The following is a 72089-nucleotide window of genomic DNA, read 5'->3' on the forward strand; positions in this document are numbered from 1 at the left end:
AAGGGCTTCATCAAACCTAGTATTTCCCCATGGGGTGCGCCAGTGTTGTTCGTGAAGAAAAAATATAGTTCTCTTAGAATGTGCATTGACTATAGATAGTTGAACAAAGTCATAATCAAGAATTAGTATCCTATCCCCAAGATTGATGACTTGTTTGACCAACTTTCGGGTGCTAGTCATTTCTCGAAGATAGACCTCAAATCTGGTTATCATCAGCTCAGAGTCAGAGATAGTGATATTCCGAAAACAGCCTTCAGAACTCGGTATGGTCATTATGAATTTGTAGTTATGTTATTTGGACTAACCAATGCTCCTGCAGCTTTCATGGATTTGATGAACAAGAGTGTTCAAACGGTATTTAGACTTGTTCGTTATCATCTTTATTGATGATATCCTCATTTACTCTAGGAATGAAGAAGAACATGCGACTCATTTGAGGGTTATCCTGCAAACTCTCAAAGATCGCCAATTATTCGCTAAGTTCAGTAAGTGTGAGTTTTGGTTGTAGTCTGTTGCTTTTCTTGGGCATATTGTGTCTATCGAAGAGATTCGAGTGAATTCTAAAAAAATAGAAGAAGTGAAACAATGGCCCAAACCTACCTCTCTTATAGATATCAGAAGTTTCTTGGGTTTGACAGGTTATTACAGAAGATTTGTAGAAGGATTTTCATCCATAGCTTCTCCATTGACTAAGTTGACTCAGAAAAAAATTAAGTTTCAGTGGTCAGATGATTGTGAGAAGAGCCTCACAGAACTGAAAACTAGGTTGACTACATCTCCTGTTTTGATTCTATACCAGAGGGTTCAGACAATTATGTGATCTATTGTGATGCATCCAGAATTGGCCTAGGTTGTGTACTGATGCAGCGAAGTAAGGTTATAACACATGCTTCTAGACAACTTAAGATGCATGTGAAGAATTATCCGACTCATGGCCTTGAGCTTGCAGCAGTGGTGTTTGCACTTAAGATTTGGAGACATTACTTGTATGGATGGTGTTCACGTAGATGTGTTCACATACCATAATAGCCTTCAATATGTGTTCACCCATAAAGATTTTAACCTTCACCAGGAGATGTCTTGAGTTCCTCAAGGATTATGATATGAGTGTGCATTACCATCCTGGTAAGACCAATGTAGTAGCATATGCTATTAGTAGACTATTTATAGGTAGTGTAGCACATGTTGAGGAAGAAAGAAAAGAGCTAGCAAAAGATGTTCACAGGCTTGCTCGCTTGGAAGTTTGCCTTATGAACATATCAGATGGTGGTGTAACAGTTCAAAATGGGTCAGAATCTTCGTTGGTAGCGGAGGTTAAGGAAAAGCTAGAGAGTGATCCGATATTCCTTCAATTAAAGGGTGCAGTTCATCAGCAGAGAGTTGAGGTTTTCTCCCAAGGGGTAGATGGTTTGCTTCACTATCAGGGTCAATTATGTGTTTCTAAGGTGGGTGAGTTGAGACAACAGATTCTTGCAGAAGCCCATAATTCTAGGTATTCTATTCATCCAGGTGCCACTAAGATGTACCGCAATCTGCGGGAAGTCTTTTGGTGGAATGGTATGAAAAGGGATATAGCGTATTTGTGGCTAAGTGCCCTAATTGTCAGCAAGTGAAGATAGAACATCAAAAACCAGAAGGTATGACTCAAGAGATTAACATTCCTACTTGGAAGTGGGAAGTGATCAACATGGACTTCATTACAGGTTTACCTTGTACTCGTAGACAACATGACTCCATTTGGGTGATAGTTGATAGAGTTACTAAGTCTGTGCGCTTTTTGACTGTTAAGACTACAGGTGGAGGACTACGACAAGCTTTACATTAATGAGATAGTCAGGTTACATGGGGTTCCTTTGTCTATCATTTCAGATAGAGGTCCTCAGTTTACCTCTCATTTCTAGAAGTCATTTCAGAAAGGTCTTGGAACTCAAATTAATCTTAGCACAACATTTCATCCACAGACGGATGGTGAGGCAGAGCGTACCATTCAGACCTTAGAGGACATGTTGAGAGCTTGCGTGATCGATTTCAAAGGTATTGAGGATGATCACCTTCCTCTTTTAGAGTTCACCTACAATAATAGCTACCATTCCAGCATTCAGATGGCCCCTTATGAGGCATTGCATGGGCGTAGATGTAGATCTCCATTTGGTTGGTTTGAAGTAGGTGAAGCAGCCTTGATAGGGCCAGATTCGGTTCATGATTTCATGGAAAAAGTTCAGCTCATTAGAGGTAGACTTAAGACAGCCCAGAGTCGCCAGATATCCTATGCAGATGTAAAAAGAAGGGACTTAGGATTCCAAGTTGATGATTGAGTTTTTCTGAAAGTGTCACCTATGAAGGGGGTGATGAGATTTGGCAAGAAAGGGAAGATCAGTCCTAGATATGTAGGCCCGTACAAGATCTTGAAAAGAGTTGGTAAAGTGGCTTATGAGTTAGAGTTGCCAGCAGAACTAGCAGCAGTCCATCTGGTCTTTTACATTTCGTTATTGAAGAAGTGTATGGGTGATCCAACATCTATAGTACCTTTAGAAAGTGTGGCTGTGAAGGATAGTCTTACTTATGAGGATGTGCCAGCTGAGATTCTTGATCGTTAGGTTCGAAGGTTGAGAAATAAAAAAGTCGCTTCAGTGAAGGTTTTGTGGAGGAGTCAGTCCGTAGAGGGAGCTACTTGGGAAGCAAAAGTAGCCATGAAGATCAAGTATCCTGACCTCTTTCCTTACGACTCCATTCCATCTTGAGGTAATAGTTCCTCTCCAGTTTTCAGTCATTCATGCATAGCTTCAGTCTTAGTACATGTTCCTTCAGTTTGTACTTGCATTTTTAGCGTATTTGCATGCTCTTGGAACTTAGTTTAGTCAGAAATCAGTTTCCAATGTTTAGTGGTAGGGTTTGCAGCTCTTTCCCTCCATCTCCATCTAGTTTAGTCTTCATTCGAGGACGAATGTTCCCAAGGGAGAGCTAATGTAACACCCTGTATGCTAGAATTACAAAAATATAGATTTCAGAAGTTGCAGGTGCCACTGACGGGCACCACCCACGGACCGTAGGGTCTCCCACGGTCCGTCCTGGTGGTTCGTGGTTCACCACCTGCAACCCTCCTCAGAAAATTTTTCTAAGTCCAGAACTAAGCCAGGACCTACGGACGGTAGGTCAAACCACGGTCCGTGGTCCAGGATTGTAGGTCGGAACCCAGATTTCAACTCTCAGAAACCCATTGACAGTTGACCAGAGCGGACCATTGGTCCACCAACAGTCCGTCAGTGACCCCTGACAGCTTTTAAGTCAGGGGTCATTTGGTCTTTTCCTATGCGTTGGACCCCTAAACTACGTCGTTTAACCCTTAAACTATGTGGTTTTGGTCAGTTTAGCCTAGTAACTTAATTAGAACTTACTCTAGTCAACTCATTCTTCAAAAATTCATCAAGTTGAAAGAAAAGAAGGAGAAAGAGTTGACCAAACCCTAGTCCAAGAACGTAACAAATTTTCATCAGTTTTAGCCCCGAAATCGAAAGATTTCTCCATGGAATTTGTTGCTATGTATGTGGGATTTCACTAGTGGGTTCATTTCACCCATTAGGTCCCTAGAATTCAGTCAGATTCTTGATTCCCTTCATATTACCTAGGCCTAGGGTTTCTAGAATTCCAGCAGGTTATTATAAATTAGTTACTTTAATGTTCCTAATCAGATTATCATGATTTTAGTATTGTTTTGCGTAGATTCTTTCATAAATTCAGAACCCTAACTATGTAGTTCTTTTAGTTCATGAATTACACATGCTAGATCAGTTATCTCAGGACTACATGCCTCAGATTTGAATGTTTCATTATTAGCACATTAATGTTGCATTTTCAGTTAGCATGTCAGTATTTTGAGCTATCCAGTGTTACCTAAATTCAGTCATAAATTATTAATTACATAATCAATTAGGAGTAGCTTAATACCGAGTGGACTAGGGTCAGTCACCCTCAAGTCCAGAACTATGTGTCCCATAGGTTGGAAGTCCCCTCTGTGGGTATCAATTTAGTGATCACGCTAGTCATGACTCTATACTTCTGGCAGGGTATGTTGGTTCTCTCGATGGGGCGTATACATCGGACTTCACAGTTAGCTCATGTGGTTTTTTGTCCGTTATTAATAACTCCCTTACAGTCAGATTCTAGTGCATTGACCAAGTTATCAGTTACAGTTAGATTTCAGTCTCAGCATGTTATAAACTTGGTCATTGCATTTAGTCATTTCATGTTCAGTATTCTCAGTTTAGTATCATGCTTATCTCATATCATTGCTCAGTTATTTGTTTGTTCAGTTATTTTTATTGTTCAACTTTATTCTACTGTGCATGCTCATTACCTTTCAAGTACTGACGCATACTCTGCGCAACATCTTCTCGTGATGTAGGTTCAAGTCCTTAGCTTCCGGATCACGCATAGATCGGTTCCCGATCTTCAGCTCAACAGTATCAGTGTTGAGTCCTCATTCTCCAAGAACAACAAACATATTTCTTTTGCTTTTAGTCTTAGTTTCAGTTTTGCTAGATTTAGCTGGAGCATGTCCCAACACTTATAGTCAGTTAGAGGCTTATTTCAAACATAGTTAGTTTCAGCTTTAGTATTTGAGTTTGACTTTTCAGTTGTTAAACTCTCAGTTTTCATATATGTAGACAGTATATGGGTATTCCCTATCATTTCAGTTTATCTTATGATTTAGCTTCCGCATTAGTTCTTTTTTTACAGATATGTTCAGTTTTCTTATGATATGTCAACTCAGAGTTAGCTTGGGGTCACTCGTGATCCTAAGTCCGCGTCGTGGGGGATAGCTTCAAGGCGTGACACTTATACACTTTGTAGTCGGATCAATATTCAATTGACCACAAATTAAATGAACTAAATCAGAATACGAATCATGTTCTTCGACACTACTCCATCAACACTATATTCGATATAGCAATTTTTTTGATTTTTGATCAATATAATTATACTTGCCATTGAGTTGACCTATTTAAAATCGAATAAATAAGATTCATACATAAATACAATAAGTTCCACAAATATAATAAATCAATTTAACTAATCAAAACTCCGTGAATATCTTTATGACACCTGAATAACATCAATAGAGACAACTGAAGAATTGAGTATGATGTATGCCTTGACTAGGTAATTATTAGTTGTTAATTTAATAATGAGAAATTGAGAGGTTTAGGGATGTCATTAAAGGGCCCTTTTGTTATAATAACAGAAAACACCTTATATAGTGCATTATAATTATAACAATATCATCTTATAAAAAGAACAACAATTTATACAGTAATACAACGAGATATAGCCATAAATTGAAGTTAATATATATATATATATATAAACCATAAAAGCATGAACTCCTAGCTTGAATGTTAAATTACTAAAATATTCCTAACTTAGGTTGTGTCTTTTTTCATGAGTTGTGACTTTTCCAATAAGTTGTGACTTTTTTCAAAGGGTTGTGATTTTTCGATGAGTTGTGACTTTTCCAAAGAGTTGTGACAATTTCAATAAGCTATGACTTTTCCAAAGGGCTGTGACTTCTCATAAAGGTCATGACTTTTCAGATAAGACACAAAAAACACTTGTTAATACTACCTTTGTTGACTATAAATAGAGGGGTTTATTCTCATTTTTCAACCACAATTTTTTTTAATATTCTACTCTACTTCTTCTTGTATTTTAAAATTTTGTGTGTGATTTATTATCGTTGAGTGTGTTCGAAGTTTAGCGGGATATGAGGTACCACTATTCTGATAGTAAATCGTTCTATCCTAAGAGGGTATATTTCATAACCTCGAGTACTTGAGGAGAATAATTTTGATAATAAAATAATTATTTTTTGCTTAATATATACATTAGTATGTAATGTTTCAATATATGAATTTAACATGATGTAGTCTAAATTCATTTGTTTTTGTTAACAATTTCTCTTGTGATGTAGATATATGTTTCTGAATATCTTTTTCCAAAATTTTGAAAATTGTCATGATTTGTTTTTTGGATGCTCAAGACAAAAGAATGACTTTATTTATTAGTGTTGCTTATGTGATTTACATTGTCAGGAAGTTTGCTTCAAAATAGTTATTACTATATAATAATTGCCCTTTTGTTTTACTTATTTACTATTTCTTAATATTTTAGTATTTTAGACGAAGAAAAGTTCAAATGACTTGTAATAACGCAAGTTGAAGTTTGTATTAGTTTGATTTTTATTATTAATTTAATATCTAATTTTTATGTGATAAATACTTTCATTAATGCAAATATATATTTATATTTGGGTAAATATTTGTATTTAAATTAAAGTATTATATATGTCATAAATGTATTATCAAGTTTACAAGATCTTCTAACTTCAAAATATATTATTTTAAAATGTTCCGAGTTATTGTTTAACAAAAAAAACTCAAAATATGTGAAAATTTATGAATCATTAAAAATTTATTATTTACAAAATAAATTTTATATTCAATAATATGGAATAAACATTAACATTTTGTCCCTACACTAAATTAAAAGCTAATAACTATAAAATAAAATAGTAACATTAATAAAAGTCCTATTTATTTATGTACGTATAAAATTTATTAGAAATTCAGCTATTGCACATTAATCCTTTATTTATAACATTATAAATTATCTTAGTTATTACTAATTATTGCAAACGTTATTCACACTCTTTTACTATATTAGGTATAATATTATGAATTTAATACTTATTACATTAATTATTTCTACCTTTCATCTTTCATCTTTCCTTATACTAATTTTTGACCAATAATTTTTCATATTATTACACCGCTCCTATATATGTGATAATACAGTGTTGTTATTTTTTCCTTTGATAAATCATACTTGGTTGAATAAATTGAAAATCATTTACAAGTATATGAATTATATCTTTGTTAGGTGTAAGATAAACATGTGATTATATAGATGATTTCATAGATAGAATATATTCTTTAATTTTAATTTTGAGTTTTTTTCCGGTAAAAGTAAAAAAGAAACCTTTCTCAGTTAATTATGGACAATCAGATAACTATCTTTGATTTATGTACACAGTCAATCGAGAAGTCAAATATGAGAGTCAACAATAAGAACGTCATCTATTATGTTATAACTTATAAATAAAAATTAATAACAAAAAATAGTTCTTAAAGATAAAATGTAGTTGTTCTCTTCTCTAAAAAGTTTAATGTAGAATACACGTGCAAAGCACATCTGGTTAGATGATAAGAAAAAATACACAACAAATATCGTCTATACGATAATATTAGTGAGATATGACTAATTACATGATTGAACCTCATCAAACTGAAATAAATATATACATTATTGCATTTAACTAATAAAAATTTTCATTGACGATCTTCATAAGTTTGCGTGAATAAGAGATATATATGACCATCCACATTGAACATTCACAAAAGAATATACAATATGATTTTGTGCTAATCTTATTATTCAAATCTTCGCTTAAATAAGCAATAATATTTACTATAACATATATTATCTGAATTGGTAATCACGTGCAACACACATGTCAAAAAACTAGTATATATATAGCTATTGAACTTTAATAACCTTAAGATTATAATCATTTTTGTAAGTTGCTCTTTTTTTAAAAAAATTAATCTAACACAATTTATTTATGAAAAACACTTTTCACATAAATTATCCAAACACAAATTGCTTCTTTTCAAAAACATTTTTCTAAAAAACTATTTTAAAAAGTGCTTTTAAAAATAAACTATTTTTCACATCAATGCCAAACAGACTTTAAGAGAATTGATCCTTACCACGGACTAGATTGATGTTATTTCCAAGAATAAGATTGGGCTTAGCCCATTCAATGTAGCCGTTGCTTTCACATTTGATAGTGTTGCGTCGTCTATTTTTCACGATATCTTCTTTTCTTCTAGGACTGTAACAAAATTAATGAGTGCTATTTGCCTCATTAATTTATATGACTTAATTTCCCTTGCAACAAGATTCTTGGTACTTGATTCTGCATCTTCCTTCTTTGAATATTGTCTCCATTTAATTCTTGGTATTTGTTTTTTGGATAAGACACAAGTAGCCCCTAGACTATGACCGAAATTCTAGAGACATATCTTAACTAAATAAGGTCTATTACCCTAACTTTATTTTTTGATAATTTTATACACTTTTTGGCTTAGCACACTCTGTGACTCCACGTAGTTGAGGTACTGGGATATGTTTGGATGCCATGTAAATTAAAAAGATGTACAAAATTACAAAAAAATAGATTCGGAGATAATAGAATCTTAATTTAGTTAAAGTGTATCTCTGGAATTTTGGTCGTAGTGTTGGGGATAGTTATGCCCTTATCCCTTGTTCCTTCAATAGAAGATCTTGGTACTTGGGTCATTCTTGGTAAACATACTTGCTTTCCTTATAGGAGTCTTTACAAAATCCTTGATGCTTGTTCCTTAAATCTTGGTCAATCTTGGTACTTGTTTCCTTAAAGCTTTGATTAAGGCTTTTAATTTCGTCAACTGATATCTTCGTGCGAGGGTTTCTTATTTTCTTGCAAAAGTAAATTGTCAATCATTATAATCTAAACGCTAACACTAATGTACGCCTCCATTCTTTTTACTAGGTTTTTGAAAATTTAATCTTTATAGATTCAACCTTTAAGGTTTTCTTACGCGATGCATCGGGACACTAAGTGATGTATCCGAAATATATTGGGACGTTGAGTGATGTATTTGAATTACATTGGGATGTTGAGTGATGTATTCCAAATCGAGACGCGATGTATTGTGATGTATCCGGATTCCACAAAATTTAAGGAATTTTTGTAATTTAGAAAAAAAAAAGGAATATAATGTAATTAACTTTTAACATTATGAAATTTGTGTAAACTTCCCTTCAGTATTATTATCCAATTATATGCAATTAAATATTCCTTCATTTTGTTTCAACAATGTTGTTTGTGAGACTTTTTTCATAGTTCAAAATAAATGAATTATTCAAAGTTTAAGAGACTTTTTTTCTTTTCATATTTACCCGTTATTTAATGAGATTTTACATTTACAAGAAGAAGTTTGAAAATAATTAAAAGGATACTAGGGAAAAATAACCTTTAATTTCTATGGATTAGATAGAATACCAAATTAAACTGGATTTGTCTTAATTCCTTCTTTTCTATTAGGAGAGGCCAAAGTGACATTGTAGAAGCCGGCTTTTAGTGTCATCATGTCTATGGACGAACATTACTATATTACTACTAATTAAATATCCATTCACTGTTTTTACTATGCATGAAAATATTACTACTAATTAAATACCTCAAATTTAATGGCCTCTTTGTCATGGGTTATCCTATATGTCCTATCATATTCTCTACTCATTTGCTTTGCTTATCAAAATGACCTAAAGGCATGCCTTTTCTCTTCATTCTTTTCTCTTTTGCATTATCAACTTTAAACCATCAAACATTCTTAATTTTCTAGCTTGTTGAGTACTCCCTATGTTCCTAATTACTTGTCTACTTTTGAATTGACACACTTATTAAGAAAATAATGATTGACATAGTGAGTTCATCATTTTACCCCTATTAATTATGAAGTGCATGAATTAAAAACTTAAGATTTTTCAAAAAGTTCTACCTTTTTAAAAATAATTAATTGAGGGTATAATAGATAAAAAAAATTGTTCTTTCTTGATTTATCAAAATGGACAAGTAATTAGGAATAACTAAAAAAGAAAAGTGGACAAGTAATTAGGTACAGAGGGAGTACCATTTTTGTATGGATGCTTACATGTTTGTTACTCCCTCCATTAACTTTTACTTGTCCAGTAATTTGATTTTTGCACGTCTTTTAAGAAATAATGATTGACATGAGTATTTTACCACTATACCATATTAATTGATGTTTAATACTTATTAGATTTTGAAGAGTGATTTAAAAAATAAGTAATTAATGTTAAGGGTAAAACATGAGGGAAAAAAAAACTTATTTTTTCTTGATATGCTAAAAGTGACAACGAAAATGTAAATTTTGCATAATGAAGACGTAAAAATGAGTTTTTAAGCGATGTGAATGCTTTTTACACTACATAATACCCAACAAACTCATCCTCAAATACGATACAAGAAAGTTTCCAACATTACTATACTGTAATTACATGCATTTGTGTTTATGTTTCATGTTTAATGTATAGGAGTACATTGTGTACATGGGCGACAGTCCAAAGGGTGATCTTTCTACAACATCCTCTATGCACACTAGCATTCTGCAAGAGGCTCTTGGGAGGTCAGTGCTGCTACCTGTTCCAATATTTTTTATGAATATGAACTCCCTTTGTCTCAATTAATTAACTGACATATTTTGATTTAACACGAAGTTTAAAAGATATTTTAAATTTGTGGTCATAGATGTTTATGTGATTATAATTCAACTCATTAAGGGTAAAATGAACATTTTAAAGTTAAATAGTTACTAATATAGAAATGTTACTCCGTTTAGAATTGATTAAAAAGAAAAGCGCCCCATGATTAATTCCTTGGTATATATCTTCTCAAATTCTTTCTATATATACTAAATAGTTTTGTAGATAACTGATCAAGCTTTGGTTTTACATACATTAATCAGCAATAGACGAGCTTCAGAATCATTGATGTACAGCTATAAAAGAAGCTTCAATGTATTTGTTGCCAAACTGACCGAGGAAGAGAAGAACAGAATCACAAGTAAGTCAATACGTTATACGTATATATAGAATAAGTGAACCTTTAATTTATTATAGAGAACTGTATAGAAATGAATTGCTTTTTCTTATAGAATTATTTGGCCCCTTTCATAGATTAACTACATTTACACTTGATTCATTCTAATGTCTAAATGGATTTTTGTAATTCAGACATGGATGCAGTTGTATCAGTGTTCCCAAATGGTAGAAAGGAGCTGCATACAACGAGGTCATGGGATTTCGTCGGTTTACCTCAACAAGTTACAAGAAGAACAAGTGTGGAGAGCGACCTTATAATAGGAATGCTAGACACTGGAATTTGGCCAGAGTCACAAAGTTTCAATGATCAACATTTTTCTGCTCCTCCAACTAAGTGGAAAGGCACCTGTCAATCCTCACTTAACTTCACTTGCAATAAGTATGTACTAAGTACTAACATGTCATTTTTTCAAAACTAAAAGAAGAAAATGTCTTATCAAATAAAAACAGACTAGTGTTTTACAACAACATAGGTAAGGACATTGATGCTGGACATTAATTTCAGAAAAATCATCGGAGCAAAATACTATCGAGTTAATGGAGAATTTCCTCTGGGGGATTTTCAATCTCCAAGAGACACAGAAGGACATGGATCACATACAGCATCCATAGCAGCAGGGCGATCTGTTAGCAACGCAAGCTTGTATGGTCTTGGGTCAGGAATAGCTCGAGGAGGGGTACCTTCTGCAAGGATAGCTGTGTACAAAATATGATGGTCTGATAGTTGCTACGATGCTGATATTCTAGCAGCATTCGATGATGCAATTGCTGATGGAGTTGATATCATCTCACTCTCAGTAGGAGGGTCTTCACCTTATCAATACTTTGAAGATTCAATAGCCATTGGAGCTTTCCATTCAATGAAGAATGGGATCCTCACGTCGAATTCTGCAGGCAATTCTGGTCCTGATCCTCAAACCGTGACCAATTTGTCGCCTTGGTCACTCTCAGTTGCTGCTAGTACCATCGATAGGAGATTTGTCACTGATGTGCAATTAGGAAATGGTGAAGTATATGAGGTGAGAAATCTTACATCTACCAACCTATAATTGGTAATATATTTATATTCCCTCCGTCTCAATTTGTACATGTATGCCTTGTGTTGCAGGGGGTATCCATCAACACTTTTGACCTCGAGGACCAGTATCCACTAGTTTATGGTGGAGATGTTCCGAATACTGAGGCAGGGTATAATGGATCTGAATCCAGGTATTAAATTGAAGTAGTACCAAGTTTGAATAATTGTATATAATATCTAAAAACTTTATACATATCAAAGGTACTGTGAAGAAAATTCATTGGACAAAAGTAAGGTTAGAGGCAAAATTGTCCTCTGCGATTGGACTTACAATGGAACAATTATAGCTGGAGCTGTTGGAGCTATAATGCAAGATGATTTCAATGATGCTGCCTTTTCTTTCCCCATATCATCTACATACTTGAGCACAAACGATGGCACCGAAGTTTACAATTACCTATATAAAACACGGTATATATATACCTCTACTGCAAACAGCAATACTCTAATTCAAATAACAAAGGCTAAATATATACTTTTCTAAATAATTTCTTCAGTAAACCAACAGGAAGAATTCTAAAAAGTAGTGAGAAGGGATCAGAATCTGCCCCTTTCGTGGTTTCCTTTTCATCAAGAGGACCCAATGCAATTACAAGCGATATTCTAAAGGTAAAATTCATTATCACACTAATCCTTGCCTAAGACATTGTAATATTGTATGCTTATCACTAATTAATCGCGAACATTAATTTGGTAGCCTGATTTGAGTGCACCTGGAGTGGACATACTAGCAGCTTGGTCTGAAGGTACCGCTGTAACCGGTAATATACATGGAGACAAACGAGTAGTTCCATTTAACATAATATCCGGGACGTCTATGGCTTGTCCTCATGCTACTGCAGCAGCCCTCTATGTTAAATCATTCAACCCAACAATGTCTCCCACTGCCATCAAGTCTGCTCTAATGACTACCGGTAAACTCTTATATTCCACTTCCAATTATACGACACTCTTTCAAAAATCGACAAGTTACAAAATATTTCGCACCATTTAACAATTCTGTTATATACAGCTACACCTATGAGCTCCAGTGCAAACAGTGAGGCAGAATTTGCATACGGGTCTGGTCAAATAAATCCAATAAAAGCTGCACATCCAGGTCTGGTGTACGACATGGTAGAAAATGATTACGTGAAATTCTTGTGTGGCGAAGGATACAGTACCAAGAATTTGCGGATTATTACAGGGGATAAGACTTCTTGTAGTACTTCTCAAACTGATGCAACTGTTTGGGATCTAAACTACCCTTCTTTCACAATTTCTTCAAAAAAAACTCAAAGATCACCCGAGTTTTTCATAGGACGGTCACCAACGTTGGTACGCCAGTTTCAACTTACAGAGCAACTATTGTAGCACCTCAGGGACTCAACGTTCGAGTGGAACCAAGCCTTATAACATTCAGATCAACAGGGCAGAAGCAATCGTTCGTGGTGTCGATAATGGCACAGATAAATGACTCTATGATTTCAGGTTCTTTGGTGTGGGATGATGGTGTGCATCTAGTTAGGAGCCCTATTGTTGCTTATGCTTCTGCATAAAAACATAGGATCATAGGATATTAGCTTCTTCTTGTTTCTTGTAATTACTTCTTTGGATCATTCTTTTCTGTGTAGGTATATAATACATGTATGAGTGAACTAATGCGACTCATTAAACATTTATTGCTTTTCCATTCATACTAGAATTTTTGAATCTTTGTGCACAAATACAACAACTATGAAAGGAGCTTCAATGGGTTAGTCGGTCCCACCAAGCGAGCCATCAACACTTCAGGCTAGGTGATAGAAGGGGGTTCATTCGCCAAAAAATTACATATTATATTAAATCTGATTTTTAGTTTTATATATCATAAAGTTGTCACGACTCCAAAACAGACGTGATGACACTTGTCCAATCCCACCAAGACAAGTCAGCCTCAACCCAACAAAAATGAAAGAAATATGAAAATATAAAGTAGAATAAGATAAAGCAGAAAACGTCATACTAACGTTGTGATCCTATATTTGATAGTGTGACAACATTCAAAGTCCGTTCGGGAAGGAAAAGCTCTGGCAAAGTGATTTGGAGCACACGAGGTCGGCCTAAAGGTAGGCTACGGCTTCCTTTCTATTAGATTGAGCTTAATTGTGTAAAAACATGTGGATTGGAGTGAATTATATTGGGGGCGGGTACCCGTTTCTTACTTTACTTTGATTATACCTTGTGCTAGGATCAATTGGCCATATTTCGGGTGTAGTACCACGTGAGTCGAGTTAGTACGTAGAATTGCATGCTTATGTGCTAAATGTTATTGTATGCTTGTATGATGCATGTTGCATGTTTTGTTCATCGTTAGCTGTGAGCATGGTGTCCTTAGTCTAGGTTAGGCTAGTGTTGCCTTAGACTTATGACCCGTATAAAGTGGATATCCTTGACTTTTTGCCTATGTCATTCGGATGACTTAGCTCCCTGTAGAATGGAATAACATACTTGAGTTTAATAGTCTGAGCCTTAGCTTAGACACTATCGCTGCTTGTTGCACTTTTGTATATTCTCCCTCTAATTCTGCGAATCTGACACGTTCTCGGAGGTTCGGTGCATTACCAGAGGTGTGGGATTGAGATAGTATATTCTTGGAGCCTTTTTTGTGATTTCTTGGAGTGGACGACGTTCCACGATGGCTATTGCTGGATTGGATCCTATAGGAGATACCATCACCTCTGGGTCATTTTTTTTAGCTAGGCTGGGAGCGTATCGCTGGCTGGGTGGACTCGGTGATTTCGGCGATCGCACCCGGGTCTCTCTTTCTAGTCAGATTGGGAGTGTGCTGCTGGTTGGATGTCTTCGGGTCACTCTGTCTAGTTGGGTTGGGAGCTGACTACATGGTACGACGACTCGCGATATCTACCTCACCCCCGGGTCCCTCTTTCTAGCTGGGCTGGGAGTGGACTGTCTGGTTGGGTGCCCCCCGGGGTCACTCTTTCTAGCTGGGCTGGGAGTGCACTGCTGGCTGGGTGGAGTCTGATGGGTTATCTTTGTAACTTTGGGCTGGGAGCCGGTTCTCTTCTTTCTAGTAGACTTAGCTATTTTGTGTACCTGTCGGACTTATGGGGGTTCGTTCAGATTTTATTTAACCTTGCGCACGAGTGTAGCTTCTGGGCTTATAGGGGTCTAGTTAGGTTTAGTTTAACTATACTTAGTTTATTTCTGGTAGGCTCATGTTCTTTCTTTTCATATTCGTTTTGACCTCTCTGTCTAGATTCTATCCTTTCTTATTGTTTTTATCCTTTTTGCTCAGTTGACCATTGATGCCTACTAAGTACCTGTTGTTTTGGTACTCATGCTACACTCTGCATCTATTTCATGATGTAGGTCCAGTACCAGTTACCAACGGTGATTAGTTCCAGCCTTCTTTTGCAGATGTGATTCAGAGACGAGGGTGAGCACTTGGCGTTTTGGGTTTGTTCTATCTCCTTTTGTTTTATATAGTCTTGTTGCTTTTGAGACATGCTTTGTTGTGGTCCACTTTTGGGACTTGTACTCCTTATTAGACAACTCTGTACTAGTGACTTCCAGGTTCTAGGAGGGATTTTTGTATATATTTATTTTGGTTTGCTTCCGTCTTGTTGTCCTTTGTTTAGATTATTGCTGTCACTAGTTTCTACCCTTGCGCTCATTACTTGATGTTCTAGGTTACGGTGGGGTATAGTAGGTGTCATCATGACTCGAGAAATCGGGTCGTGACACTCTAATAGATGATCTATGGTCTTATTGTTGGATTTGGGCTATGGAAATATTATTTAAGTGATTGTTTCTTTTTATATAAATTGATTTATGATTTTGGTTGGATTTCGTTTTAATGAGTATTGATGAGTTTTAGAGTTGCACATGTTTTATCTTTGTGCTAAAATGAGTTGGTAAGAGTATGTATATTTGGTACGCCCAACATGTGGTGTTAACGGGTGTCAATCACGTCTAGGTGGTATTTCGGGATGTGACAAAGTTGGTATCAAAGCCTAGGCTTTAAGTCTCGTGTCATGGAGTAGTGTTTGGTAGAGTTACAGATGGGTATATAGGCGCCCATAATTATGACCTTGAGGCTACCAAACAATTAGGATATTTTCTCTTTTTCATTCCTTTTTCGTGCTTTGAGTTAAATCAAGTTTAACACTTGAATATTATTTTGCAGATGGCTAAGAAACGTGGTTCTTCCTCTGCTGTTCGATCTAATGCATCTGTTGAACGTGGTATGAGACTTGGTATTGCCCCCAGTGGCAGTCAAGGCAGGTTCGAGATACTCCATCAACAGGGCCAGCTGTTGTGCCTACTGTTGCTTTGCTAGTTGATGTCATGATGAGATTATTGAATGTGTTGGAGGCATTAATGCCTAATCAGGGTGGAGTTTAAGTACCCCAGGCTACTCCACAAATCCAAGAAAACTTATAAAATGATTGTGTGCTTCAATTAATATTATTGGAAGAACTTATATTTGAGAAAGTCGGATTGAAGTTAATTAACAGAAAAGGGGTTAATGTAACTTATAAAATGATTGGTATTAGAGTAGAAATAAAACAACAAATTAAATGGCAAGCATAGAATGATACGAAAAATACTTTATTTTACATCAACTGGCAATAGCATAGAATAACAATTAAAACTATAAAATTTCACGTGTCACATATAATGGCCATGTAAACTTAAAGACTATTTGTTCTAAATATCGTTACTTTATTAATTTCATGTAGAACACTGGATAGATTATTTTTATGTTATCATTGAGTATGTTGTTGTTGTAATAGTATCAAGTATATAATTATTATATCACATGTAAGCGAAATAAGCATTGTTTGTGGTTAATTAATTAGGGTTTTCGAGATGAATATTGTTTCCAAGAAGAGCACTGAAAATTTGAGCAAGTTCCATGCCATGACTTTGTACATTCACCATCACAGCATTTGCACTCCAAACCAATCGTTGAAAACATCTTCCAATAATCACCTATATATTTAATTATATAAAATAAGAAATAATCATTATTAATTAACATATAAATTAATTCCAAAACAAAGAAAATCATTTAATGTTGCCAAAGAAAAATTAAAATAGTGAGTGCTGACTTTTAGGATGTTGAAGAAATACATGGTTAGCTTCAAAACTTGAAGTGGTTGTCATCATTACTAGTACAAGAAGAACAAAGAACATAAAATATTTTGAAATGCCCATCATAAAGAGATGTTGTTAAGAGAGCACTCTGGAATTACAAATTGATACTAAATTATGCTGTTATATATCTGCACTAGTATACGTATCGGTGTAATACACGAATAATATTAAAATACTCCCTCCGTCCGTGTTGCGTTTTTCGAAAGTCAATTTGACTAATTTTCAAAGTTAAATGAGATTACATTAATTTGATATTTTAAACAAAAAATTTAGATATTCAAAAACTATATGAAAAGTACTATAAATTGCCTTTTTTTTTTTTTTTTTCATATGATCAATATGATTAAGAAAATACATCATAAAATATCAGTCAAAGTTTTTATACTTTGACTCTAAAAAAGAAAACTATGACAATTAAAAATAGATGGGGTGATATTACTTTTTAATCGTTTTATATAGTTGGGCTACTAGAAGGAAACAAAATAGTAAGAGCGTGCATCGCGGGTTTAATCCTATTAATACGCACTAGTGGGGCAGCATCATTAGACAAATCAACTTCCAATCTTAGAATTTGCACATCCATATTCTCTTTACGTGAAAGAAGGATCATAATCAACATACATATACATACACTTGAGTGGCACATAACCTAGCATGCAAATTATGCCATGCATGATGGTTCAAATATATTGAATGCAAACTATATATTGTGTAAATTGGATAGAAGTAAATTTACTTTCTTATATAAAAATCTGGCTTAATACAAAGTTAGTCTCGTGGACTTGTTAGGATATTCATATTGAAATTAAGTCATGTTCTAATTAAATACCTCAATTTTTAATAAATATTCTAATTAGACATTTTCTATTCAAGTATATTTAGAAGAAAGAAAGTGTGTTTGGCTTCATTCGTCTGTTAAAAGTTAAGTTAACCATATAAAATAAGTCATCTTTTTAAATTATTTATATGTTTATATAAATTTTGACTAAGTTTAATTTGCAGGTCAAAAAATTGGCGCGCGAGCCGATTCAAGATGAGATCTTTCGAACAATTAATCCACATAAACAGAAGAATGAGTCAGATCCGATTGATTGAGTTGAGCAAATTAAAGGGCTCAACAAGCCTATGTTAGTTGAAAAGAATAGTATATATAAAGTAATAATATGACTCTGTATACTAGTAACTTTTATTTATAATTATGCAGGCTGGTTATCAACGATACTTGACTGAGTACGCAGCAAGCCTTAAGCGATCGAGCTAACCAAATGTGTATCAAGCATGTGACGGGGAGAGGGTGGGGACAAAAAGAGATATATAGTCTATGGTCTAGGTTCAATGAATTATGTGCAACGTGTTCAGTCAGGACGGTAAGATATTGAGTCTTTACATCAGGCCAAGGCAGTTGATCATGTTGTAGCAGATCGAACAACTTACATGTTCTTCACAAATGTCGAAGCAAGAAATTATAATATTTGTAGACTTTTATTTTTGGATCCTTTGATGGATTATTTCTATTGAGTTTGATGTTTCTCATTGATAATTATTATATGTTGTAGATAATTTTAGAATTGATTTGACAACAATTAGTGATGGTTTGTAGGTGTATCTTGAATTATTTTTTAAGTTGGCAAGTGAGATGCGCAAAATTTGCTTGTTTCTGCATCTAATTTTTTTTTTTTTAGAAAACTAACCGACATGGTCAATTAATACATCAATTTTTGGAAAAATACAAAATGCAGAAACCTAAAAAATGTGAATGCATTTTCGTCTTTCTATTGAGTCAATCTTCTCATTTATAATCAACGTCTTTTAGAGCTTTTATAGAACGCATATATTTCTATAGATAAATAAAATATCTTCTAGAAGTTTATGCTAAGAATTTTCAGATTATCTTATGATTTTGAAAAGATCCTTTCATGTATTTTGTATGTTAGGTATAAAGGAGAAAAAATTCTAACTTCAAAAGAGATGTTTCTTTTGATGAAAAAGATGAAAATTTGACCTTCTCAATTTTTGACAATGTCATTTTTCTATGTGCTTTCACACTGGAAGGATCCATATAAATCAATTATCCAATAATTTTCGTGACTTTATGAAATATCTTTCAAGTGTGTAGCTAAATCATTCAAGGGTACGTGGTCAAATGTTGAGTCTAGAGCGAAAAAAAAAAAAATTTTCCTCTAAAAAACATAAATGGTATACCAATTTTTTAAAACCAAAACAATAAAATTGCTACTGAGAAAACGATATCTTTTAACGCTGTACACACCATTAAAAACTTCATTTAAAATTAATATATATATATATATATATAAGAGTTAAAAATTTCAATGTTATTGTATTTGGTGAACATAGTGGGGTAAGTATTTACCCTTTGATATGTTAGTCAAGATATACTACGGGAAGCCCAATGAAGAGAGACACATGGCGCAATCTCAATAATTTATTTGATTTTATTTTATTTATTTTCAAAATTAAAAAAATCCACTCAACTATCCATTTATTTTACCCACTTAATACCTAAATTAAAAAACCTAACCCAATAAAGGTACAAAAAAGTGAATAACACATCAGTAGAACCTCCACCACCAAATTCTCCACCTCCATCACCAAATTTTCCACCTCCACCGTTTGCTTACTCACCTCCACCCCCTTGACCTTACTATTACAATTCACCACCACCCAGAGTCGGATCCATTGTTAGGAGTTTTGGCGTTCTAAATTAATTTTATTTGGGGTTCACATGTTATATACATATATTTATTTAATTTTCTAATTTAAATATAGCGTCTATGAAAAAGCTAGTGGTTTGTCCAAAGTCCGAACCCTTGAACCCCACCTAGATCCGCCTCTGCCACCAACCCAAAACCCTAACATCGTACCTCTCGTTGCTTTGTCCCATTTTCATGATACAGCAACGAAGCCGACATCCTATACTCCACGGTGTGTCATCTCCTTAAACCAGTGTAATGTTGGAAACTCCGGCAGAGTATCGACGGTCACTAGAGGAACATCCCTTTGAACATTCCAACATTGTACTTTATCCTCAAATCGAACGTATAAATATTGAGTGGCCGTTGTGATTGAGTAGCACTGTAGGGCGTAGCGTTTACTCGGCAGGGATGAGAAAAATAGAAATTTTAATTTGTATTCTATGGTTGAGCACCGTAAAAGAGAGATGTGAAGATAAATAACATGTATATATTGTGAAGCCCAGTAGATACATACAACATACTTCTTTTCTTTCTCTTATTTTTTATCTTTGTCAAAAGATTTTTTAAGACATGAAATGTGTTTCTCCAGCTGAATGAATTTTTCACCATGAAAATTGCTTAGAGAATACTCTGTAAAGATGTTTTTAGATTGGGTCAGAACTTTTTAATCCGATCGGTTAAAATAAATAGATAGGAGTAATTAGGTGAGTTTTTTAATTTTAGGTAAAGATTAAATAGAAATGAAGAAAATATTAATATTGCGCTACGTGTGTATAGCAAAGGATATGTGCATACTATTTTTAGAAATTAAATGATATATTTGACCTTTTTCAGGATATACTATAATGGTACTCAAATGATTAACGGTGTGTCATGTATATAATTCAAAATATTTTTAGCTTTACAGAAAACTAAGAAGATAATATATTTTTTATAATTAATAAGAAAAGCCGCAAATCACTGATGAAAAGGATAAGATAATCAATCATCTTCACTGAAGAAGAGAGAACACAAAATATTATTTATGCTAATCAGAAATGATACATGACATGATCTGATTATAAGTTAATCCACAATAACTGAAGAACATAGTACATATTGCCACCAAACACATAGGTACATAACATAGTAACATATCGTACGTGTAGTCTTCAGTCTTCAAGGCAGTGTATAAGCTGCAAAACATGACAATATATGAAGACTAATTAGCATATGTATATATTAGAGATATGAAATAATTTTTTGAGAATTAAGAACATACGTCCACACTTATAGCCAACGGGACGATTGGCTAAGTTACAACGCTTGGGGATGGTTATCGCAACTTCAGGATTAGCTCCAGAGCTTTTAGCAGTATTTGAGAGCATAACAGCACAGAGACATTTCGGGTTCTGTCCCAATTTTTGTATCTGTAAACAACAACTCCTTGAAACGGATGCATTCTCATCCGATGCTGCTTCCGCGCAAGGAATCAGTTTCATGGCTTCCATATCTGGAGAATTTCTCCCGTATTCACCGGCTCCATCAGCTCCAGCAATGGCCAGTAGCACAACAAATCCAACAACACACAACAAGTAGTTCATATTGCTGCAAGTAATTTTTGTTTCCTTACAAGTTATACGTTGTTATTGCCCTTCTATGGTCTAAATTTATATTGAACATGTTGTTAAGCTAATGTTGACACGTGAAATCCACAAAATACTATAGTGGAGGAGGCATTAACGCATACTCTATTTTTATATATAATGAAATGATGTAGGTGCTTTGTCAAAAGCAAATTAATTCATTATCAACATTGCCATCATTTGAGATGCATTAAGAGGTGTTCACATTGGAAAAACATGACACTTAATTAAAACAATTTTCAATTAATATAATGCAACAATAATGATTCAAATGCTTACTCCATTAACATATAAAAATGTAATAAGTTATAATAGGAACAAGATTCATCATATTTTGCAATGGAATTTCAGTAAAATCTACATCCTTGATCCTTGAACCAAGGTGTTGTTTAAGATCTTTAGTATGCAGACACTCAGTTATCCTACTTTATTGACAAGTAGAGCTGTCAAAATGGGCTTGGCCCGCTAGGTCGATCCAACCTAATCCCCGAATTAAGTGGGGTTGGGCCCAGGGGCGGCTCAACGTAATTAGGAGCCTAAAGCGAAATTTCAATTTGAGGCCTAAAATATAAACAAACTTCGTATACATATTTTTAGTATTTAATATTGTTTTTCAGTTATTGATTTTAGGTAAGATTTTATCAACTCAACATTGAAAACATCCTTTCAGTGAAACAATTATTATATGAATTGTTAACATAATTTTATAAGTAATAAGTTGACAAATATGTAGCTCAGATACATTAAAGAGTATCCCGGATACATTATAACATAAACTGGATATATAATATGTAGCTCGGATACATTAAAAACTAGCTCGGATACATTGAAGAAATAATGAATTTTAGAGGTTTTTAGAAATAGAAGGGGATATTGGAAATTAATAAGGGAAACATAAGACGTGTATTTCAGTAATTTTTCCTTTTAACAAAGTATAGAAGATGTTAAAGTGGGTAAAATAATATGTTTTTTTTATCATAATTAATCAATTTTTTCTATAAAAATTTAACACATAATTTATTCTTGATAATAATTTGGGCCCCCCAAAAGGCATAAGCCTTATTTTACAAAGGCAAGAGCCGGCCCTGGTTGGGCCTAATATTTTTGGCCTATTTAGAAACGAGACTTTTTAGCCCAGCCCCATTTGGCCTGCTAGCCTCTTAGGCCCAACCCGCAAGCCTCAGAAGCCAGCCCGTGGGTTATAAATATATAAAAATATTTTTTATATATATTTTTAGTAGTGTTTTATTTGTAAAGTTTTTATCAATAAATATTTTTTAAAATAAAAAATCAAGTCTTTTAAACTAGCTAGTTTTGTGGGAGGAATGGTGGAATGATCAACATTTTTCCGCTAAATCTTACGTTGACTATTATGTATTTTTGTAAGTATTTATCGAAGTGTGTGATTAATAAATTTATTTTTGTAAGCATTTACCGAAGTGTGTGATTCATAAATGAAAATTTATATGTATTGATGTCGTGTTCATAGACGTCAACGTTCGATACTCTTAGATACTCTTTCTAAGAGAGTAATATTGTTCATTTTTTAGTTGAAGGGCCAATCCGTCCCAACCCGTGGCCCGCATAAGACTGGATTAGACTGCTATATATTTTATAGGCCTTTTAATTAAAACGATCACCCTATCCCAACTCATTTAACTCTCTAGCCTGTTAGAGTTAGATTGTGCCAGCCCATTTTAACAGCTTTATTGGCAAGTATCAAGATGTAAGCTAATAATATGCACTCCCTGTATAGTTTGTTAGGGTATGAATTATGACACATCCTTAAAAATAATATGTAAGGAATAACTTAAAGTCTACTTTTTTTTTTGATTTTTTTAAAAAAAATATAAAGTAATTAAAAACCACATTAAATAAATGATAAATATAAATAACATCTTAATTTTATTTGTGCTGATGAGAGTTTCGTTCCTCATTTTATAATTTCCTTTGCCTATCCAAATTTTTCCCACATTTAAAAAAAATAATTATGACATTAAATGTAAAGTATATACTTTTTTTACATCACTGTCCTTACCTCTTTTGGATAAATGATGGATAACATAATCCTCAAAACCCCTCAAAATTCAAACGGTGAACGCAATAAGACAATAATTAGTAGGTGAATGGAGAGCAGTAATATATGTGGGGCCATTTTTATCTACAACGTTTGAAAGAAGTGGAAGATTAGTATCACCAGCTAGGATATTCACGATTTAATTAAAATTCTTCAAATGATTTTTCAATGAAAAATCATAAATTAATTAAATAAATTTATAGTTGTTTGGGTTTGATTATAAATTAAAAAAAATCCATAATAGTTGGTTTTATTAAAAATATATCGAAATATTTTTTGAACCAAACTAATAAATTATATACAATATATTTATAATCTTTAATACTTTAATTACTTTTTCTTCATCTCTAATAGGCTAGTAAACTTTATACCTTAAGCTCATTTCTAAAGAAAATAAAAATCTATTAATCCAAATTCATTTATTCAAGAAAATAACTATGCGATTTACTTTTTAAAAAAAGTGTATTTTAAAGCTTATAAATCTTAAAAGACAGCCTTTTCATAATCCAATAAATTATAGCTCCTACATAAAAAGTAATGGATTATACATTGAAAAAATATGGAAATTCTTTCCTAATCATAATTGGAAAAAAAGAAAGAGGGGAAAAATGTCATTTCTCAAAAAGGATGATAGGAAAAAAGAAAATACAAAAAATTCGCCGTTGCCGGGGATCGAACCCGGGTCACCCGCGTGACAGGCGGGAATACTTACCACTATACTACAACGACCAGTTGTTAATAAATCCCTCCATAAAATAAATAATTTAAATGACGAGTACGTGAGAAAATTCAGAAGAAAAGAGCGACGACATAACCCTGACACCGAGAAAGATCAGACAAAGAGGCTTCTCTTTATTTCTTACAACAATTCTTTCTGTGTCAACGCTTCATCAAAAGGTACTTTTTCTTTTCTTTTTTTTCCGTCAATTTTTGTAGTATATTCCATTATCTACAAATATATAATATGGTCTTGTAATTATTTGATGTGTGGTAGATGTCGACATGATGGTCAAATTTAATCAATTTATTTGTAAACGATTATCATAAATTGGTGTTTCGATTGGATTAATAACATCTTGGTGTTTATTAATGAATGTTTTGGTATGGCCATTTCTGGTTCATGGCTTTTATGATGATTGAAGAGATAATTCATAAATTAGAAATTCGATTTGATTGTTTAGGGACTTAACAAACTATCTCAGATGTGGCCATTATTTGTTCTATTGAGCAAGTTTTTGGGAACAGAAGAAGATAACACCGAAGAATCAGGAAGAGACCATTTAAGTTTGGTAGATTCCTTGCTCTTAAAACAATCATTGGGTCGAGATGAATTCCATGGCACAGTGTCCGGCTCATACTTTGTCGATGTGAGTCAATGTTCCTTTTTTCCTACGCTGATATGAAAAATTGAATCTCAGTACTAATTGGTGTTTGTGTAAAATCTAGTGAGTCTTCTTAATATATCCTGAATTTTGCTTGTTAAAAATACGCTGTGTTTGTTACTCTAGGTTCCACATATAAACCAATTACATTCGTGGGACTGCGGTCTTGCTTGTGTTCTGATGGTTTTGAGGTTTCTTGGAATCAAGGATGGTAACATGCAAGAGCTACAAGAGTTCTGCTGCACTACGAGGTACTACTTCAAAGTGCTATGAGTATTTGATGATATTCTTTTATCTAATGCCCCTACCGTTTCGCTCTGTTGTCATGTGATATTCGCCTTTAGTATCTATATTCATTCCATCTCTTTGTTTATCTGTTTTTACTATTATCCTTTTTTGTTCACTCGAGAAGTAAGAAGCTGATCCTTGTATCATTTATTGCTTTGAGAATTCCCACCTTCTCAATAAGTGTTGGTCAAAGTTGAAGTATTCACTTATAACATTCTTAGGATATCGATTATAGGTACTGTACAAAAACGAGAAAAGGATGTTCCCAATAGGAATTTGTTTTATTTTCAATGTTTTGTATAAACTGATGTGGGATTCTTCTATGCATCATTTTTTCTTGGATGTTCCGCTGAAAGTTTTGGATCTCCACAGTATTAAATACTCCCTTGTAGTCAGCCAATGCTTTCACACTTTTGTTTAGGTGCCAACATGAGAGAGTGATGATAAATTAGAAATAAGTGAACTAGATGTATGCAGAATTTCATTGCTGATATTTCTATTAAATGAATATAGTATGCTTTTATGATATTTTCGGAGGCAAAAAAACCTAATTCCCCTGTACCTACGAACTTTAGAATTAAAGATTCTGCCTGTTTAATCATATCATTCCAGGGAAATAAATTCTTCTAATCCCTATATATTGTGTCATGGTATCTCCAATATTTACTTGTCATACATGATTTTTGAGGGTCTTTTGGAAACAACCTCTCTACCTCCACAAAGGTAGTGGTAAGGTCTGTGCACATTCTCCCTTCCCTAGACCTCACTTATGGGATTTCACTGGGTATGTTGTTGTTATTGTTGTTGTTGCATGATTTGCCTAAAGCATGTACACCTGCCATGTTGCACCAAAAGCTAAGCAAAAAAATATATTTGTTTTTTGACATTAATGATTGTACTCTTTCCATCTTCAATAACATGCGTTTCTTTCTGTCGAGACACACCACCAAATTGCAGCAGGTGAACTTTTCATTCTAGAGATTGAACTGACTGATAATTCTTAGTAAAATATCCCTTATGTTTCTTAAATAGGAACTAGTTAGTGGTATTTATTCATTCAAAAGTAATATTATAATATTGTAGCCTCAAAATTTTTCTGGTCACTTGTTTTCCCTGCTGCAAATTTTGCTATGTTCAAGCATAATAGTTGACTAAGAAATTTTTTGAAAATCAAGGTTCTGGTATAATTCATCTTATTCTCTGATTATTCAGTACCTCTATTTATTTTGTCATTGGTATATCACAGTTTTCACTTGAATTTTCTGCTGGATTGAATTGGATCAAAGGAAACTATCATCTACCTCTTATATGACCAAGATGAGATGATTTTCAAATATAATCACTGTTGCTTTCATTTTTTCCAGTATTTGGACTGTTGATCTGGCGTATTTATTGAAGAAGTTTGCTGTCAGTTTTTCCTACTTCACAGTAACATTAGGTGCAAATCCAAGTTTTTCTGTGGAGACATTTTACAAGGTATTGTCCTTTCTCATAAAAGATTTGTGGATAAGAGATTTCACACTGTAAATTGCTCACTCCCACATTGACATTCAGTTTGAAATGATGCCACTGACCTAGCAAAATGTGAATTAGGTTGATCCACTCCTGACATGTCAGCAACTTAATACCATAATGTTTTTGGCATAATACATAAACAGACACTCAAGCTTGGCGTGGACACCCCAACGCTGAATAAATTTTGGATGTGTCTAGGTTTTTTTTTTTTTTTTGGATGTGTCTAGATCATTTTGTAAGTTGGAGTATTCAACTGTCTCAGTGGAGACGAGTGGAGGTGTCTAGATATTCATACTCAGAGTTGGGGTGTTTACTTGTCAGCTGGGGCCAAGTTTGAGTGTCTGTTTATGTATTATGCTGATTGTTTTTTTTCAATTAAGATCCAGATATTTTCCTATATCCTCTAGATTGTCAGTTCTCTGTATGTCAAAAATGTCAAATTGCATGTTATGTGCTTCTAACGTCCTCAATTGCTAACACTCACATAAAATATCAATGTGTGGAATAACGCAAGTTATAGACAATATGTTGATGTTTACTCTCTGACGAGTGTAGAATTAAGATCTATGTGATGAAAGAACTATCATAACCTGATAGAGATGGCTCTTTCCATGATTTCATTTATTAATTTTCGAAATTTGCGTTTCATAAAAATTTCACTTCAATCTCATTCCACTCTAACTTCTCTATTTGTATATCAAGTACATCAGGACGTTCATGTCACATTTACTACGTAAAACCATCTAATCTTCTATTTTTGGCTTCTTTTTATTCTTTTCGCTCTTTGCATATGTAGTGTTATAAGTTGTGTTGATTTGGTACAAAAGCAGGAGTTATAGCAACTAAAAACATGATATAGGTGAAGCTATTGAGGCTGATGTCAGGAAAGATATGAAGCCTGCTTGTGGTGGTGGCTTGCTCTGTGAAATTTGGTTTTCTTTTTTCTGCCTCTGTAAAGCTCACAACGTAGAATATTTGCAGGAACAACTGCCCAATGATCTTGTCCGAGTGGATATGCTATTTCAAAAAGCACGTGATGCTGGTATAAGTATAGAGGTAGCAATTTATTTCCAGTCAATAGTCGATATTTTGCAGGGTTGCTAAGATATAACCAATTTCATCTGAATTAGTTTTGGATTTACTACAAGTGTTAAGAATCAGGAGATTTGAGCTTCCTGTTTGTAATACGTAAAGAACTAGTTCATAATGGTGGAAATCAATGATATTATTCTTTACTAATAAAAGAATACTTACAAAACTAGTTGGCATTTAACAGTGTTGGCTTGCAAAGTTAAAACTAAGTAGAGATGAGAGAAAAATGTAATCATCTTTTTTTAAACCATTTGTTGTTATAAGCCAAAGATGAACATTACTGGACGTAAAGTGCTACATGATTTGCTCTTTATTGGTAAACATGAATTGTGGCTTTAAGAAAGTATAACTTTTCCTGAAGGGATAGCTAGTGTCATTTTCTTAGTCTTAGAGACTTAAACTAGCCCTGTCATAATAGAAACTGGGATTTTTTTTTGTGAAAGCATAATTACATAAATGAATAAATGTGTTCACTTTTGTGGTTTTGGTCTCGCTTATTATTGTATTAGATGAAGCATGTCTTCTGTTTCAAATAAAAGCTACAAAGATGAATTTGAGAGCATGAATGCTAACTTATCAGCTTACTCTCTCTAGCCCCACTATCATGATATTCCCTCTACCCTAATATATGTGACACTTTTCTTTTTAGTCGGTCCAAAAAAGAATGACACATTTCCTTATTTGACAAATATTTAATGACACTATCAACAGTTTACCCATTTTGGGTCCCACTTATTTGGCAGGAAGTCCACAAAGGTGTACTTTTTTTTATCTAGAAATTCATTTATTTTAGGGATAGTTTTGAATCATTTCAAAGTCTTCCCATATTTCTTAAAAGCTTTGTGTCCGGTCGAAACTACATCACATAATTTGGGACGGAGGGAGTACTTACATAGGGAGTAGGGTATGTTTTTTTTGTATATAAACACTTACATAGGTATGATATGCATACAAAAGGAAGCCTATACATTTGTTTTGTTACTATTCTTGGCTGAAGAACAATCTTTTGCAGATACAGGCTAGGGTGCCTTCTTTTTTTTTTTTTGGAGAAAGGTAACAACATTAGGGCCAGGGTACCCTATAGGACGTATAGATGAGATACGATAAAGGGCGGGCTTGACAAAATTTGTTGAAAATAACCTTAACTTAAAAGAATCCAGTGGGCAAAGCTTTTGTTGCCCAAGGCAAAATTTATGCTCACAACTTATGTCCAATGGGCAACAAAGTTTTGTCCATTGGATTTTCTTAAGCGAGGTCATTTCATAAAAAAAATTAAAAATTGTTAAGCGCGGTCAAAAGTTCAAGACCACCCCTTTTGAAGGTCATTCCTGCAAATCACTCATACAGGATGGGGCCTTCTAGTTGAAGTGATGATGGTGAATCTGGAACCATTCGTAGGGCCTTCAGGTGGTGCCATTTTGAGGTTGTATGATGAGAAAAGGTAACGTGAGATGGTTTATCCGTGCCCTACATAGACCTCCACATTGTAAGTGTTACACTTCGATGACATGAGGTGATAAAAGGAAACATGTCGAATCCAAACTCCTATGGAGAGCAGGTGTCATTACTTAAAAAACGACGGATTGCTTTGCCTTTTTGGTCAAAATTGACGAAAAAGCGACATAGTCACTTTCGTCACTTTTGTCCTTTTTAAAAAGCAACGGACAACGTCACTCCAAAACGACGAACAATGTCGTTTGGGTTGGTTATTTTTTCTTTTTTTTTTGAAACAAGTGACGCTGTCCATCGCTTTGTTCTTCAATATGAAGAACAATGAAGAACAAAGCGAGGACTACGTTGATTTTCTAGATTTTTTTAAAAAAAATGCATAAAAGCAACAAACAAAAGGATCCAGTCCATCACTTTTCTGCAACATTTTTGACATAAAAAACTGATAGTTTTTGCTGCCCACCTGCAGATAAAATTCAATCAAGCCCATTCATAACATATCAAACAAGAAACATTATACACAAAATAGATAATAACAAACTTAATTAAATATTCATAAACACTAAAATCATAATTTAAAGACTTATAAAGTCTTTCAAAATTAGTACAAAATTCTAAAATGTTCACTAATTAAAGGAACGCTAGTTAAGGGGTGGATTCCATGTATTCATCTTCATCACTGTCGTCAGTGTCATCAGTAGGAGAGGACCCTTGAGAAGAATGGGATGTAGTAGGTAGATGAGCGAGGTTGAGTGCTTATTTTTTGATTTGCTCAATGGTTTGGTTCATGCTTTTTTGCTCAGCAACTCTTTTTGCCTTAGACGCTGCCAATGCACGTGTAAATTCTGCCATTTGCTCTGACATAGCAGCTATCTGAACACCGTCAAGTGCCTTGGCTTGGCCTGACGATCCAATACCTTCTAGACCTAATTGGAGTCGTCGTACATTGTTCCGAGAGCCCATTCCATAGATTCTTTTCTTTTGTGTCCCCTCTACCACTTTTTAGTCCAATTTGAGAGGATTCTTTAAGCGTGAGCTGAACCAAATTGCCCATGTCAAGCACGTGCCGCTCATACTTTCTCTGCACACACACACACACATATATATATGCACTCTTTATCTTAAAATTATAAATTAAATAACTCACATAAGTTTGTTCGGTCCTTTCTTCCACCAACTCATCCGGATCCGACTTATTAAACTTCTTCTTCACATGAGTCCTCTTGAAAACCTCATTATGAAGGGGAGTTCACCCCATTCTTTTTCCTATAAATAAAAAAAGAATTTTAGACAATATTAATCAAATATTATTTAACCAACTAATTTATTTAAAAGTATGAATTAGAAGTTAAAATTTCGAAAACTTACCATCTCCCTCGTAATTGTTCCAACACTCTTTGCACCTCTGTTGTGCAACAAGCCACCCTTAAGACTGTTTCTAGCTTTTATGGCTTGTTCAAACACAACCTTGAGTTCATTCGTGTTCCAATATTGACGCAAATCCTCAAAAACATTTGGGAAGAGCCAAGGTCCAGGTGTGTCATTATCCCTGACTCTCTTTGGCCAGCTAGACAATCTCACGTTGACCTTCCCCTCAAATATGGTCGCAATGACTATATTGTACTTCAGCTTCTAAGTACACAGTCTAAAAAAAGATTAACATTAAATAATGAATAAAGTAAAGTATACTAAAAATATTAAACTTAGCTAAAAAATATATAACTATACATATATATATACCTTAAATTCATTAAACATTGTCTGTTGTATCCTGTTTGGAATCTCGCCCCAAGAATGATTGGCCTCTATATAAAGCCTCCTAATATTCTCCTATAGAGCCCTAACAACATGAAGACACATAATATAGATGTTAGTTCATGAATATATTAGTGTAGTAGAAATAAATAAAATAAAAGAAATTAATAGATATCAAAACAAACTTACGATGATCAATCCGACTCAATCATCACTCATACCAAGTTTGTCCCTCTGCCCAATTGCTCAAATGTATCATGTTCCTCATCGGGTGTAGCAGCAAGTGGAGGTGAATGTGATACTCTAGGATGTACATTGCGCTGGGTCAATGAAGGAGCAACATCCATAGCATCTGACACAGTACTAGAATCTCTAAGTCTCATGCCAGATAGGTGAAGAGATGTAGCTGTGGGAGATGGAGTACCATATGATATCCTATTTGTTAATAAGGGTTGTGGTCGACGGTAAACCTCTGTAGGTAAGATAGTGTAGTGACGTGGTGGCAAGGATTGCGAAGATGAAACGCCACATGGTCGACGGTAGTGACTACGATACGCTAAGGGATCCGCAACACCAAATGAATTAACATATATATGTGTATCAGTATTACGCAACTCCGGTGTAGAAGAAAGAAGTCTTGGGATAACCTCAGGATCTCAATAGACCTTCCTGAGGATATCCTAGTACTTCTTTCTTCTGCGCCAGAGCCTTGTAATACTAATACACATATATATATGTTGTTCCATTTGGGACTGCGGATCCCTTAACATATCATGGTTAGTATTGTCGACCATGTGGCGCTTATTTTTTCTTCGCAGTCCTTGCCTCCATGTCGCTACACTATCTTACCTACAGAGCTTTATCATCGACCACAACCTTTATCGAGAAATAATATCATCTGGTACTCCATCTCCCACAACTATATTTCCTCACCTATCTGGCATGAGACTTAAAGATTCCCGTACAGAGTCATATGCTACTCCTCTATTGACTCAATGTTATGTATATCTTGGAGTATCACATTCACCTCCACCTGTTGCTATACCTGATGAGGAGCATGATATGCTAGCAGCTGGATAAAGTGACAGACTTGGTAGAGTGATGATTGAGCTGGATGGATCATCGTAAGTTTGTTTTGTTATTTATTAATTTCCTTATTTTATTTATTTCTTCTACATTAATATAGTATTCATGAACTAACATGTTTATTATGTGTCTTGCAGGTGGGCATCCTTCGAAGGATGTTGTCAGGGCTCTGTAGGAGAGTGTTAGAAGGCTCTATACAGAGGCGTATCACTCTTGGGGTGAGATTCCAAACAGAATATGGCATATGATGTTTAATGAATTTAAGGTATATATATATGTTTAGTTATATATTTTTTTAGTTAAGTTTAATATACTTTACTTTATTCATTATCTAACACTACTCTTTTTTTTAGACGATGTGTACTTGGAAGCCAAAGTACAATATAGTCATTGCGGTCACATTTGAGAGGAAGACCAGCGCGAGATATTCTAGCTGGCTAAGGAAAGCCGGGAAAATGATGCACCCGACTCTTGCCAAATGTTTTTGAGGATTTGTGTTGGCATTGGAATACAGATGAATTCAAGGTTGTGTCTAAACAAACTAGAAATAGTCTTAAGGATGGCTCATTGCCTACCGGAGGTGCAAAGAGCGTTGAAACAATTACGAGGGAGGTGGTAAGTTGTCTAAATTTTAACTTCTACTAAATACTTTTAAATAAATTAGTTGGTTAAATATTATTTGTAGGAAAAAGAATTGGGACGCACTCCGCTTCGTAATGAGGTTTTCAAGAGGACTCATTTGAAGAAGAAGCGAAATGAGTCGGTGGAAGAAAGGACCGAACAAATTTATCTAAGTTATTTAATTTAAAATTGTAAGATAAATAGTGCATATATATATGTTGATGCTAACTTTTATTTTTAATATGCTGAGAGAGTATGAGTGGCACATGCTTGACATGGGCGATTCGGTCCAGCTCACGCCTGAAGAGTCCACTCAAATTTGGCTGAAAAAATGGTTGGGAGACACAAGGGAATAATCTATGGGATGGGCTCTCGGAGCGATGTACGATGACTCCAATAAGGTATTGGATCGTCACGCTAAGCCAAGACACTTGATGGTGTTCAGATAGCAGCTATGTCGGAGCGAATTGTAGAACTTACACGTGCATTGGCAGCGTCTGAGGCAAAAAGAATTGTTGAACCAAACCATTGAGCAAATCAAAGAACAAGCGCTCAACCTCGCTCGTCGGCCTACTGCTTCCCATTCTTCTAAAGGTTCTTCTCCTACCGATGACAATGATGAAGATGAATACATAGAATCCACCCCTTAGCTAACATTTCTTTAATTAGTGAATATTTTAGAATTTTGTACTTATTTTAAAGTCTTTATATGATTTTAGTGTTTTTGAATATTTAATTAAGTTTGTTATTATATATTTTGTGTATTACGTTTCTTATTTGATATGGACTGAATTTATTTGCGGGTGGGCTTTCTGCTGTCAAAAATATTGCAGAAAAACGACGGACAGGGTCTTTTTGTCCGTCGCTTTTATGCATTTTTTTCTTCAGAAAAGTGACGCCAACACAGTTCGTCATTTTGGAGCGACGTTGTCCGTCACTTTTTGAAAAGCGAGGGAAGTGACTGTGCCGCTTTTTCGTCAATTTTGACCAAAAAACCGACGCAGTCTATCACATTTGGCCGTTGATTTTCGGTAGTTTTTTAGTAGTGCTAGTTGGGATTCAGTCTTAATTGTTACGGTTACACTTACAATAGGTTCATTGTTTGACATCCTATAGCTCGAAACGATAATAGAGGATTCATAGAGCTGATACCAACTTGCTTGTTTAAGCCTGAGGCATAGATTGATTGACAAATCGATCCTTACTTGTTGTGGGGTCAGTTTGGGGCCACAGGATTGGTGTGGAGTATATCATCAGACTATTCTTCTTCCTTGTAGTGGCAAGTCTCGGAAAGCCTTGGCCACAGGGTGTGACCTTATTGAGAATTGGTGTGAACTAATTATTTGATTTTGTGACTAGTGTTCATCACAGTTTGTGAACTCCCTTATTTAAATAGTACTTCTCTATGCTCTTGTTTGTAAGCAACTTGTGTAGTGTCAACTCTAACTTTGTTAAATTTGCACTGCTTTTATTTTCTCAATCTACAGGTTCAGGATCTTAATTTGCTAACTATAGCTCTATGTTTATCATCCTATGATATTATACATAAACATCCTCCTTTTCCAGTGCAGATCAATCAGCAGTGAAGAGATCTCTTTACTGATCTTGTCTGGAAATTTTCTTGCGATTACTTTAGTTGATCAGTACAAATTAAGGTATAATGTTCATCTTTTATTAATTTCACTTTTTACCTTCCCTTATATCTTCCTTCGTCACCATACACAAGAGAGAGAGAGGGAGAGATCAGTCAGATTTTTGTCTTACATATATGAACTTTTCTGCAGTCATTCTTGGCTAGATGTTTGTGCTTCAGATTTATGCATCGACACCCCAGACTATACTGGTGAGAAGTTTCTTCATTCCTTCTCCTCATATGTGGTGTAACTTTTCAAGTAGAGTGGACTCTAGTTAAAAAAGCATTTGGGAGGTCAAAATACTTGCTTGTATTATGACATTAATTGACAAACAGATAGCTTCATTGAAAAATGTCCAGATTCCTTTAATCTCTTTTCATCCTCATTTGTATATAGAACTAGTTTAACAGGAGAATTAGTATTTTTTGGAAGGTCATATAAACTCATAAGTATGCCATAAATAACATATCGATTACCTGCAAATTTTTTCTAAATCAGGTATGTAAGTTTATTCAAACCTGGGGTGATAATTCTTAAATATTAGGAAATTCAATGTTGAAAGATGAAACTCAATAACTCAGAAGCTTGAAACAATTATTGACAACTATTAGAAAGTTCACTAATAAAACATTGTTTATATCTTAGTAAAGGTACAAAATTATCATTTCGTTAGTTGCCAACTGATATTTTCATGATGGGAAGACTTCTATTTTTGTGTAAATTCTATCCTTCTAAGCTTCACTAGCATGGGGAAATGTAGTACATGTTGTTTCTTATCTTTCAACTTATTGGTTTGCTGATGAACAGAAACTCCCACCTTTTCTGTTTGCTAAAGTGTCATTGGACTGTCTTGGCATTCATATGGCATCATTAAGTGGCATATAGGTTTAATCAATTAGAAAGCCAGTTAAGTCAGACAATGAAATGATTGACTACAAAATACATTTCTGATCTGAGTACTAATCTAATGGACCTCCGTCCTCTTTGTACTTGAGTTATTGCATGATTAATAGAATCCTGTTTTCTGAATCATGTTTGCACAGGTCATTATATTGTCATCTGTGGCTATGACACTGACGCAGATGAGTTTGAGATTCGTGATCCTGCCAGTTCAAGGTTTTTCCTAGTTACCTTTTGCTGCGTCAACAAAAAATCATCTCGTCTTTTCACCATGAAATTAACAAGGAACTTACAAAAGGACCTTTCCTGATAGAAGATCTTGCCAGTACTAATAATGACTATTTTAACTTTCATGTATTTCCATTTCATGATATTTTTCATCATAAAAGTGGAAGATGAAGGTGGCCCAGTGGTTTGGGCTTGGGACTTCCATGTTGGAGGTCTCAAGTTCGAAACCCCTTGCCAGCGAAAGCAAGGGGTTTGCCTTTTGGGTTGAGCTCGTCGCACCGGACATGCCTAGTGCGGGTTACCTCTCCTATGTGGTTTGCGAGCTATTGCATAGGAGCGGGGGTTTTACCCTGTGTGCACCCAAAGGGTAGCAGCTGCGGGTTTCCCTCGTCATAAAAAAAAAAAAAGTGGAAGATGAAGGAGTTATTTTTAATTTTGTTTGTCGGTGGATGTCTCTATTAAGATATCAATGCTCATGTTACTTGGATTTCATATGGGCTGAGGCAAGTTATTTAGTTTATTATTGTAGAGTAGAGAGCACAACTGGTAACATAGAGACATGGACAAGACAGAGACATCAAAAGGTATGCACGCCTACTGAACATAGACATGGACAAGACAGAGACATCAAAAGGCATGCACGCCTACTGAACATGTTTATGTTTTGGTGGTTGGTATGGTACTGAATAGGAAAGGGGTTTTCTCCAGCAAGGGGGAGATAATTCCTAAAACTCAGGGAAAACAAGTCGTGAAACATTTAAAGTTTTCTGTTTTTTTTCTCCTAAAGGTATGATTTTCATGGAGGTTGTCGAGTTTGTGATAGGATGTTTAAATAAGGTTGATTTGGCATTTTATAGGACATCCTAAGGAATACAGAGCAGATCAGTGCAAAGTCCAAAGATCACCTGACAAACAGAGGATAGTGATATATGATATGTTAACTTGGGTGGGGAAGGTCCACCAGATAAATAGCTTTTTTCAAAGAGATGATCTTCTGAAGTGGTCCTAAATACTTACAATTGTCTCCTATATTCCAGCCATGATATCCAGCAACGTGAGTCTCCTGAGCTTTGTATATATCCATTTACATAGAGATGACTGACACAATTCATGGAAGCTTAGGAGTAGCTAGAGGAACATTATAGTGTGTACTGATTTTAGTTACTAAGGCATGTACTAAAGAGTAGTTGGAAAATAGAAGGCTTAACTCATCTGGCTAGTTTTGCACCAAGCAGTTAGTTAGAATTAGTTCAAATCATCCTTGACTGGGCTACAGCCTCTGAGAGTTACCAAGGCATGTACTAAAGAGTAGTTGGAAAATAGAAGGCTTAACTCATCTGGCCAGTTTCGCACCAAAGCAGTTAGTTAGAATTAGCTCAAATCATCCTTGACTGGGCTACAGGGTGAGGAGGTGGAATTTCTCTTAGTCCTAGCCCTGTCAAAATGTTGGGATAGTAGACTGTAGCAGGAGAGTTAATTTGACATTTCTTCAATGTTTCATCCGACACACCAAACTGTTAAGTCTATTGGGTTGCTCTAAGTCATTCCTGAGGGAACACATACATGTTGCATGGTTTTATTGAGCAGATATACTTCATTTGAAGGTCCATGACAGCTATTAATATACTAGGTAAGAGAACATGAAATCTCTCAATTTCCACCTGGATATTCCTGTATCTTTTCTATGACTGTTCTAGAAGATGTATGATTTACCTTAAGGATGAAGGAATATTTTGTTTGTTTGAATAGAACTCTTCTTCAGAATCTAGACTTAAACTTGTTATTTTCCTTGTCTTTGTGATTTGATTTATCCACTCAAGAAATTTATTCTTAATTTGGTGGTGTAGTAGGAAAGTGAGTAGCAAATTTTATCACTTAATAGCGCGATTCAGAAAGCTAAGGCAAATAGATGGATTAGGGGTTTTATGGCATCCAACAAAGCTGGATTGGGATGGATATTTCTCATCTGCTATATGCAGATGACTCTCTGATTTTGTTCGATGCTGAAGTTGATCAACTGAGACATATTAGACTGATTCTTACCGTCTTTGAAGAAGTCTCAGGCTACATGTCAATTGGAGGAAAAATCTGATCTTTCTTATCAATAATGGTACCTTAGATTCATAGGTTGGCAGGTCCTTGGCATGTGAAGTTGGTAGTCTGCCAACTGCCTATCTTGGCCTAGCACTGGGGGCCAAAAACAAAGCACTGGAGATATGGGATGGTGTGATTGATAGATGGTGTGTTAAGAGACTGTCTAAGTGGAAGACTCAATATCTTTCGCTTGGAGGCAGAGTGGTCCTAGTAAATAGTGTTGGATTCTCTTCCAACTTATGTGATATCCCTTTTCCCTCTATCAGTCAAGGTGGAAAGAAGGTTGGACACTCTCGGAAGGAATTTCATTTGACAAGGAAACAAAAAGCTATTCACTTGGTAAACTGGAAGACGGCCATCTCAAGCAACTCACATGGCGGTTTAGGCATCAGAAATTTGAGGCAACGCAACGAAAGTCTCTTACTTAAGTGGCTGTGGAGATGGAATAATTAGCACCAGACTTTATGGAGGAAGGTAATTGATTTTAAGTATGAAAAAGTCTCCCAGTGGTGCACAAAGGTGGTGAAATTCCCCTATGGTGTAAGCAATTGGAAATCAATCTCTACACTATGGCCTTGTTTTTTTAGCAACACAGAAATTCAGCTAGGAAATGGTAGGAGGGCTGCCTTTTGGGATGATAACTGGATAGGATGTGGCCCTCTAAAATACCAATATCTTCTAGCAACAAATCTTCAAGCCACAGTGGAAGAGACGAGACACACCAAAGCTGGAATCGAAACCTCAGAAGATGGCTAAATGATTGGGAAGTGAACAGTGTTGCTGGACTGCTAGATCAACTGGAGCAGGTTCAAGGTTAAGCAGTATGTGAGGATTCTCTGGTATGGAAAGGTTCAAGCTCCAAAATTTTCTCAGTAAAATCAGCTTATAGTATTTTGATGGGTACTTGCCATGAGGTGAAGGGATGGCCATGGAAGCTGATTCGAAAAGTAAATGCACCCTCTAAGGTTTAATGCTTTGTATGGTTAGTGTCTAGAAAAGCATGTCTAACTCAAGAGAAATTAAAAGAGGAGGGGTTACCTGTTGAGTTCCAGATGTCACCTGTATGAAAAAGAAGGTGAAAGACAATTCTCTCATTTGTTTCTACATTATGTTGTCACAACTCAACTATGGCACATGTTCTTGTGTATGACCAAAATGAATGGGTCTAAGACAGTAAACATCTTGAGATGTTGGAATGGAGTAGTTGATGGTATTAAATGGTGGCAACTCATCCCAGCTTGCATTTGGTTGATAGTTTGAAAGGAAAGAAACTCTGGATGCTTTGACAATACAAATAACTCCACACAGAGAGTTAAACAGAACTGTATATTACTTTTTCTTTTTTTGGAGTAAAGTATGTCCTGCAAATGATAGTGAATCCATACTCGAAGTTACATAATCCCTTTATGTTTTTGTTAGATCAAGGGGATTGTAATACTCTGATTTACTTTTGGAAGTATGCATTTTGTTTTCTTTCCCATCACCTTATGTGTTTTTTTTAATAATGAAATGTTACCATTATCTAAAAAGAGTAGCAAATTTTGTTTATGATAAAATGAAAAAAATTCCTTCTTCAAAGAAACCAACTTTTTATTTTTTGAGTTTTAGGATTCTGCTTTAGGTTGTTTGAGAATCCAGTTAGTTTATAATTGCATTAAGTTTGAAAATCTTATGCAGGAAATCTGGAAGGGTCACCTCAAAGTGTTTAGAAAAGGCCCGCAAATCCTTCGGAACTGATGAGGATCTTCTACTGGTAAATTAAGCTGTTTTTCCAATTTTTCTTGTGACATGAAAGAATGAAGGCCCATCTACTCATACTTGTTGCTGATTGAGATACCTGTTTTAGTATCATTTTATTTAATCTGACACTTTATTAAATTATTGATGACTATGCAATCAAATTCACTCTAGGTATTTGGTTTGCAAGAGCATCCATTGTCATAAGGCATCTATTTATTGTTTTGATCAGGAAAACAAGATATAGTAAAGGGGCATTCCGAGATTTGTGATAATCAGTTTTTCCTGGCTTGTAACTTTATGGGGAAGACGCATTCCTGTGTGGACACTAGTTAGCTAACTACTTTGGATTGGATCATTTGATAAAGAAGTAAAAAATGTATAAAATATTACAAGAGCTTTAATAAAGTAAGAAGAACAAATGAAATCTCAGAACATACTGCTGATTTTGCAATAGCCCTAAACTACTGGATGCATGATAATGATAAAGATGTTTATCATTCTTTTGGTATATGACTAGCTATCTACTCAAGTCTTTCCCTTATACCCCGTAAGGTTATGAAAGTTTTAATCAAATATGATAATAACCTGCTAAGAAAGGAAGTGGTATTCTACAGTTTGCTCTTCTTTTCCCTGGTTTTTTTGGAATTCAATGTTGAAGATATATCGATGATATTCTTAAGTTTTGATCTCTTGAATGCAGATCCGTGTAAAAAGAGAGGAGGCTAAATGCAGCCATCATGATCATGGTGATAATTGTTTAACGTAGTTACTCTAAAAGTAAACTGATCAATCATATTCCGTTTTGTTGTTGTGTGTATTCTTTAAGTTAGGCAATAGCAGCATGAACATTTAGGGGATTTTCAAAGAATCCTTATAGTAAGAATTTTTAAGAAAGCCAGGGTCTCCTCGATGCAAGTGGAAACGGAAAGACTCTGTGCTCTTGATGATTGACATAAATACCTTGTGAATTTGTTCCTGAATTGAGAATATATTCAATTAATATATACGTGTGAATATTATAACTGTTTTTAGAATATCCACAGAAATATATATGATCCCATTAATATTATAAACTAATATTTTTTAAAATTACAAAAATATTTAAGACAATTCGGTTAAATATGATTCTAGTGTCTTTTGTTTTTTGTTAAAATTTAAATTTAGTTGAAGTTTATCTCTAACGTTTCTTATTGCATCAAAAAAATCCTTAGTTGTCTTCTCAAATTGCACCAACAAAATTGTGAAGAGTTCAAGACGTGATATATGCTTCCTTATGCCGTGAGTTATACGCAACTGGTTCCAAAGGTATTGTATCGTCTTCAACTTCACCATCACTATTGTTTTCTCCGAAGGAAACCACAATTTCTTTTAAATTCTGGACCTCTGAACATGTGTCACTTTCACTCAAGTAGTCTAATAGACTATTGACATTCATTTTATTGCGGTAACTGAGTTTATTAATCATGACCTCATTGACATTCATTTTATTGCAGTAACTGAGATTATTAATCATGACCTCAAATTCATGAATGTTGTTTTCATAAGAGGGTTCATTTAAATTTCTTGAGACTTAATCACTCAAAACGATATAAACACGAAGTTGAATGAGGTTCGAGCTTATTTTTGATGTATTAAAATCACTAAGTCACCCAATTCTAACCATCAAGTCCCTCGACCATTCAAAAGAGTTGCCCAGTTTTACATCATACAAAATATATGTACTCCAAGGGGGCATAATCATACTATATTCACTCACTCTTTCAAAGTAATTAGTTCAATCATACCATACATATCATATTGTCATGACCCACCACTTTGCCCTTCAAATTTGGCATAAAAATAAGGGGGAAGAATCTAGAGTTATGAAGAAGTTAGTGGAAGACTCTAGAATTCCCTAGATCTTTTCTTAGAAGACTTTAGAAAGCCTTAGAAAATATCTTAGAAAGCTTTAAAATTCTCTAAACTAGTAGTAGAGAATTCTAGAAGAGGGACTAGATTGTAAATAAGTAAGGACTTGTGTAGTAATTTTTATTTACACTTTAGTCCCCTAGGAAGTAGTATAAATAGAGGGACTCTCATTTGTAAATCATTCAACCAAGTGTAAAGCATTCCACAAAGCAATACAAAGCCTTCTTTCAAAGCTCTCTTGTCTTTCTTTTCATTCTCTTATCGATCTTAGTTTCAAAGAGCTTACTTGAGCTTACAAGATCTTGAAAGATTAGTGAGTAAGTTGTCAAGTGCCGCATAGATAGTGAGACTCTAAGTCAACCAAATGTAAAACATTCCACAAAGGAATACAAAGCCTTCTTTCAAAGCTCTCTTGTCTTTCTTTTCATTCTCTTAGAGATCGTAGTTTCAGAGGGCTTACTTGAGCTTACAAGATCTTGAAAGATTAGTGAGTAAGTTGTCAAGTGCCGCATGGAGCTTTAGTGAGACTTTAAGTCCGTGACAATGTGGTATCAAAGTGAAGGTCTGTCACTGATGGAATGGCCAACGAAGGAGACTTTAATGCCGCTAGAACCACCAACGTCTGGCTGGATGGTGGAAAGAAACTCCACAAGGGAAGCAAGAACCTTAAGAGTACTACACCAAGCGAGGCGCTAACATCTCACCCACCTTCGACCACAGAAGCAAGTGATGATGACTGTGGAGAGGATCCCATTGACGTCACACCCAGAAAGGAGTAGTGGATCGCAAGGGTTGAAACGACAAGGCAGACCGTGGAGATCTTAGGCAGGCGCTTGAACGAGGTCGATGGCAAGTTCAAGACTCTGGAAGACTTGAGGAGAAAGACAACATCCGCAAGGAGTTAGAGGGCCGCCAGCGTGCTGAGTTCGAGATGAAGGAGGCTATCACTTCCTTAGAGTGTCGGCTCATAGTGGTGTTAAGCACAATTGAGACTATGAAGGCCGAGATGAAAGCACTCAAGGAGGGCCTGGAAGTTGGAGGATCATCGTCGTTCGATCGAGATAAAGAAGCCAGGGTCGAGGCTCCCAAGTCACCTATGTTTAAAGGCGTCTGTGACGCCCAAGAAGCGGATAAATTCTTATGGCACTTGGAGAATTACAAATGTAGTCGGGTGAAGAGCGACAAAAACAAGACCAACACTGTCATGTTGTATTTTTCTGAGATGGCCATGCTATGGTGGAGGCACAAGGAGTCCGAGATAGGGAAGGGGCTTTGCACCATCAACACTTGGGAGCAATTTTGAGAAGAGTTCAAGAAGGCCTTCTTCCCTAACAACGTCATCTATAAGGCGAAACGCAGTTTAGGGAGCTGAAGCAGATAGGAAGCATACACACATACATGAAAGAGTTCACCACCCTCACACTTTAGATTCCCAATCTCACGGATGAAGATATTTGTTCCACTTCATGGATGGGTTGCAAAATTGGGCTAGAATGGAGTTGGAACGCCGATAGGTCAGGACTATTGATAAAGTCATCACGCAGGCCGAAGCTTTACAAACTTCAGGCATGAAAAGCTTGACAGAGCCAGAAGAGAGGAGATGAGAGGTAGTCATAACCAAGGTGGGGGAGATCGTGGCAAAATGGAAGAGCAGCGGTCACATCCCAAGAATCATGATACTTATAGGTTCGATGGCAAGAAGTCTGGACGTCAAAGCGACACAGAGAGGAAGCCAGAAACTACAAAGAGAATAGTTGCTACATATGCAGTGGGTCGCATGGCTATGCAAGGTGCCCTGAGTTGAAGAGCCCAGGGGCGGACCCACCTTATAGCAAGGTGTGTCACCCGACACTGCCTTTTCGATTTATATATATATATATGTTGGTTGGGCGCATGACGGGTGAAAGAGGTCCTAAGTTCGACCCTCAACAAGCACATTTTTTCATCCTAATATATATATATTTGTTGGTTGGGCGCATGACTTGGGTGAAAAAGGTCCTAAGTTCGACCCTCAACAAGCACATTTTTTCATCCTAATTGAAATTATGTTTTAAAAAAATGTCGACACCGTTTACAATTTTTTTTATGTACGCTACTGAAAGAGCCTTGGTGCTATCCTGCGAAAGTGGAAGAAGAAGAATGCACATGAGCAAGGACAAGGTGCAAAGATGACATAGTTGGGCTTGATAGGACTATGTGGAGCCATCACGAAACAATTAGGGAAGCTGAGAGAATACGACACACAATATGTCGGCATCACGATTAATGGAAGACCCGTTCGTGCTATGGTCGACACGGGTGCAGAGGCTAACATTATGACCAAGACGGAAGCAACAAGGTTGGGGCTAAGTTACAGTCCAAGTAATGCCCAACTCAGGACGGTCAATGCACCACCGACTCCAGTGTGTGGAGTCGCGCATGGAGTAAGCATCACACTAGGCTAGTGGCAAGGTAAAACCAACTTCATTGTCGCTCGTTTAGATCTCTTTGACATAATTCATAGGCAAGGGTTCTTCCAGCAGTGTCACGCGGCGATCGATCCTTACCTCCAACAACTTTTGGTCATGGAGCAAAAAGGATCATGTATGGCGCCCCTGGTTAAGGTACCCAAGATGGAAGGACAAGTCTGACTAACAACCATGCAACTCGTCAGAAGAAGGAGTCAACGTTTACAACCACCATTGCAAGTCATAAGAAGATAATGGTGCTAAGGTGTCCTTGCCACCATGCATGGAGAAAGTTCTAAAAGAGAACAAGGACGTGATTCTAGAGGAGCCGCCAAGACGCTTACCTCCTAGGAAGGATCATAAGAACGAGCTAGAAGAGATAAAGAAGCAGCTGAGGGAGTTGCACAAGGGCATTGATCGAGTCAATGGACAACTGGTTGCACATGCGAGAAGACAAGGCTCGATTGACCATGCAACAGCAATGCGACGTGGTCGTCGCATCAATAGGTGGGGGAGAGTGTCATGACCCACCACTTTGACCTTCAAATTTGACATAAAAATAAAGGGGAAAAATCTAGAGTTATGGAGAGGTTAGTGAAAGACTTTAGAATTCTCTAAATCTTTTCTTAGAAGACTGTCGAAAGCCTTAGAAAATATCTTAGAAAGCTTTAGAATTATCTAGACTAGTAGTAGAGAATTCTAGGAGAGGGACTAGATTGTAAATAAGTAAGGACTTGTGTAGTAATTTTTATTTACACTTTAGCCCGCTAGGAAGTAGTATAAATAGAGGGGCTCTCATTTGTAAATCATCCAACCAAGTGTAAAACATTCCACAAAGCAATAAAAAGCCTTCTTTCAAAGCTCTCTTGTCTTTCTTTTCATTCTCTTAGTGATCTTAGTTTCAAAGGGCTTACTTGAGTTTACAAGATCTTGAAAGATTAGTAAGTTGTCAAGTGCCGCATGGAGCTTTAGTGAGACTCTAAGTCTGTGACAATATGCTTGTCATTAGTGTGTTACTTAATCAATTAACGCACCAAATGGTAGGATCAAAAGACTTTTATTGTTGTAATATTGACTAAGGGGGACGAATATAAATTATTAGGTAAAATAGTGACTACTCTTCTCGATGCACTTTAAAATACTTAAATTTCATACTTTAGCTCTTTTCCTTTACTGCAGCTACTTTCAACCTATGTTCATGCTTCCTTCCATTTTCATTTTTAGTTTTTTCCCTCTCTTTCGGTCACTTATTGCTAGCGAGGATATTTTATCCATTTTTCTATTTTCTAAATTTTCATCTTTCTTTTGTAACTATTTTCGCACTTCTTGGTTACTAAAAAAATTTAAAGCAATACCTCATTTACTTCTTATTACCACATCACCCAATACTTCTCTATGTTTTACTTCTACTCTTTTTTCCCTCTATCTTTCTCTAAGTTTTTTCCAATATCAAAGTACATAGGAACTTTTGGATCAAATTAAAAATGATATCAATCAATCAAAGGAGAATTGGCTCAGGTAATCTACGTAGTTTTCCAAAGAAATAGTTTGTTAGGTACGAATAAGCTTAACTAAGGACATTATAAGGGTTGGTATAACAATTTGGTCAAAAATATTTGGCTTCCAAAAAAATGACTTGACCATATCCCACAATCCAACTAAGCTAAATTTTTCACACACAGAGAGCTAGTTCCAGTTGTCTAATAGGAAAGAATCAAAACAAATACTCATCTCACATGGCATAATTGTTTAAAAATGGCTCCTTAAGACTTTTGCCTTCACAACATAGCCAAATTGATTGTAATACATTAAGTCCGTCTTTTTAGAATCAAGTTATGGAGCATGTGTGTCTTTACTTAAGTTTACTTCTTTTATGCTCTTTTTGAATAAATTATCTATGAAGTTTAGCATTTTTTCAAAGTCGAGCACCTAGATTCAACTAGTATTGGGTTCTTCTTCCTACTACTACACCCTATGGCTAATTATCCTTCTTCTTTCTATTATAACTTAGGACTAATTTCCCCTCAAGACGGTCATCATCTGTTCGTCATAAAGAAAATTCACTTACTATAGTTAATGCAATCCTAAAAAAAATTAGTCGATGAAAAGAGACTACTCTTGAGAAAAGCACCAAAAATATAAATCGAGAAACCAAAACAAAACATATACAACAGTACATAATTTCTACTAAAACATGCTTGTATATACCAAAAAAAGGTTCCCTAACTATCTTTAACATGTAAACATAACTATATAACTCAATAATAACAACTATACAAGGAAAAAAGAGAGATCATGTCACGCCCCGAGACTATCCTTAGACACGACACAGTGCCTAAAGCTATAAGTGATCTCAAGCTATAACCTCATGGTACGTCATGACATGATACTAAGATTCACATACTAAGACGGGGAAAAATACTGAATGCGGAAGTAAATTATGAACTAATTGTCTGAAAGTATCTAATAGATGAGTTGCCAGGATAAGCCCCCAACTAACTATAATGTATGAAAATAGAAAGTAGTACTAAAACAAAGATAAAGGTCATCCTCGAAGAATGAGGACTCACCAAGATACTACTGGTAGCTGATCAGAGATAGTACTAATCGCAGGCTGGATACTGAACGTCAGAACCTATATTATCAAACAATACAAACGGAAAGTATACGATAAGTACTTTGAATGTACCAAGTATGTAAGTAATGCATGATGAACATGATACTTGAACATGATGAATTCTATAAAACATGTTGATGTAATGACCAAGTTAAAATAACATAAAACTGAAATATATTGAACTGAGATACATAAGTACAAGGCCATGCAATAGCCGAAAGTCTGACTGTTGGATATACTAAAACCGATATAAATCATGTGAGCTACTACATAAAATTTAATGTACTGCCCCCACACCAAAATGAGGATGTCCAATACTTGCCAAGGTAAGAGACCTAAAAACTATGTGGATCCACTAATATGACGTGTCAATCAGGGCTACATGAACCTATGCACGTAGTTCTGAGACTTAGAGATTGCTACTAAAGGTTCACAGACGCTAACCGAAATCCTTCATTCCCAAATTTGCTCAGCGCTAAGTATAAATCCTAACGAAAACAAACATATAATCTGGAAACAGTAACAATCTGATAATACTGAATCATACGAATAACTGAGAAATACTGAGTAGCTCATAAATCATGATAACTAAAAATATACTAAGAAATACTTTATCTGAAAGCATCATATGATATATCATGAAAATCTGATAATTTGACATATGCATAAGAAATTGCTTAATTCTAAATCATGAAAGTACTTGTATACTTAAGGTTCATGAAATTAACATAAAAACACGGAATTCACAAGTAAACACATACAATTAAGGGTTAATCATGAAGAAAAACTTATGTACATTGAAAACCCATGAAGATTATAGAACCCTAATTTGAAGAATTTATGAAACTTGAAAATCTAAGGTTTCTTTGGGAATCAATGGGGGAAGGAATATCCATTGATGAAATCTCACATACCTGAAGTAGAAACCTTGGCTTGATTCTTGAATGAAGACTTGAAGCTTGAAATCCTAATTAATTCTTTCTTTGAGATAAGACTTTAGAGAGAATGAAATTGATTTTGGGAAAGGTAGGAGTGAATGAGGGGTTAGGGTCACTAGGAATCACATAATCCCACTTAGAATAGTTCAAAACGATGTAGTATATGGATTAAAAGAATGGAAAGAGACCAAATCAACCTAGTATAGAGATTAAAAGAATGGGAAAACACCAAGACGCCGATAGAGCAGCTTAAACGAGACAAAAACTCGAAATTCTCCCCATAAGCTTCTATTTCGCAACACACCTTCTAACCATAACATTCTATATTAATGATCCCTTCACGCCAAGTTCGATATCAGGAGTTTTACATACTCAAATTCACTTCCAAAAAGCCCTATAAATTTCTTAATGTATTAGCTACTAGAAAATATGACTCAAGCTTAGAAATAACACCCAATCCATTCTCGGATTTCCCTTGACCTCCGCTCGCTCAAATTTTATTTGAGACAAGCCTAGGCTAAGATTTTCAACTCACCACCCAAAAAGTTTTTTGACCCAAATCTTTCACCATTAATTGGTCTACCCATAACGACTGGAAAGGATCGTTACAACAAGTTTGCTTTATTTTTTAAATTTTTTTCCACGTTAGTTTTAAGTGGTAAATAAATTTACTTTTAAATAGTAAAGATATCTAATAGGTATCTCCCTGATAGTTTAAGCCAGTAACTGAATTTTGAGATACATTCAGGAGAAAATCTATGTCTTTTCTCTAAGATAAAAGCACACATACGAGGATTGTATATTATTATATAAAAGCACGCATATTAGCCATAGGACTTACAGGCATGTTCTATAGAAGCTTTTGCTTATGTTGTGAGACCAAAGGTTCGTACCCAGTTTGGGGAAAACTTTTTTGTAGTGAGACTTTATGGTTAAAAGGCATGTATGCTCTCAGCTTTGGTAATGCATATAGGACACGTGTGCCTACTTATTCAACTTTATACAAGTATAAATTCCTAATGTATCCACATATGATACGTGTGTCTATTTATTCAACTTATGACATTTATTCAACTTTAAATAAGTTTAAGTGTCTACTTATGCACACCCAAAATTAGAATCATAGATACCAGTTGAGGTCAATTTAAAGAGTACGTTTGAAATACAATATTAACTTTAGAACCCTTGATCTCCAATGAGACTCAAATAAACCAATGAGCCAAGGCTCTTCCATGTTCACATAATTTGATGACAAATTCTACTATATTGTTTTTATGGTGTACGTTGTTCTTCAAATTAAGGTAAAGTGGCACACAGAACATTTAAATTCTGGATCCATCTCTGTCTTTGAATACCAAGTGATGAGTAGCTTAATGTCAAATATTTACAAGGCATGATACACACAATTTGAGTTCCCCTAACATTCCTTGCCTTGCAAGTATATATAGAGCATCTGCTTCTTTTCTTCTTTAGGTTAGGAAAGAACATGTATGTGTGTGTCACGATTTACAGTCTAATGTGATCAATCTGAAAGTTATCGTAATTACAGTACTTTTCCCTATGGTCTTACGTATATGACATATATGGTATATGAAGTTATTCTATTTTAATTGATAAAATCGAGATTAAGAAGAAGAAAATCATTTTTTACATTTGTATCGATTAAAGTAATTTTAAAAGAAAGAAAACAATAATAATATTCTTTAAAAATAATATTTTTATTAGTGTATTTTAAAAGAAAATAAATAATATATTTATTCGAAAAAAACATTTTGACCTATTTAGTAACAATAGGGTAATTTTGGACCTAAATATGGACGAAAGCATTTTTGGATCAAACTACAAATAAATGACATTTTTACATTTCGCATAATTTAAAAACCTTTTTGACATTTCCATATTATATATATTGTTTGTGGGGTAAAGGAATGCAGCTTTTGTTAATTATGAGGTTAACGTTATAATGAAAAGTTGATTAAATTTTTCACGTGATTCACGGAGCTAGTTGGGAAGAATCTTCATTTATTCAAAACTTGGCAATTGAAAATTACATTGGAGATCATTTTGTAATTACTTAAAATGAACAATTCTACATGTCACTCGTATAAGTTATCTTAGGATTGATTATTTTACTAGTGTAACAATTAACATGTCATCTCTTAAGGTAAAATATTTTTCAATTCAACTTATTTTCTTCAAATTTAAGAAAAATGACTTTCCTTCAAAAATTAAGGAAAACATTTTTTAAAACTCTCTTCCAATTTCATATTACAATTTTTTTTTGAAAAAATAAATTTAAATATTTTCAACTTCAATTTTTTATTTTTTATCCACCCCTATCCCGCCAGCCCCCAACCCCCCAAACAAATAAAAATAAATTATAGTTTATTTTTAAATTTTTTTTATTTTTTTTTATTTTTTCACCACGCCCACCCTTGACCCCCATCAGCCCCACCCCCACCAAAAAATAATAATTTAAGTTAGTTTTTTTATAAAAAATATTTCGAACTTCAATTTTTATTTGTTTACCCCACCCTCAGCTCTACCCCAGCCCCCTACCACCCCTCCCCCAAAAAAATAAAAAATAAAATTAAGCTTTGTTTTTAAAATAATATTTCCAATTTCAAAATTTTATTTTTCACCCCACCCCACCCCACCCTCACTCCGCCAGCCCCCCCCACCAGCCCTCCCCCCCCCCACCCCACCCCAAAAACAATAAAAATAAAATTTAAAATTTCCTTTTAAAAAATATTTCCAATTTCAAATTTTTATTTTTTCACCCCACATCAAATTATGTTTGTTTTTAAAAAATATTTTCAATTTCAATAATTATTTTCTACTTTCTAGTAAAAATAAAAGATATTTTCTCAAAAATATTTTTCACTCATAAATTTAACACTAAAAAATATTTTCTACTAACCAATCAAACATGAGAAAATAAGTCAAATATCTACTTGTGTTTCAGAAAAACATTTTCTAGAAAAATAGTTTTCTTTATACCAAACACACCCTTTATTGCAAATCATTAGTCAAATATTAAACTAATGAAAAGTAGAAAAGTCGGAATTTATATATATACATATAGAAAAATTATTTAACTAGACATATTTTAGTGTCATATATACTTATCACATGACCCAAAAGGAATTTAATTTGTCTTAGAAGTTTTAACCGCTTTATTCATGGGGTAACCAAATGTCACGTAGACAACTTCAATGAAATGCGAAACATATATTTTTTGTCAGATCAAAATGGAAAACAAAATAAACATCATCCCAATTTGCTATACTCAGTAAATTTTGTCAGATAAAAATGGGAACTAAACTTGAGATTCTGAATTAAAGTAAAATACTATATCTTTATTTTCTTTTGAAGCATCCAAATGACACTTTAACATTTATTCTTTACTATGGAAGCAAGGCTTAAAATATTCCAGTAGCCCTTTAAATATGGCTACATATCGTTGAATTATTATCAAACATCCAACAAAAGAGCATCCCAAGCACTATTGTAAACTGGTACGTAAGTTGTTCTAATATAGAATATATTTTTTTGGTCTTCATGGTATGTCTTTTAAACCATCAATAATTCTTTTTATTTTTGTCTCTTTTTTTAAAAAAAATATAAGTAACATTTGTTCCACAAAGCAAGTAAAATCAAATTTAGATGATTAATTCTTAGAGTGATCACGAAAGTTGGTTGTCAAAATAACCCATATTTATATGAGTAAATTTTAGGTTTAGCAAACATAAAATCATATTTGTATGTTATAGCTATAGTTTGTATAATTGCGCGTCATAGCAAACTTATGTTTTTTATGGCTATTAATCTGTATATTTCGGTATACATATACATAAAATATATGTATTTGGGTCTATTTGTATATTTTGGTATACAAATGGGTCCTGCATTTGTATATTTCGATATACAAATGGGTCCTGCATTTGTATATTTCGATATACAAATGGGTCCTGCATTTGTATATTTCGGTACACAAATGGGTCCTGCATTTGTATATTTCGGTATACAAATGGACATTTGTATATTTCGGTCTATTTGTATATTTCGGTATACAAATGGAATGTCAAAAAACATAGAATGTTTGTTGCGAATTACAAATAAAAGAAACTATGNTATTACTTATATAAATCATTTCCCAAGAAATTGTGTAATAAATAGCCAAAAGTTTCAAACATTTAGTACACGTTAAATGCAACAAAGAGTTCGCCATTTTATTCTCCTATATTTAATGACCTTTCTTAAAATTTCTTACATTTTTCCTTCAATATTAGGAGAATTATAATTGAAGAGTCCTAAATTATATGGTAAGAGGAAAATATATTTCAAAAATAAATACTAAAATATATGGTAAGAGAAAAATATATAGTAAAGTTCAAAGGTTTTCTCCTCAACAAAATTATAAGACACGTCAATAGTTATGGATTAATGCTGCAATCAGAGAGCAGGTAATTCTATTTCCTCTCAAATTTTATCCACTTAAATTTACTTTGTGAACTTGAAAAATATTTTGCTTTGTGTAGTTCAAAAATTCTTTCCCAAATTATATAGACAAACTCTTCTATAAAAGAAAATTATTATTTCAGTATGTACTACATACTGATTTAGTGACTATCGTTTTGTTAGCCTATTGGTAAATAACTTTCAATTTTCTTTTTTGCTACTTTCAGATTGTCATTTTTTGTTTTACCGTGATTCTTCGTTTTATTGTTAATTTGTTATAAGTAGTTCTGCTATATTATTATGCTCATACATAATATAACGTAGTTCATTGTTTCTTTATCTTATTGTATTTGTTTTTGTATACCAACATAATTTTGAATATTGATATGAATGTCGAAATTTTGTTTACTACATTTGATTTTGCTCTTTATTCCTCTTTAAGTACACTTTTTATCTTAAAAATTTTACGTTACCTTTTTAACAAAATTATACTTAATCATATAATGTATACATAACAATTTGTTCTTTAAATATATATTTATTATTAATTAGCGTAATACACATTTGCAAAATCGTACACTTAACTAGTATAATTAAATATTTTAACATGATAACAAAGAAAATTAGTGGTCTTGGTTCAAACTCGCTGTCATCCAAAAAGAAAAAAGTATTCCACGAGTTTGGTCATTGAAAAAAAAAAAGTCAAACACTTATGGGGGGCTACTGTTAATTAAAAAATATGTGTTTTTTTCTAAATGTTTAAATTTTTGGATGAAAGGATCATACACTTCAATAATTTGAAATTGAAAATTTTCATATGTATATTATTTCTCGTGCTTTCAGGATTTTCTTTTAGATATGTGTGAACTGTGAACAAAGTATATTGAATCGAGTAGAGTAACTAGTCATGGATGTTTGATCTCCCCACTTTCTTTAAACTTGGAATTTGGACCTTATTATAGCATAGCACTTGCCCCAAACTATTATAAGTTGCGCTAGATAAATACTTAGGTTCTTTTATTTCTTCCTCCTTTTCATTTTATATGAAAATGTTTAATTAGGTACGGATTTTTGAAATGCCTTCGACATTTTCTTAGCTACAAATTAAGGATAAAATGAGAAAAACAATCATATTAAGGATATATTTCGTATGAAGCAAAAATCAATTAAATTGGATGTTGGTGACAATGTTTATCAATGAGAGTTGGGAGAGAATTGCATGCTCCAACAATATATACTCTAATGTTGAAGAAAAGAAAATTTTCTCCTTGTGCCTTATTTGTACCTTTTTAAAAAGTGCAATATTTTTGATAGTCCTTTTCAACATGTTTATTTTTCGTATTCTTATGTGATCGACCCAATATTTGTCAACATAATGGTGACACATTAATTAGCTAGAGTAGCCCATTGGTATCTGAAGCTTTTCATTCTATACCAACCAAGATCGTATAAGTTGTGATACTAATTTGATGCATTTTTGCTATAACCAATTAAATATTGCATGTGAAATCTAACTGAAATTGAATAATTTTTTGTTGTACGTTGTAGGAGAAGAAAATGCCGTTAATGCAAATGGTTCCAATGTTGATGAAAGAAGAGAATAAGGAGGACTATGAGCCAAAAGTGGTTTCATTCGGGCCTTACCACCATGGAAATGAGAAGCTCAAGTTCGTTGAGGATTTCAAGCCCACTGCAGTTCAAATGTTCATCGGAGACGACATGAATGAAGCTGTTTTCATCGCTGCGATATTAGGGGAAATTGAGAATGTTAAAAAGTGTTACCTAGAAGAATTCACATGTAGGTACACAGATATACAATTTGCTCATATGATGCTTAGAGATGCATGTGTCATTTTAAATTATTTCGGACCAAAGGATATTGACAAGTCATATAAAGCGGCGGAGACAATTAATAATCATCTTGGTAGTGCTGTTTATAGCAGCATTAGACGTGACATGTATTTGCTTGAAAATCAAATACCTTTCCTAATTCTCGAGATGTTGGTTGCCTTGAAATATAATACTCCTAGACATTCATTTATAAAGGCGATGGAACGGGATTCCTTTAAAATGTTCTTCAATGACAAGAATGGAATGATTGAACATGCTGAAGACAAAGATGATCTAGGGAAGAATCCCGCTCACCTTCTTGAAATTTTCCGAAGAGTAATTGTGACAGGTCCAGAGCATGAACCTATTTTAAGGGAAAATGAATATGGTTGTTGCAATGTTAAGGACATGCTAACTTGCCTCGAAGAAGGTTGTGGTAAATGCTGCAAAGATGATGAAAATAAAGAATGGCATGGCGGCCAGTACGTGTTCCGTTCAGTTACGGATTTGAAATCAAAGGGGATATATTCAAAGGCTAGTGGGATTAAATCTCTCAAAGGTGTAAGGTTTAGTCCAACTAGATTCTGTCGGTCTGCTGAACTAAAGCTCCCGTTTATGTACGTTGATATTTACACTAGAGTGTTTTTCAAGAACATGATCGCGTATGAGTTCTCTCCGAATCCTCTTATTATTAACGATAAATCAGTGACTAGTTACGTGAGTTTTATGAAACTACTTGTGGTTACAGAAAAAGATGTGAAGGAGATGAGAGAGAACAAAATAATAATCAACTGCTTAGGGAGTGATGATGATGTGGTGCAAGTGTACAAAGATTTGAATACTTATGAGGGAGGGGATACTTCTTTTTTCTGGGATGTCAAAGAGCATATCGAACATCACTATCACAGCAAAATAAGGACTTGGATGGCTGAGTTTAGAACCACATATTTTAACAATCCATGGACTATAATTGCTTTGGTTGCTTCTCTTTTCCTCCTCTGCTTAGATATTGTCCAGACCTACTATGCAATACATCCTCCTCCAAACGACCCTGGTGATGCTTAATTCATCTTCTTCACTAGGTGGATTTTTATTTTTATTTGTGATGTTGTTTGAAGTAATTATATACTCTATTACCTTTCATACAGTCCTCTATGTATTATTATTGTATGGTGGTGGTGTTTTTTGTATGTATGCTTGTAAACACTCCCGTTTATTTCATTAAAAAATAATGAGGAGTTTGAGAATAATAAGGGAGATTGAATATTACTTTCTTCGTCTCAATTTATGTGGCATCTTATAGATTTCAACATTCAGACAACTCTATCTTTAATCCGAATTTTTTCATATGCTATCTTATAAATATTAATTGTCAATTATTGTATCACGATTCTAAGTCGGATGGTGCCTACCATAAACCTGCAGTAGGCAAACCAAAATCCAGAATGACAACGATAAACTAAAACTAGAATTACACTACATGGAAGCAAAATAGACATAGAACAGGGCACATAGCATGGATATGTATATAACGATATACAAAATATACAAAAATGGCTCAAAAGTGACCAAGAAAGACGAATATACATAAGGACCAAACCGCAGACCTGATGTCACTAGTACAAGAGCGTCTAAGTACATAAAGGACTATATACAATTGAGTTGTCTAATCAAAATACATAGACATTACAAAAGAGGGAAAAACAGCAAGTTTTTGAACGCCAAGAGCTCACCACGATCCAGCACCGACGTCGTCAGCCTCGGGAGATCAGGAATCAGCGAGGGTGGCTTGTACGGGGCATTGCATCAGAAAAATATGTAGAAGTATAATATGGTATCTAAATATGGAGTACTTAGTAGGCGTCATAGGCCGATCAAACTCATATTGAAACTATATAAATAAGAGAGGCATGATTGTGTGCTAACTCTATTAAGCTGCATCAAACTAGGAGCATATTCACAACCACAAATGATGAAGAAAATAATACTCATGTTAATTTCACACCAAACCCAAGTCTATCAGAGATTGGAACACGGTATGAGATGATGCATTGCACATGTGGCCAATGCATAAAAGTAAAAAGTCTCGAAAATTACCTTGTTGGTTGTCCTATAGGCTCCCCGAAACATTTCGTAAACCTGCCAGATCTCATGATCAACATATGTAAAATGCATGAAGTGAAAATCGGAATAATCCCTTAGGCACACAATCTCATAATATAGTACATCCCCATCATAAAGCCCATATTTCAATCGTAAAAAACAGTAAAATCCAAAGTAAACCCCTTTTTAAAGTTAAAGCCCCAAGAAAATGATACATTTTTTTTCAAAATTTTGACCCCCTTATTGAGTAAATCAATAAAACGCTCCTTGGAGCCCCCAACAAGTAAAATCTAAGGAAAATCAATTTCAAACCCGAAATTCCTATTTTTCAATTCTAACTCGGTGTACGTTCCGAGCCTACACCTGGCATGGCCGGCACTCAGTACCATTACTGGTCCCAAGCTAATCCTTGGTCGGACTGACTATTGAGTGGAAAACTATACATACATGTGAAAACCTTGCAAAATGAACATTTAAAAATCAATTAAAGCTATATCATGCAAAGTCTGCGATAGATCTGAATATAAATAATGTTAATAATAATAATTAAAATGTTTAAAACTTTTGAATACTCAAGATTAAACTGACTCACTAACTTTGCCTATCTATGTATGAAGCTTCTACTGACTGAAGTTAGGTGTCGAGACAAGACTCACTACTACCTGACTATTCAGCTAACAATGATGGAAATAAATCAAATAAACTAAACTAACAAACTTGGAGCTCTCCGAAGGTAAGAAGGTCTAACCGACTGCCGATGGAAAAAGCTCTTACTAAATGTCTTCTATCATGAGTATTTGAAGCTACATCATAAAATAATGCAGCGTCAAATAGCGTCAGTACATGGATTGTACATTATATAATAATGCTTAGTGAAACAAGTAACTTAACTGAATGAAACACTGAAAATAACTCATTTGAAGTAAAGCATAAATATGAACTGAAATCATTAAATTAAAAACTTTACAAATAGGTATGCAATGACAGTAAATACTGAAATAAAATACTTTACTTTCTTGAGGAATTTCTCTAACCGAAAACTATCACTATGAGTCTCGTGATGATACAACACTACTAAAACAACAGTGAATACCGACCTACAAATACCGACTTTCGGAGGTCGGTATTCCCTGAAATACCGACTTTTCATCTTAGGTGGAAAAAAGCTTGGTCGCTATTCAATACCAATCTCTGGAGGTCGGTATTTACTGACCTCTCGAGGTCAGTTTTAATTTTAAGTCATAAAATTCATTATTTTATTTTCCGACTTCCTGAGGTCATTTTTATATATTTATTTATTTATTATTTTTATTATTTCCGTCTTCCTGAGGTCAGAATATTTATTTTTCATATTTTGAAATACCGACATCCGAATGTCGGTATTTGTTAATTTTTTTATTTTTAATTTTTAATATTTTCGACCTCTGGAAGTTGGTATATTTTAATTTTATGTTTTCTTAATTTTTAAATTCCGACCTCTGGAGGTCAGTATTTTTTATTTTTTATTTTATTTATTTTTGAGATTCTGATTTGCAGAGGTCAGTATTTTTATTTTTTATTTTTGAGATTCTGACCTCTGGAGGTCGGTATTTTAATATTTTATTTTTGAGATTCTGACCTCCAGAGGTCGGTTTTCTGCTACAAAACTGGCAGCAAATTGCTGCAATTTTAGTTGCCGACCTGCATATTATACCAAAACAACCCAAAGAGCTGCCAACACAATATTTTCAACAAATGCATTAAACTAGTTCAAAATAAACTTCATCCAACTTCAAAATAAACTAAAATACGATCAAACAATCCCAAAAATATAGAAAGTCTAAAATGTCAAATAGATACAACTACTCCTCATGACCCTCACTCTCCTTATCAAACTTATCATTCTCATCACCCTCACTCTCTTTATCAAACTTATCATTCTCATCACCCTCATGATCAGATCAATCACTATTGCCCAAACATGGAGGAAGAATTTTTCCTGATTCAAAAAGAAAAGTTAGTTGAGCCTGAAGCGTTGCATACCTCTTGTTCTCTGCCTCCTTTGCTATCGCAATCTCCTCCTCTCTCTTCCTCTGTCTTTCTTCTCACTTTCTTCTCTATTCTTCTCTCTGTCGGCTACAACAACAATCTCGGCATTGAGATAAGCTATCTTACCCTCCATTGCAGATATTGTCTCTCTATCCCCACTATCGAAGCTTGAGGATAATGAACCACAATACCAAGACTTCTTCTTCTCATACGCCTTTTTTGTTAAGCTGTAGACTAAACCTCTAATCGGTTCACCTGCACTCTGTTTCCAAAGATTCTCGTTTTCTTCTTGTGTAAGTTGTCTGTCCTGACTCTCAAGAGGTAGATTACTACGATATTCCTGAGATATTCGTATAAACCTATCCTGCAATTTAAACAAAGAACTCTAAGAATAAAAATGTAATATATACAAGGAAAAGAAAAAAAGATTAGTTTGAATGGAGTTCTTACATATGTCTCTTTAGCACGTGGCTCAATCTATCTTTCTTCCTCTGTGGGGTTTGTACTCTTCTTTACGTGAGTAACCTTGAACATCTTTTCTACAACTACCGGCCTACCCAACTCTTTTTCCTGCAAATAACATATAGAGAATTTGATCTCATTAATCTCCAAAAATTACTTCTCAAAAAAGAAAAAATATTATTTTACTAAATTAAGAAAGTATACCATTCTTTCCTTCCTAGTAACCTGGCTTATAGCTCCACCAGTGTGCAAAGAGTCTCCCTTTGCAACGTCTTTTTCACGTGGTCGGAGCCGCCCTATAATTTTCCAAAGTATAGAACACAACTAAAAATATGGATCTATCACGCCCCGAGCCTACACCCTGGGCGGGACCGGCACCCGGAGACCATTGCTGGCCCCAAGCGAACCCTTGGCCTGGCTTTCTTAACTCAGCAGAAACCTAACTCAACAGAATAACTCCATGCAATGCAAGTACATAAAATAACTTAACTGATAAAATCTGGCCTAAAAGGCAACTCGAGTCCCAAAATAGAATATTTACATATATACATAGATGAGAGACTCAAAACTATCTGCCTGACTGCCTGACTGACTGACTTGTCTATGAAGCCTCTAAAAATACTGAGATGGATGTTGGGACAGACCCCGCAACACCCTAATAAAACAAAACTTAAGAACACAAAACAACCGAGTCCTCCGGAAAGCAAGGAGGCTCACCACTGACTCTGAAGTGCTCAGCTGGATCAACGGCGTGCTGAATGCTGATCCTGGGTACCTGTATCTGCATCGTCATAAGATGCAGGCCAACTGGCATCAGTACATGGAATGTACGAGTATGCGAGCTGGAAAACTAAGTAACAAAGGCTAGAAGGAAATCTGGAAGAAACTGAAAAGCTTACCTGGCTCAACTCAACTCAACCTGACTTACTTCTTTTAATATAAGGCAATTTAAAACAAGTGCGATATAAAGAAAGACTATTTAAAACCTATTATAAACTCTGTGTGTATACAAAGATACAATACGCCTGAGATGTATATAGAGATACAAATGAACTGATGTATATAAAAATATCATAATTTCTATGTATTAAAATACAATAACTGTTGTGGGAGTTTCTCTAATCGACAACCATCACATAAGAGCTATAGTGATGATACAACGATCGACCTCACGCTGGCAGAGCATCCTATACCCGGCCAAAGGTATAAGACCTGAACTGCCTAATGGATCCACTAGTCTATCTGGAAAAGGATTCATCTAAAAAGTATGATCCTTTTCTACCCATGGTGGCTAACATGGTTCTATGGGGGCTGTGGGTTTTTTGAACGCTCCCCCAATTCGGTGCTCGATACTACTCCCAAAAATGTACTGGCTCTTACGTTTTTAAAACATATTTCTTCCTGCTGATATGAGATAATTACTCAAAAACTAGCCCGAAGGCTCTTTGGAAATCTCAGTTTCCAACCTTGCTTAAATGTAAAAACATTTCTTTAAAACTTCTTTGGGAATACATAGTTCCCTAATAACTTTGAGAAATGAACTCAACTTTATGTTCTTGACTTGACTTGAAACTCTATACTCTTTGCTTGACTTGCAACTTGAGCCTTAGATTGAAGTTAAAACATTCAATAAAGACTCTTGAACAACTTTAAAGACTGACTTTGACTCACTTCTTTAACTTCTAGACTTAACTCTTAATTTCACTTGACTTGGAAACTAACTTTCCTTGAATTGGAATTTTGAATTCAAGGTGTTTGACCACATGTTATGAACGAGTTCTTGACGTTTAAACGTACCTTGGAGTGTTGGAAACAACTAGGAAACATAGGTACAATACCTAGAAACATGTATGAAAAAGTGTGAAAAGAATGGGGGAACTTGGCGTCTTTGGCGCTCTGCAAGGCGCGGAGCGCCAGACCTTGAAGCTCAGAAGGGACCTGCTGGTGCCCTGACTGGCGCGCCGCCCCAAGGGCAGGGCTTCAGAGCCCCTCTTGGGGCGCGCTGGCTGGCGCAACGCCCCAACCCTTTTCCCCGAAAACTTGACTTTTCTCCTTCATTTTTCCAACTCTAAACCTCCCTTACCTTCAATGTTTCAACCCCAAACACTAAGGATCATAAAATCCCTCAACATACTAGAGATTCAACTCAAAAAAACACAATCAAACCATGTACTAAACTAACAAGAACTTCCAACAACACGACCAACAACTTCAACAACACAAACCAACAATTTCAACAACATATCCAATCTTTTCTCAATAATAAAAATGAGTTGGTGTATGGGGGAAAGGATCAACCCAACACTAAGAACTCACATACCTAGTAGGGATCACCCCCGACGATAACCACGACGATCTTTGACAGAAACTTGTTTGATCTCCTCTTTCTTCTCTTCTTCTCCTCTTCTTCTCCTCTTCACTCACAAGCCTTAGCTCTCACTCTTTAAAATGGGACCAAATGATCCAAAAATCAGCCTAACACAACAATATAACCCCAAAAGAAATAGCTAGGGAAAAGACCAAAATGCCCTTAAAATTTCCGGACGGATTCCCTGCCAACTGCCCAACTTTCAAAGGGCATAACTCGCTCATACAAACTCGGAATTGAGCAAACTCGGTGGCGTTGGAAATATCATTCCACAAGCTTCACAATCATAACTGGAACTACTCCTAACTCATCCTGAGATAGGAGTTATGACTGCTCAAAGTTGGCCAAAACTCACTGATTTCCCACACTTAACCAAATTTCCAGATTTTGAATTTTTCCAAAAATGACTATTTCCAATTTCAAGCTTTTTCATAGTTATTTCAAATTGTCGGATGTTACAGGATCAATCTAAAAGGCCTTCTTGAGGCAGGTGATCGAGGAGTTGTCTGTATTTTAGTACGATCCTATCTACGTTGATGGCATAGGTCATGGAGTTTGAGTTCTCTGAACTCTACCCAAATCGGTAATTAATACTATTCCCAAAATATATGAAATAATGCTCATTAATTAATACTCACTAGATTAAGTTAATACTCAAAAAGACCCTCTTTAAGGGATATTTGATTTTTACTTTAATTGACTGAAATGCTTCTAAAACTATTTATGCTTTTCTTGAAATAGAACTTTCTTTCTCAATGCAAAATAATACATCAGAGACCATTTATGTTCCCTTAAAACTCTTCTCAAATGATGCTTTTAAAAATATACTTGGACTCACATTAAGTTCCAAAATCAATGCATGAAACATAATTACACAAAAAGTTTAATAAAATCTCATCAACTAGGGTTCATGTAATGATATAAGCATGAACAACAAATCAAGAATCGAAACGCATAAATATCATAGTTTCAATAGGTATGAAATCAGACCTCCGAATAAGAAACACAAACCGAATTCGTAATTCATGAAACTTTGGGTAGAACTCTAAATCTATCTCTTTACTGACTGAATTAGATGTAGGACGCGAAGACGAACGTAGTCTATCACTATAAATAGCCTTACATACGTAGAAGAACAAGGTTCTTGAAGAAGCTTGAAGAAGAACTTGCTTGGAAGCCTTGAAACCCTAGTTTTTGTCTTCCTTGCAATTTCTTTTTGAGTTGGGGAGTTGAGAGCGTAAAAATAAAAGAAAACTGAGTACTTGATGAAATAAATTCCCCTAATGAAAGTTAAAATGTCGAGGCTTAGACTTAAAAAAAGTGGGAAAAAACAAAAGAAACTCCAATTAAAAAGTTGTCAAAAACCTTCCATGAGGCAATCTACGATATGTGGTTTGATCTACGGGCCGTAGATCCCATTCGTGGAAGTTAGACTGAAATTTTAAGTCTCAGAAGTTCATTTTATGGGACCAAACTACAACCCGTAAATGCTTCTACGACCCATAACTGGGTCCGTAAGAATGGACCCAAAAATGACTTCCAGGACTTCTTTTTCCATGAATGAACAGTATGGGTCATATCTCGATCTACGATACGTATTAGGTCTGTAGTTACTAACTTTGAAAGCTTTGTTGCGGTAGTCTCTAGTAAAACCAGTGGCGGATCCAGGATTTAGAGTCCGTGGGTGCCAAATAGACTTATCGATTAAATTAATTTTATATTTGATTAAATTATTTGTCTTTTCGATATGTATCATAAATCAATCAATAAAATGTAAATAATAAGATATTACACTTTTATTGAGTATTTAATCAAATAAAAGAAAAGTCAAAGGAGTAATAATGTAATTAATTTAATTTAAGTCAATAACAATTATAAAAAATAAAAATAAAAAGTGTGCCAGTGCTTGGAGCCTTTTTTTTTTTCTTAAAAAACGTCTGCATCAAATTTCTCAAAAAAATAGGTACAAATGGGATTTGAACCCGCAACATCAGCCTTCTAAAGTTGCCCTCCTACCATGGCACCACAAGACAATTTTGTTCTATTGGTGGCACGCTTTATATTTATATAAATATTATATATATATATATACCTATGTATATATAGAGTTTCCGTCGAAGTTCGGGGGTGGCGTGGCACCCCCAAAGCATAGATCCGCCATTGTGCACGTTACGAGGACTAGTAATAAATAAATATAATTTAACATCTAAGATAATCACAAAAAAACTCAAAAACACGCATGATACACTAAATAGGATTTAAACAAGAATTAATCCAACAGATACATACACATGTTCAGAGTTCAAAGAGACTATTTGACCTGATTTTATAGTTTGAGATTAAGAAAAATTGTCACATACAAGCTTTGTCACATAAATCATGTACGTCCTTTAATTGTCACATACAAGCTTCACACGATTCTCTTTCTTGCTTGCATTATTATTTATTTTACATGTTAATCGATCTTATGATCAGAGGCAAATCTAGAATATCAAGAAAACGGATGCACCATTGTCGGGGGCTCTGTCCCTTTAAGAAAAAAGGCAAATAATTTAGACTTTCAAATTTGAGAGGTCTTATTTATTTTAGCAATAATAAATATAGGTTTTTCATGAGAAAAATATTAAATACATTTGCAAAATAAATAAATTTTATTATAAGAAAAAGTTTAAAAAAGGCTGAATGCAGAAACTCTTTTGTGAAGGTTGTGAAAATGCAGCATCTGGGAATCGATCCCTCAACCTCAAAGTGGAAAACTGACACTCAAACCAGTGAACCATCCAATTGTTTGTGTTCATGGGTTCATTCAGTTGCTATTTGATATATTTTAAGAATTATACAAGTAATACATCGAGTTTTGTCGGATGACCACGGGTTCAAGTGACCCATTTTTTATGCTTAAATTCGCCACTGAGTAAAACGATCATAACATTTTACTCCGAACTTTAAATGAGGCATATTTGGTGGCGTTGGAAAGAAGAGCTAGGAGATTCTTGTTACCTTAATTCATCTCCAAATTTATTTCCACACTAAAGAATTGACCTTAACACCTAAGCATAATTTAAGAATCACCCAATATAATCTTATACACAGATGAAGAATGATTTGAGTCTTAGTTTAGAAATTTCGAGATGTTACAAACACCAACCAAAATCAAGTGCAAATGACATAAACATGAGTGCATGTCAATGATGAGCAAATCACTCACAAGATATCAATATCACACAATCAATAGGAAAAACAACCTCGTCATAATGCAACTGTTCCAACCTGGAACTCCAGCTAGTCAAAGGCCAAGGCCTTGAGTCTATAATCACAGTAATATCATAAAAAGCTCAAAATATCAGAATAACCACACAAGCATACAAAAAACAACCGACACCTATAAATCTAAGTTTAAACAACCATAAAGTATTTTAAGGATCCTACATCGCCATACCAAGACTAAAGTCGATCTAAACTAGAGCTTAAAGGCTACAATTCTAATCTAGATCGGGTCACCAGTACACTTCTTCAATAAGGACACATGAAACACTGAATCCATTGATGACATATATAACCTTCAAATATACTAACCCCCACGTTTTTGTAGTGGTAGTTGACCTTATTTTCTCCGTTGATATACATATATTACATATTGATTATAAGCATATTAGATATAAAATATATATAATGTATACATTTGGCCCATATTTTTAATTTATGCGATTAGGGGGGCTAATTCGAAAAGAAAAAAAAAAAACAGTTTCCAACTTTTAGCATTTCTCTGGTATTTGTTAAGATGGAGAATATTCATAATTATCTCAAGAGATTATACTTCTTCTTTTTTTTTTGTTTAAAGAGATTATACCTCTAATTAACCATAGGAAAGCAAAAAATATGAGTAAGTAATTAGATATATATCTATACCAGGCGATGAGTAGCTTAATGTCAAATATTTACAAGGCATGATACACACAATTTTAATTCCTCTGACATTTCTTGCCTTGCAAGTATAGAGCATCTGCTTCTTTTCTATTTTAGGTTATAAAAGAGCATGTATGTGTGTGTCACAATTTAAAGTCTAATGACTGACTATTCTCAGTTAGTGTAAGAATTTAGTCAATAATATGCTTTTAATCTGAAAGTTATCCTACTTCGTATGTCATTTAGTTTCTTGCAGGTACACTAAACACATGCATGAGATTCTAAATTAAAGTAAAGTACACATATCTTTTACTATTTCCTTTTGAAGATGACCCTTGGTAACACTTTAACATTTATTCTTTAATATGGAAGTAAGGCTTAAAATATTCCATCCTTTGTAACCCTTTAAATATCGCTACATATCGTTGAATTATTATCAAACATCTCAACAAATTAAAGAGCATCCCAAGCGCTACTGTATTCTGGTACGTAATTTTTAGTCTTCATGGTATGTCTCTTAAAAGCATATATATCAATAATTCTTTTAAATTTGTGTAGATGCTACTTTTTAAATCTAAGTAACAGTTATTCCACATAAAATTTAGGACACATGATGATTAGTTCTTAGAATGATCATGAAAGTTGATTTGTCAAAATGATGAATTCTAAAGTTTTAAGTAGAACAAGTCTAAAATTTGAAACTATATAGTTGCACAACTAATTATTAGAACGTAATATAATGCCACAAGTTTGTATCCTTTTCGGTTTGTGATTCAATAATCCATTCTCAATATGCAAAGTTACTACTGCTACTATTTGTATAGGAAAATATAAAATTCAAAGCAAAAATTGGAAAATAGCAATCACATAATATGATGTATTTAATTTGTTTTTAATTTTCTCCTGATTAAAATGATTAGTAAATTTGTATGTTTCATGTTTATTAATTGAAATTTGATATTGTTAAAGATAATTATTTAGGTTGAACGAAATTAAATATAAAATTAGCAAGTAAATTTAAAAAGGTGATTCACAAATACTCTTATTTTGCGGGGCTCTTTAATTTACCCCTTGAACACTTTAAGTAAAAAATAAGAAACCAAAAATATTTGTGACACCAAAATAACAAATAATTTTTGCTCGATAAAATATGTATTTTCGTATCATAATATATCATAAATTATGACTTATAAGGCATAGGAAGTTGTACAACTTAATTTCTACAAAATTTATGACGCAAAAGACAAAAGCCCTCTAAACTTTTATCGAGCAAATTAGATTATAGATATTGATAATTTGGTCCACAATTTTTTATTAAATGAGCAGTATGAATAAAGTTTTAAAAATATCATATCTAAGGACAATAATAAAAAATCATGTAAAAACTATTTATCTACACATCCTTTTTTACCATATTTTCTATTATTTCCTACCATTTCAAAAAATTACAAAAATCTCTCTTTCACTCGCATTATCTCCTTTCCGATTACATTACTTAGAACAGCCCCAAATACACAATCTTTCTTCCTTTTTTCACTCCTAAAATTACTCCATTGTATTATTAGTTACCTCAATCACTCCACTTTTGAATTTCAAATAGTTTCTCTTTTCAATTCATCAATTGCAGGTTATTGAAGATGTAGTTCTTATTCATTATCACGCTCCGAGCCTACACCCTGGATGTGGTCGACACTTGAGAACCATCACTGTCCCCAAGCCAACCCTTGGTCTGGCTGACTACTTAGTGGAAGACTTACTCAAGTAAAATAGGAACTTCAAATGCAAAGATAAACTCATAATGTCTCAACAATAGACTAACTCAATAGATGTCTGAAAAATACTTAGATAAACGTAGTTAAGTGACTCAAGGTCTCAATATATCAACAAGGAAAATAGGGAAAAGACTCCTCAATTACTACTGTCTATGATGCCTCTAAATACTACGATAGATGTCGGGACAAGACCCACGACATCCTAACAAAGATGAAATATAAATGTGGAACCCTCCAGAAGCAAGGAGGCTCACCAAAGCTAGCTGGAGTGCTAATGATATCAACGAAACTCCTGTTGATGACCCTGAACACCTCTATCTGCATCGTAAAAAAGATGCAGGTCGATCGACGTCAGCACATTGAATTTATGAGCATGTAAGGGAAAAACTGGAAGCAATAGATAACTGGACTGACAAGGCTAGAAAAAATACTCAATGCAAAGCAACAATGATAGATGCAATATTTAAAACATTATAAAACAGGAAGTAAAACTCAATGAATGTATAAAAATACAATAACATACTCTTTACTCTTATTTGGGAGATTCTCTAACCGACAACCATCACTATGAGCTAGGTGATGATACATCATTTCGCCCACGCTGCCAGAACTGTCCTATACCTTGCCGGAATATAGAATATACCTCAACTAAGTGGATCCACTAAGCTATGCTTAAAAGGAATAAGGAATAATCTAAAAAGTATGATTTTTTGCCCATATTGACATACATGGTTTATGAGGATTTTGAGTTGTCAGAACTCATCCCCATATTGGTGCTCAATACTACTCCCAATAATATATATACACATGCTCAAATGTATAAAACATAACTCTTTCTAAACTAGAGGTAATTACTTAAAAGATTCTCTTAAAAGAGGTAGTCCTTTAAGCTTGAATTTGATATCCGGGTTTAGTAATGGACATTAAGCTTGAATTTGAGATGAGTGTCATGATCAATAGAATGGCAACATGAGGGTGATGATGTTAGTCTTGAGATTTGATCTAGAAGACTTAACATAGAGCATGTGAGAAATTGAGATGTTAGTTGCAATAAATATGAAGTGGTAAAAGTGAGAGACTCTAACCTTTAGATAAGGGAAATGAAGTGTGGCTAAGTCACAAGAGTAAGAAGAGCATTAGGAGGTGCACCAAGATGCTATGTAATCAGACCAGGTCCCAATTGAGATTAAGAGAAATATCTAGGAAGAGTTCTTAGTACCTACTTATGGAGAATTCGGTAGTCTTGAGACAAACTTTTCCCGAGTGTTGGAGTAAAGGGGGATGTAAACCAGTTTAGAGATTATGGAGTAGGTCCATAGCTTTAAAGTGTCAGCTTTAGACCTAAGGGGGAGATTATAAGATGAGAAACCAAGTCAAGTGTTGAGAATAAGATAGTACTGAGTTCAAAAGAGTATGAAAGATACCTTTTTGAAGGTACTTTTAGTAATGAAGTGATGTTAGAAAGAGGAGGTTGATGTTCTTATCGTGATAGTGATGGTGTGATAATTCCATTTACGTTTATAAATGAGGAGGAAGAGGAAGATGAGATTTTACTATGAGAAATAGTTAAATGATAACCCTTAGTTGGCTCCGAAGGAGTTGGTTAGTAGGAGTCCATGGAGTTGTTAGAGTACTAAGCTTGAATGTGGTGTTGTTAAACGTTAGGTGGTTCTTGATATGAGCTCAATATGGTGGTAAAGAGTAATAGTCTTGGGATGAGATTCCTTATAGAGAGCGATAGTTCCCTAACCTAAGGATTTGGGTTAAGCTTGAATATAGTAAGAGCATACCAACTCAGACATTGGTAAGAGTAACCCCTTTCCATACCCAGTCCAGTCGTCATTCGAGGATGAATGATCTCAAGGGAGAGATAATGTAACACCCTGAAAAAATTTTAAGCTAAGACTAGAACCATTCTTCATAGTGAGTGAGATTTTACCAAGGAATTTAAAATTTTCTTAAGTGTTAAGGTCACTAGATGTAGCACCTTGAGTTTCAAAAGAACTACAAAGAAATTCATTCAAGTCATTCCTAAGTTCTTCTAAGTTTTCGGTCAACTTCTAACGACCATAACTTTTGGCACATTATGATTTAGGTGGCCCATAAGATATCAAATGAAAGATCTCTAAGTCCTCTTTCCAATGCCATCAATTTTTATAATTTTTGAGCTTGTATGAGGGAGATATGCATGTTTTAAGTCAGGCTGACCAGTTAAGAAAAGTTACCCGAAAATATGAGGGGTAATTTGGTGTTTTCCTTACCCAATCAGATTAATTCATTTTTAGTAAGGTTTTAGGGGTCTAAACTTATTTGGTTCAGTTTTATAATCCTAATCTACACTTAGAGTTTTAGTTAAGAGTTCAAGAAAACAAAAGAAGAGAAAAGAGGAGAAAAGAGGAAAGGATCAAAGCGTTCTTGAGATAAGTGTTAGTGTTTTGAGGGTTGTTTCGAGTAGATTATCATGTACATACGTTGAGTATTCGATTCTAAGTGATTGGGGAAGAAACTATTCGATTCTAGTCGAATTAGGGTCAGAAAATGAGTAGAAGAATTTGTCGGGATTGTCCAAGGGAATGGTGGCGTGGCGCGCCACGGATGCGCCAGCAGGGCTAGCGTGGCGCGCCAGCAGTGCACCAAGATAGTGCCTCTGAATTTTAGGGGCTGGCACCCCCCACCAGGAATGCACCAGGGTCGCCTGCCCCAACTCATTTTCCGTCGGTTGTCCCATTTGAGTTCCTTTGAAGTGTATCTTCACCCCTTATAATTCTAACTACTCTAAAATACTTCTAAAAACCTAGAAATCATCCATAGCATGAATCATAACCTTGAATTGATAATTCAAATTCAAGTTAGAATAAAGATTTAAGCTTTGAGAGTTCTTTCGAAACATTTTGAGAAAATCCCTTTGAGTCTTTTTGACGAGTCTTCTACAAATTTAAATAACTTGTTTCAAGACTCGAGAAAGTGAGTATAAGAATGAGGAGAATGTATTCATGAGTCTATATCATCATCACGAGATCCTTCATATCATGAATCATAACTCTTGAATTCATAACTCAAATTCAAGAGAGAGTTAAGACTAGAGTTCAAAAAAGTCTTTGAGTTCAATTGTGATTCTTTGAGATCAACTATAGATTTGAAATAAGTTTTGAGGAAGTAAGTATGAGAATGAGAGGAGTCGTATGCATGAGTTCCATATTCTTATTTAGACCCTCGAGTCGAGTCGTTCATGCCCATAGATTCTGCATGAACTTCATAAATTGAGCATCTTTGAGAGGAGTAGTATCTTTAAGTTCTAAGTCTTAAGTATTGAGTTTCTAATCCTTTTGAGATTATATTCTTAATCATGGAACTATTACATGTTACCCATGAGGTCCTTGAGTTGAGTAGTCCATGCCCACAATTCTGCATGAACCCTACGAGTCGAGTAGTCTTGAGATGAGAAGTATCATTGAACCCTTGAGTTAAGTAGTTCATGCCCATAATTCCACATGAACCCTTTGAGTCGAGCATTCTTGAGATGAGTAGTATCATTGACTCCTTAAGTTCTGGAGTTGTTAAGTTTCAAGTTGAATTCTATGCATGGTTATTGAAAACCTTGAATTGAGTCATTCACGTCCATAATTCGGCATGAACCCTATTTTAAGAAGTCTTTTTACAAACTGTTTTAAACCTTGTTTTAAAGACTTGAGCACTGAGTTGAGGAAGAGTAGAGCTGAGTTCATTTTCTTTAAAACGATCATGTGAACTAAGTATCCCAAGAGTAACTATTTTTACATTTAAGATGAGAGGAAACTGAGATTTCCAAAAGAGTTTTGAGCAGTTTGAGTACCATCTCTTTTAAGATAAATATTTTTTAGTAATAATCCCAAACCACAGAAAGAATTATGTTTTTTTTAAAAACATATGAGCTAGTATATTTTGGGAGTAGTATTGAGCACCGATGGGGGAGAGTTCAGATAACTCACAGCCTCCATAAACCATGTAACCAACGTAGGTAGAAAGGGTCATACTTTTTAGATGATTCCTTAATGATTTTTAGCATAGACTAGTGGATCCACTTAGTTGAGGAGTTCTATACCCCGGCAAGGTATAAGATAGTTCTGGCAGCGTAGACAAGACGTTATATCATAACATAGATCATAGTAATGATTGTCGGTTAAAGAATCTCCCAACCAGAGTTTATTTTGTATTTTTACATACAACTGAGATATTATTATATTTTCCAATACATTGAGTTGCTATATACTGTTTTAAAAGCTTTCCATATATTGCATCTTTTATTGTTGCTTTATCCAAAGTTGAGTATCCAGAGTTGTGTATCTTACTGTTGAGTTGAGCCTTATTTCACTTAGTTGAATATCCCATTATTGAGTTAAGCCCTATTTTCTCTGAGTTGAGTTGAACTATGTTTCTTTGAGTTGAGTTGAGTGAGTTAAGAAGAGGTAAGTATGTTTCTTTTCCACCAGTTCAAGCTTATGTTTACGCTTTAGAATTCCCCTTACATGCTCATACATTCCATGTACTAAGCCATTTGGTCTGCATCATGAAATGATGCAGATACATGTATTCAGAATCATCAACAGGCGTTTCGTTGGGATCATAGGATATTCCAGTCAGCTTTGGTGAGCCTTCTTACATTCCAGAGGACTTCACCTTTATCTTATAGCTAGTAGTTTGAGATGTCATGGGTCTTGTCCCGATATTCTTCTGTAATAGTAGAGGCTTCATAGATAGACAATAGAGTTTGAGAAGTCTGTTTCATTTATTTTGTTAAATATTTTAAAGACTTGAGTTGCCTATTTCTGCCAAGTTGAATATACTATTTTATTTAGAGCTAATTGTTTCAATATTTTTAAACTTTGTATGCTTGAGTTAGTCTTCCGCTTGTAGTCAACCAGGATGAGGGTTCGCTTGGTGACCAACAATGGTTCTTGAGTGCCGACCACATCCAGGGTGTAGGCTTGGATCGTGACAAAAACTCAAGAACTATTCAAGAATCTTTACATAAATGATTTCATGGAAAAATTAATAGAAGAATTTCATGTTTGGCATGAGGAAGTACAAGTCCATCACTATGGGAAACCTCACATACCTGCAAAGAACGATTGTTCTTGGCGAAAATCCTCAACCCTTGAATGAATCCTCTTTTTTCTCTTCTTGAAACTTCACCCTAAAATTCTAAGTGTTTAGGAATGTCAAACTGAACTTATCATCTAATTAGACCCTTAACTTGGGTTAGGAAAAATGTTTTAGGCTAAGTGGGGGTAAGAAAAACACCAAAATACCCCTCTTAAATGGATGAAAAGCCTTAACTAGAGAGGTGATCTTGGGCGTATTTATGCGCTTGATAACCAATTTATCCCATATATATAGCTACGTTAAGAGCATTTTTAGTAGTCAGAATTAAGTTTTGAGGGTCTTGTGATGTCGATTCTTCTAACCAATATGATTAGATGTTTCAGGATGAAAAACATAGAAGAACGAGCCAAAATAGGGCACCTTGTCAGAGGACGGGAAATGGAAGATGAAGTTTCGGAGGAAAAGGGCCAAGAAGCTGGAGAATACACCACGAAAGAGCATCTCCGTGTCGTGGAGCCAAAATGCGTATGCAAAAATGGAATTTCGCTTAACAGTGGAGTGCGCGATGGGAGCGCATCGCAGAGAGGGTTCATCTGCGTGCAACTATAGGCAAGGGAACAGGTCCGCGTCGCGGACCTGGACACCAAAAATTGGCCACGTGTTTTATTTTAGACTATAAATAGTTTAAGTGTATTATTTCATTGGGGAGTCAGTTCTAAATAGACGGGAGAGTAGCGATTTGGGCGACTTGGCTAACCCTTTCTAGGGCTTTTCTTCTACTCCTTCATTTTGGCAAACCCTTTCATGATCCATAAACATTACTTGATGATCCTTTGTTCTATGAGTAGCTAAAGTCCCTTTTTCTAGGGTTGTACCTACAATTAATGGTATATTAGTATTTGTTCTAGCATGAGATGGGCTTTCTTGTGATTTATGCTTACATTCTTGTTTAACTATTTTAA

At 34.7% G+C, this 72089-nt stretch overlaps 4 protein-coding genes and 1 non-coding gene across 5 annotated transcripts; 3 read left to right on the forward strand and 2 right to left on the reverse strand.

Moving 5' to 3' along the window:
- The first annotated feature begins 10233 nt into the window (after window positions 1-10233).
- Window positions 10234-13401, forward strand: LOC125859441 (cucumisin-like). The gene is given in 10 exon segments (XM_049539193.1): window positions 10234-10310; window positions 10656-10747; window positions 10918-11164; window positions 11291-11804; window positions 11894-11994; window positions 12065-12274; window positions 12361-12472; window positions 12561-12823; window positions 12859-13139; window positions 13142-13401. Coding segments are annotated over 10 exon segments (2157 nt in total).
- Window positions 13402-20714: 7313 nt separating this feature from the next.
- LOC125859491 (uncharacterized) lies at window positions 20715-21334 on the reverse strand. Its single transcript, XM_049539262.1, has 2 exons — window positions 20981-21334; window positions 20715-20894 (listed from the first exon to the last, which is right to left on the reverse strand). The coding sequence occupies exons 1-2, from the start codon at window positions 21300-21302 to the stop codon at window positions 20878-20880; spliced, it is 339 nt and encodes a 112-aa protein (XP_049395219.1). The 5' UTR covers window positions 21303-21334; the 3' UTR covers window positions 20715-20877.
- A 2744-nt stretch (window positions 21335-24078) lies between these two features.
- TRNAD-GUC (transfer RNA aspartic acid (anticodon GUC)) lies at window positions 24079-24150 on the reverse strand. The gene has a single exon. It is a non-coding gene; the product is annotated as a tRNA-Asp (tRNA).
- A 79-nt stretch (window positions 24151-24229) lies between these two features.
- Window positions 24230-40234, forward strand: LOC125859466 (guanylyl cyclase 1). Its single transcript, XM_049539237.1, has 10 exons — window positions 24230-24318; window positions 24603-24788; window positions 24930-25054; window positions 26456-26567; window positions 27588-27662; window positions 34176-34264; window positions 34394-34452; window positions 35287-35359; window positions 39143-39218; window positions 39906-40234. Exons 2-10 carry the CDS (start codon window positions 24624-24626, stop codon window positions 39969-39971), a joined length of 840 nt encoding a protein of 279 aa, XP_049395194.1. The 5' UTR covers window positions 24230-24318; window positions 24603-24623; the 3' UTR covers window positions 39972-40234.
- Window positions 40235-50607: 10373 nt separating this feature from the next.
- On the forward strand, window positions 50608-54628 carry LOC125859454 (UPF0481 protein At3g47200-like). The gene is made up of 2 exons (XM_049539223.1): window positions 50608-50633; window positions 53125-54628. Exon 2 carries the CDS (start codon window positions 53134-53136, stop codon window positions 54469-54471), a length of 1338 nt encoding a protein of 445 aa, XP_049395180.1. The 5' UTR covers window positions 50608-50633; window positions 53125-53133; the 3' UTR covers window positions 54472-54628.
- Window positions 54629-72089: the final 17461 nt, after the last annotated feature.

This window comes from Solanum stenotomum, chromosome 3, assembly GCF_019186545.1.
Source record: "Solanum stenotomum isolate F172 chromosome 3, ASM1918654v1, whole genome shotgun sequence".
NCBI lineage: Eukaryota > Viridiplantae > Streptophyta > Magnoliopsida > Solanales > Solanaceae > Solanum > Solanum stenotomum.

Bases quoted from the DNA above. Each gene is read 5' to 3' on its own strand.
- LOC125859491 (XM_049539262.1), bottom strand. From the start codon at position 21,302: ATGAACTACTTGTTGTGTGTTGTTGGATTTGTTGTGCTACTGGCCATT.
- LOC125859466 (XM_049539237.1), top strand. From the start codon at position 24,624: ATGTGGCCATTATTTGTTCTATTGAGCAAGTTTTTGGGAACAGAAGAA. The intron at 34,453-35,286 runs GTGAGAAGTTTC...ATGTTTGCACAG, and splicing joins CGACACCCCAGACTATACTG to GTCATTATATTGTCATCTGT. The intron at 39,219-39,905 runs GTAAATTAAGCT...TCTTGAATGCAG, and splicing joins CTGATGAGGATCTTCTACTG to ATCCGTGTAAAAAGAGAGGA.
- LOC125859454 (XM_049539223.1), top strand. From the start codon at position 53,134: ATGCCGTTAATGCAAATGGTTCCAATGTTGATGAAAGAAGAGAATAAG.